This window comes from Talpa europaea (genome assembly GCF_964194135.1).
Source record: "Talpa europaea genome assembly, chromosome: 6".
NCBI classification, from domain to species: domain Eukaryota; kingdom Metazoa; phylum Chordata; class Mammalia; order Eulipotyphla; family Talpidae; genus Talpa; species Talpa europaea.
In genome coordinates this window covers 22,504,678-22,568,932 of record NC_140072.1, presented here as the reverse complement: position 1 = coordinate 22,568,932, position 64,255 = coordinate 22,504,678, and the positions used below count along the sequence as shown (strand labels likewise).

Below are 64,255 nucleotides of genomic sequence, written 5' to 3'. Positions count from 1 at the left end.
TAGTAGTGGAGGTGATAAGAGATAGGAATTTGGATGTACTGGAAGATGGCCAAATTGCTGATAGAATGTAAGAAACAACTGTCAAGGATGACCAAGGAAGGTTTTAGGCCTGAGCAACAAAAAGGACAAAGTTACCTTAATTGAGGTGGGGAGGATATGGCTGACATCTCAGTGATGCCACGGAGGCAGCTGGAGGTGTAAGTCAAAGTTTGGGAGAGGTGTAGGTTAAAGATATAAAAGTGGGAGTCATTTGTATAAAGATCATATTTGCAAACCAGAAGTCTGGATAAGATCACCGAAACGTCAGTGCAGTCTGAGGAAAGAAGAGATGTAAACAAAGGAGAGCCTGGGGGCATCTAACATTAAGAGAGGGAGGAGAACAGAGGAACCAGCCAATAGATGAAGGAACTTGTCTGAAGAAAGATGACAACCAGCCGTGTATTGTGCCCTTGAGCCCCAGTAAAGAAATTATTTCAGAAGGGGGAATTCAGAAATTATTTCAGCATGTCAAATGCTATTTGATAGGGAGAGTAAGACAACTAAGAATGGATCATTCATTTAGCTATGTGGAAGTCACTCATCTTGACATAAGCAGTTCAAGGGAGTGGTGTAGGCAAAAAACATGGGCCTATTGAGTTTAAAAAAGAACAGGAGAAGAGTTGGACCAGTTTCCTGTTTCAAGTTTTACTATTAAAGGGGTTTCTTTTGCGTAAAAAATGGGAGAAATAAGAACACATTTGAGAGCTGAAGGGTTCCGAACTGAAAAGGGAAATGTGACCATGAGAAGAAAGGATACCATCTAGAGCTAAGTAGAAATAACCCAGTTGGAACAGATGGTATCCCATCCTCTCCAGTAACATTCCACTATCTTCATATGAATAGGCTTATATATCTATGAGGAAAAAAAAAAAAACCCATTTTCTTGCTAAAAATTAAGAGTAATGCTATTATTTCTGAAGCAAGAAGGAATAAAATACTTTTATAAATAAGGTTTAGATGACATTAAAGATTATGCACTAAGCTGCTAGAAAACAGATTATTTGTTTTGGGTACAAAAATCTTGACCATTTTGAATGACAGCTTCCAAAAAGGGTAGTTTAAGCATTGCCTCAATCATATCTTCACATTCTTATGTTGAAAACTTAGTTCTAGTGTCACACATCAATTTCTGTTTTTTCCCCCTTAAATTATACAGATCTGTATCAATTTTCTCAACCTTTTAAAAGCCTGTTTCCATTTTTCAAAACTTTTTTTCCTCACCCTTCCTTTCCCTCAGCTTCCCCACACCCTGTAAGAGTCATTGGTCTATACACCATAAATGTTAGAATATTCACATGTTGAAAATGCTGCACTCACACCTTATAAGTCAATGCTCAGCACATGAGAATCACAAGTGATCCAGGTTAACTTTACCAATGTATTATTATAAAGGGCACTAATCATGTGTATATACATATATGTATTTCTAACCAGCCTCTTATTGCATAGAATAGTAAAAGGTCTCAAATGTAAATTTAGAAATCAAAAAGAGTGAGTTTTATAAACTATCAGTTTTCTGTATCTTAAGGTAAGTATAATCAATTCCTTAGTCTATCCTAAAATTCAATCTGTAAGTGGAATTGAGTGCTGAAGTTTAGATCACTCAATTTATTCTTCTAAGAGGCTAGTGGCTCTATAATTTCAGTGAGCCAAAGAGTCACCTGAGTACACTTAAAATGCAGATTCCTGGACTCCACTCCCAAATATTCCAATTCAGTGGGACTGAAATATCAATAGTACCCAGGAATCTACATGTTCATGTGCCCTCATGGAGAAAGTAGCCATATACTTGGAGGTAAGGAAATGAGACAGGAGGTGCTCAGAAAACACTATACAAAGGTTTTCCCTAAACAAGCAAGAGATATTTTAAGTCCAAAACTAGTTTAAACTATATGTCCTATGACGAAATAACTCACTACAGATAACCCTAAAGTGTTGACTCACAAATTCCAGTTCTCTAATGTTCCAGTTCTAGAGTTAGAAATGCAAAACAATCTTTGCTTGTGCTTGGATACAGACGCTGCAAGACTGCAGAAGGGACCTGTTGCCAAGCCCCAGTCTATGCAAAAATATCTACTTCATCTTTTAGTAAAGTTCTTCTCTCTGCTTATCAACCCAAACACTTCCAGAAGACATCTGCGGTCTCCTATGAACAAACTGGATTCCTCCAGAGGACTGGACATCACAGATGCAGTAATGCCAAACTCTTTCTCACCCTGAGTTCGTCCCTTAATGCAACATCACATTAAATAAGATCAAAGATCCTAGTGTCCCTGTTGGTTTACAGTACTACCTAGACAGATTTTTTTTTTTTAAATTTAAAAACACAGAAAAGAGTAACCCTTTTTGTTCATGGAGAGATGTTTTCTAGTCCTAGCTGCTGTCAAAGTGACAGTGGCACCTTTGTTTCTGAAGATAACTACTTTATTTCCTTTGTGACTGATAATTTTCTTTAAAAAAATGAAAAACAGGGAAGCAAAGTGACAATCCTGAAGCTCTTTATCCATTTAAGAGTAGAAATTAAATTCTGTAACCCTCTGCATATTAGAGCACCACTATTAACATTGGTATCAACTTTCATCTTGGAATAACAAGAAGATACAGCATAGTTCCTGGCCTTGAGGTGACTTACATGCTTGTTAAGATAAGAAAAATACAACAAAAATAGACAAGTTACACCACAAGATGTCACAGAAAGATGAGATGGGATAAGCTGGGGCTTAAAGATTAATAGAGGAAGGAGGCTTGAGAAAAGGCCCTAAGAGAGTCTGAGGATGGTGCTAGAAAATAATAGAAGCCCAGTACTAGCCAGCTGAAGTTGTTCGTTCACCATTACTGCAAAATAGGAGATGGCAGCCAGAGAGAAAACTTGGAACCATATGAGCGTGGGGGCGTGGGGAGCACGAAGTCCAGAAGTTCAAATTTGTACACAAATAACGACAATCAACGAGTTTCCTACAAAACAGTATTTGAGGATATTAATGTGTTAGAGACATATAAGATTGATGGAGACAGAGTAACTTGGGGGCAGTTAAAAAATACTAGAAAAATCCAGATATCAGGTGATGGGAACCTAGAGAATAGCACTAGTTATTATTAGTTTTATGGCTAATTTCATAAAATATAACTAAATTTAATTGTGCTACAGATGTAGCATCAAGATACTTAAAAGGATGTTATCAAAATGAGGATTTGGGAGGTTTGTGACATTTCTTAAACCTATCTAGTAATTGATCTTTTTTATGATAAACAATTTTAAGGGGAAAAGAATTTTTTTTTTTCAGTTTTATTTTAAGGCCGTGTTTTCCATTTAACATTCCATGTCCAGTCAGTTTGACATTGTACTTTTAAGCACTGCCTCCAAACTCCTTTGGCCTGAGAAAGAAATCTAATTTCAAAGGAGTTATTTTCAGAAAAATGAAAAGCTTTGCTTAAACTTAAATATTGGAAACTCCAAAATCTTGGCAGTGATTCTTTAAGTGTTCCAGACACCTGTTGTTCAAAATGCTAATGGGTAAGTTCCTAATTTTTTTATCAAATAGAAGAAAAACTGTAACACTTAAAAGTCAAATTTCTCCTATTTTATCAAACAGTGAATTATTAGAGGAACAGCCTCTGATGAAGCCAGTTGGAGTAGCAAGGTTTCGAATAAACAGTAACAAACTGCCCCAAATTTATTATAGATAATAGGTGTTTGCTTTGGCAGCACATATACTAAAGCATTACAGCTAACTGCCTGGGGATAGAGGCAAATTGTTTAAACCAATTTTTTCCTATTATGATATTCTATTACAGTGTCTGATATTTGGAGCATGTTAAGTATGCAGACTTTGAAAAGATCTATGAGGAAATAGAACACATTTTATTACCAAAATAACCAGGCGAGCCTCATTGCAATTATCCCTGTGAGTTGTAAGAGTTTTGTTTCTTTAACTTACTTCAGGAAGACAGAACCATGCACTGCCAACCTTCGGTTTTCATTCTGACTCGGTATTTACAGCAACCACTCACTATGTGTGAGCCATTAAAGCCTTGTTAGTGCTGCTGCCTTTCTTCCTGACTGAAGGAAGTAGCTTAGTGCTTCCCGCCCACCCCCTCACCCCTACCCCCAGACCCCCATCTGGTCATAAGTGTGTTGACACTCAGCAACACTAGCGATTCTTTGAATCCTCAGTATTCAGTTTGACTCTAAACTGTTTCTACCTGCAACACAACCCGCACGAGAGGAAATGTTTCTTTGGTCTCAAGTTTCTAGAGAAATCATTGTTCCCTATACTGATTTTGATAACCACTGAACAAGAGAAATAGTCCTCTTGATGTTCTCTTCCTGTTTGAAGATTCAAGTGTCTTTAAACTTTGAACCTTCCTAGCCCAGTTTAAGCACAAGTCCTCCACAACTCAGATTTATAACATATAAAATGTTATTCTGTTAACTGATTTTTTTGCCTTAAGAGATGATAGGTTTTGCCTCGGGGGCCTATGAAAGAGCAAAACAGAACTGGTCCCTAACACGGTGTATATTAGTCTAAGAACAATGGGGTAAATTCATAAGCTAAACACCTAGGAAGCATAAAATTCACATCCACGTTAAATATGAACATGCTGAGTATTATACTGGGGGGAATGAATTCAAGGTGGGAGATTTTGTTCTTACATTTATTTTCCTCCAAATGTAGTGTTTTTCTCCAATACTGTGAAAAATCTTCATTTCCTTTTTCCCAAATGTTGAGGTTCAAAAAGCCAGCTCTCAACCACAAACTAATCTCTATCTTTTCGATGTCTTGGATGTTGATTTAGTTCTTATGTAATTATATTAGTTTTCCTCGGGGATTTATACATCAATATATATATTCCTACACAGATATATACAAGCTTTTTATCCTCATCTTACCACTTGATAATACAACTTTAAGTATGTTTTACACAGCTGTTCCTTGGTCAAGGTCATTTGCAAGAGCAAGTCGGTTTCTGAAGAAATCTTGTTTGGTGGGTGAAGGATCCATTGAGGGATTCTCATTAGTTTTTTCCCTGTATTCTGATCCACTGGACCTAAAATCTCAGCACACAGATAAAGTACAGGTTGATTTGGTTTTAATTGTTTTCAAATATTTTATCTATCCAAATCTTTTTGCATTTGTAAAACAGTTGCCTCTACATATGGAATAATTTTTACTTCCCCTGAATTTCATGATGCAGGACATGTGTATCTAAGATTTGTGGTGAACATAAAGAAAATCTTTCCAGTACTTTCTGGGGACAACTGTGATAACTGTGTATGTCAGTGTAAGGTATTGTGTAGTAACATTGTAACAGGGAAATGAAATCTTAAGAAGGCCTCTTTTCGATTCAACCAAGTAACTACTCCACAAATTACCAAGGCCCTTAAATTTAAAATGGATGGAATTAATTGTTCTCAACCAAGATTATCAAGGGCCTTTACCGGGTGTGGGCATTACATTACAAACTCTTGCTTTTGCTTATTTTCATTTTTAAATGAAAGATTTATTGAAGCCAACCACACATATATACTACATTTGGTAGAATGAATAAATAAATACAGTAATCAGATTGAGGAGAGTCTATAATCTCAACCATCACAAAGGAGATCAAGCCAAATCAATAGACAACAACTCAAATCAGTCCAATTGAGTCCCCAGTCGAGGGTACATTCTTCCTTTATCGTGGTTATACCAGTTGGGTAATCCATTCCAGCTCTGCACCTTCTCCAGTTTGTTCATGTCAGAAGTCCCTGGAGGGAGGAGGCTTTCTGGAAATAACCTCTGACAAACTAGGCTGGGGCCCTTTAGATTGCTTAAACTCTTGAGCTACAATGGGTAAAACTAGCCCAGTGACTAAGAACCAATATCCGAAGACCTCATGCAGATGTATGAAACTGATGTTAGACATGAAGTTCTGTGTCTAAAGCTCCTACACAACTGAACAAATTCCCCATATGCTGAGGCAGTCAGGCATGCTTCCACTATCCATAAAAGAAGGATAGGTTCTTTCACTATTACTGGTATGCTATGAGTCTTTGCTGTTTTAAGTTAATCATGACTATCTTTACTGAACTAATTGGGCAGAAGTCACACATCCCTTTACATTATTCAAGCAAAGAAGCCGGATCCACACAAAGACTAAAATCTGGGTATCTGAAAGCCTGGTAACTGACTAGATATTTTTACTTTTCACTCTTATATTTAATATCATAGATGAAGCAATAGCTACCCACCATGCTTTCTACTTCTAGTCAGGAAGAAGCACTTTTCTATTACATCCCAGCACACAGAGGAAAAACTATTCTCTCAACCCCAGTATATCAGAGTACTCATCAAATAAGAGGATATCTGGGTAGGGTGAAAATCCTTTTACTTTCCAGAAACTTCCCTGGGACTCTCTTTTGAAAGAGCTTCAACATGCTCTATTCTGAAACTCTGAGAGTTCTCTCAACTCTCAGGAGTCCCATCTGCCTCAAGTTCAAAGCATCCCTAATTAGTACAATTGGGCCCCAAATGTAGGAAGTTAAATGTCTGACCATTGTATTCTTTCCCCACATCTCATTATCCAGAAGACTATGATGGCCTACAGTTCAGGGGGGCAGGACTTAGTAAGCAGGATTTGTACCTGGCTACTATTTCTTATCAACTGTTCCCCCTTAGGACAATTATCTCATGAAAAAGTCACTAGTCAAAACTTAAAATTTTTGCCTACATTTCCCCTCTTGGCTGCATCTGATCTCTCCAAAACCCAACATATTATATACTTAGATGATTCCAACATGCAACTGTTTAATGTTTACCTGGAAATGGGAAAGCTTTGATGTCACCACCAGCCCCAAGGACCACAGAAATCTTCACCAGTTGCGTTCCCATTTCTGAAACAAATGCCAAAATCGCCCTGTCTAGTTTTCAAAGTCCACAAACTCAACTTAGTTTTTTTTAAACTGCTCTCCTCACAAACCACCTCTCTGTGTCTCCAAGTGTGTGAAAAATTTCTCTGCATTTCTTGATATAAAATATTAACTAATGACTAATTTGCTAATCCCTTTCAAAATCCAGTCTTCTATTATAGCCATGACTAAAAGCATATTTTCATCCTTTAAAAGATAATTTTAATTGACCGCTTTGTAATGTCATATGGTATATGACCAGCTGAACACCTGGATTCTTCCAAAAGTGTGGCTGCTAGACTCTGAAGTAGTGTATATCTAAAGTGCTGGGAAATAACCTACAGAGTCTAGGAAGAATGGTCAGCAAATCTGCTTTTATTCCATTTCTTTATAAAACAAAAATGGCTCTTGAGGTCCTAAGGCCATTTTGGTTGACTGCAGGACAAATCTAAGTAGACACTAAAGGGACCTGCAGGTAAAAATTTCCTGGGTAAAGGTACAATGGCTGCCAGTAAATTCTGACACACAGCCACCCTTCTACTCAGTTGTCAGAAACAAAGAAAATAGCATGTTGGGATAGCTCATACAAGGATAGATTCCTACAAATATGCCTTGAAACTTGTTTAGAGCTGAGGGAGGGAAGAGGGGTAAAAACCAGTGCCACAGAACACTCTGACCTAAGAAGGAGAGGTTTCCTGATTAGAAAGACTGTCCACATTTAAAGCTTTAGGAGACATGCACGCAGAGAAGGGGGCAGGGGAGTACCCATCCTGTTGGCCACATCAGTCAGTGCTGGTAATCAACAGGGGGACAAATGAGCATTTTCATTGAAAAAATATTTGTTGAGTGTTTACTGCGTTCTCGGGACTGTACCTTACAGCCAGTTACCCTGACATTTGGGTTCTGTACTAATGAGAAGGAACTATTTCTTTTATTTCTTTCATACTAGACAGAACCTAGTACACTGAAGACAGTGTACCTGTTGAGAAACATTTGTATTCAGGTTTAAATAATCTAAAATGTTATTCTTTCAATAATGTCCTTACATTTTAAGGTTAAATAGGAAAATTAAATGGGAAATGAGAGAGAATCTCAAAGTGGATAAGAATGGGGGACGTACTGGAGTTAGGTTTTAAGGAGGTAAATAAGAAAGTAAGAGTAAAATTATCAATTGATTCCTTAGTAGTCCTGGTTTCTATCACACGGTCTGTTCCAAAGCCAAGGCTGGGCATATTCAAAAACAGCTGATAATACACCAAAAGGTACACTTTCAATTATAAGGGACCCTATAGAAGCCCTCTGTATATATTATCAAGAAAATAGGGATTTTAATGTGACTGGTAGAGGGAGGGTGATGACCAGGAAGGAGACAATCTGAGGCATATAATTTATAAAGTGAAAAAAAAAACAAAACAGGAAGAGACTGGGTGAGGAAATAGGATTAACCATTTAGAAATCATAAAATTTTATCTTTCACTTCCTCCAAATTTGAGGATAAAAAGAGAACACACCATTCCCTACCCCTAACTTGTCTTACTTAGCCCTCTTCCCTCATGCCACTCCCCCAACCAAGAATACTTGTTAACCTAGGGCAAGATTTATATGTAAAGATGACGTAGTATTTGTCTCAGACTTTAGGATAGTCTAGATTTAAGTCTTTGACAGCCTCTATACAGGTCCTTCTAGAATGGGATTCTTTGTGTTCCATCCTGCTCAAAGGCAGGGGGATAAGGACTCAGTCCAGCATTACATTAAATCTGTTCTTGATATCCAAGAATTCATATTTAAAACTTTTTAAGTCACTTAACATTTTCAAACTTGAAGATATATAGTCTTTTTCTGACCAATTCTGGGCAGCTTTCAGGGACATGTGACCTGGTATTTATCCAGGATAGATGTGCCTGAGATAGAAACAACCAGAGCATCATCCTTTTCCCCAAATATCTTGGGCACTTTTTTTTTAAATTTCAACTTGACTTTCCCTTTTGAATCCTTGTGGGTATGAGCATTCGGCCCTCCCAGCCTCAGAGGGAAGAGAACCCTTTCTCAGGTTTTCTGTTGCATCTGGCTCCATGCCTAGCTTCATCCCGAAGCAGCATTCTGGGTGTGTGGGGCCACCAGCCAAACAAGCCCCTATGGATACAAAAAGTGTGTCAGTGTAGACAGGAATGGGCCTCCAGAGGGCTATGGGGGAGGCACACAGTGAGCCCCAGATGTGATACAGGCAGTTTTTTCCTGGCTCTGGTCCATTTTGGACCTCTGAGGTCAGATCCTATCATGGTTTCAGTACCTGGTATTAGCTATTTCTTAGTCACAGGGCTTGCTGCCAGCCTGACCTCCCAACTCTTTTTCAGTTTCTCCCTGAACCTGTCCACAGGTCTGACCTCAAATGCAAATTCCTACTTAACAGCTGAGACTTTGTCATTCACAAGCCTATACAGTATAGTGTCTCATAACAGCAAATGCATATAAGAAAGAATGCTTACTTAATGACAAGAATGGTGTATTCCGATCTGGATTAAAAGCCAGACCTTCTGTGCTATGCTGGAGCCTCTCTGCCTTCCCCACTACCTTAACATAAATGAAACACACTTTCCATGGTCCCTGGATGAAAATACTCAAGAAAAGTTACTCAAGCTGCTTCTTTATTTCATGCCAAGTTCCCAAAGAGCTTCTGTGGTACCCTAGACTGGTGAAGAGCAAGTATCACTTGATGGTGCTCTCAGATCTACACCAAATCTAAAAAACCAGAATCTGCCAGAGGAAGCAGCCATCTATGTGGCACCACCTTAACTGCCAGTCACCTAAAACTTCAGATACTAAATACAATGCCAGAAAGGCTGGCAGCAAAGTGATTGATGCAGGCGAGACTAATCAATGAGAAAGGGTAAGAAGACCAAGGGGATCCATTTGACCTTCTAAGCAAGATTCCAAAAACTGCAAGAGAACCGAAGGCAGTTAGCCAACATGAATTTGAAGAGTCCACAGCAAATCCTCAGCATTGACCAAGGGCTGCAGAGGGTTATACTGGTTTTCTACATGGTAAGTCTTTAAAATTATAGGTCCTGAGGCCAACATTAATTTCTTGTTTCATTGTTTAAAAAGATGTGATTACTTAGTCTGATCTACAACAAAATCAAACCACACGTAAAGCAAATCTCAGCACTGAAAAAAGACACAGGTGAGTATCCTGAGTAATCTCCTACCCAGAGCAGGAAGCTCTCTCCTAGCCTCCTTGACCAGGGTCATCTAGTTTCTACTTAAGAGAACTCATTCCCTCACGAGGCAGCCAGCTCCAGCTCCAGGTAGCTGCATTTTCAGGAAGTACTTTCTTACTCGATGCTTCCAGTTTTGCCCCCTGGATATATATAGGAAGGACAAGGCCACTCCCTTTACCTCAGGTAACTAGCAGAGTATTTTCTTACATCTCTGGAAAACTAGAATTTGTAAAGGAACTAGTGGTAGTGCTGTGGCTCATTGCTTTCTAACAGACAGTAACCAATCATTATAAATGCAGTGGGCAAAAGGAGCTATTTGTTTTGGGTAAAAAAAAAAAAATGGGTTCATGCAGTGCTCTTAAGAAATCTGGAGTCCTTAGAAAGATTTAGGAGCCTAAAGCCCAAGGTCAGATTGGAAAGTTGTCTGTTTCCAGGTCTCTCCATCCCTGCCAAACTTGACAGAGGTAGGCGTTGGGTCAGAAAAGATTTTAGTGTATGATCCTAGAGTGAGGGATACAATCCTTAATTCCTGACCTTCTGAATAGAGGGAATATAGCGATCGTCTTGCATGCATGGGGCTATCTTAGCAAAACTGAAAAGGGACTTAGTGCAGTAGGGCTGTGTCTAATTGTAGTACTGTTGCTCTTCCTTCCTCTTCCTCCTTCTTCCAGTAACAACAGGTGGGAAGCAACAATAAGAGACCCATTAATATCAGTATCACTCTCTCCATGAGAAAAAAAACAAACCATCAAAAAAAAAAAAAATTCTCACTTCAGCTTGCCTCCAATTCTGCCATCAAGACTTTTCCAAATCTGGCAGTAACCTCTGCCCGCAAGGAGAAAGTGACTTCCCTGTGCTGCCTCACTTATCAGAAACTCTTCAAAGGTAGCAATAATGCCTTTCTTTAACTTTTCCACCCACCGAAAGGGAAGACTTGTTTCTTGATCCCAAGAACGTCCTCTACCAAGAGAAACTAAGCGGTAAGGGAAATCTCTCTCAAGGAAAGAGGAGAGTAGGCCTAAGGTAAGCCTGAGAACCCACAGAAAAAGAGACGGGGGCTCTCAGGCAGGCAACAGGCGAATCCCTCTATGCATCAGCACTTTTCCTTACATTTCCTACTGGGGTTTGGTCACTGTCTCCTAGCCTGCATGGAAAAGTGCTGGCCACATTGCTAAGGGTAGGAGAGGGGAGTGGTGATTTCATACGAGACAATAGGGCTTAATATCTTAGAAGGACAACATAGGGAAAATGCCTAGTTTCACCTTATATGAAGTATGGGAATGTCATTAAGGTGATTTTTAACTAGGGCCCAAGTCAAATCCATTCAATCATTCTGCCAGGGAAAACACTAGCAATAGTCCCAATAAACTAGTGTCCGGAATAAGTACAGGCCTCTAGAAGCCTAAGTGCTGAGATGCCCTTAGAAAGCTTTTTGGGGAGACTGGAGGGAGTACTCATTACACCCAACTTCAACAGTGTTTCCCACTCCTCCTGGTCTAAAAGGGATTTAACTATTACCAATTCATTTCCCAGGGCACCTCCTCTGCTCACTCCTCTCAGGACATATTACTTTGGGAACAAAGTAGGCTAAGGATAAAAGAGGCAGAGGATAGGACTGGGTTTGCCTTTACTCTAGATTACAGGGTAAAAACATCTTCACCTGGAAGGAATTGTGGCTACTGGGAGCAGGCACTGAATTTGAAGCAGTTGTATGAAACCAGGCTAGTTGATACTTATCACTGTTAAAACCTTAAGACTCAACCTAAAGGGAAATGAGTTACAATGCTGTCTTGTCTAAGGGCTACTCACTTCTTTTTAAAGAGCTTGCGGAAGGAGCTGCGAAAGCCCCCTTTCTGGTCTTGCCTGGGGTTTTGATCGCTGAAAGATGTTTGTTCACTTTCTCTTTCTTCCTTTGGACAGAATCTGGTGGTGTCTTCTAAATGCATCTCCTGAAAACACAAAAAAGGGTTTTTTTTTTTTTAACTCTTTTCCAAAGTTAGTATCTATCCTGGCTATGGGACAATTTTTTTTTTTAACTTGCACTTTCCTCTTCCACCCCAAAAGATTAATGGTGGGCACCCTATTCCAACTAAAGCAAACCTAGACTTATTAGGAGATCAGTAGTTGGAAAGGATAATTTTCTGCTGAGTGTGTTTTCCATGTGTCAAGGCAAGTAGTCTAGTAAGATTATGATAATTAAAGATCAGGAAATAAAGGAAGTTAGAAAACCTTCAAAGAGTATAGAGATTAATTTCTTACTCTGGCACCAACACTGTCTTGCTGGAAAACTAGTAGAAGTATTCCCTTCTATCTCTGGTTGTGCTTCTCTGTCTACAAAATAAGCCAGCTCCTTGAAAATAATTTACTTTTAAACTCAACATTCTTACTCTCTATTTTAGACATAAGTGAGGGAGGGAGTTTTTCAGAGGTCAGATATGTTTAATAGTAAATGTCAACTAGTATTTCCAACATGTAAATATGTCTTTAATACAGTTTTTATAATTCTTAATCTATGGTATTTGGCATATAAAGGAAAAAATATAGCTCTACCTCTTGTGAATTTTATAGCTTCTTTTTAAATGTGAGTTGTACTAAATAAAATAAACATTGCAAATTTGATGTGTGTGTATACATTTATCTTGAGGCGACTAAATCTTAAAAGAAATCAAAAACAACTGCTTGATTTTGAGTAACTTTAAGAGCACGCAAGAAGTCAAAGTAAAAACCACTCCAGTTATGCCCTGAAAGTTTCATAAATGAATGGGTGACTGCTTGCGGACAGAGAAGCGTAATGGGGACAATTTTTTTTTCAGGAAATAAGTGGGCTTGACTTTGAGGCATTAAGTTGGGGTTGTAGTAGCAGATCTAGAGTCTCTGAGATTCTTCTAAGATTCATAACTAAACCATGGAGATCAACATCTTAATGGGTTAGTATGGTGTTTCTCAGGGTGTGGTCCTGGGGCTACAGGATTAACTGGGGCTTCTATTTAAGATTCCTGAGCCCCAACTCAGACTTTCTGAATCTGAATCTCTGCAATTAGGCCTAGGTAATCCTTACGCACACTTAGGTTTTGAAAACCAGCATTAGTGTTTTAAGGTATATTTTTTTTCCCGCTTGCACTTAATGTATATTTGAATCACCTGGGAATCTTGCTAAAATACAGATTCTGATTCAATAGCTCTAGAAAGGGATCCAAATTCTGCATTTATCATGAGCTTTCTGATAATGCATTTACTACTCAATCCAAGGATCACGTTTTGAGAAGTGGACTTTTAGGGACTATTTAGGAATTAAATGTATTAATAAAGTTTTAGGACTTAATTTAGGGAAGGCATCTAGTAATAGTTTCAGGGAATGATGATCTTTATAATGCTTTGGAATGATGATCTTTATAATACTTTGCATTTGTATAACATTCCATACTTTCCAATGCATATTCACAAACTTTATCTCATTTGACCTTATCCTCACAACAACCCTGTGAGGTAGGTATATATTGTCTTATTTTTACAGATGATAAAACTGGAAATACAGAGAAGCTGAGTGCACAGCCCAAAAGCAGGTGGCTATTTGGCAACAGAGTCAGGACTAGAACCCAGATCTCCTGACACCCATCAGGTGCTCTGTGCACTAAGTATACTGTTTTCTTTTTTGACTCTTAGAGACAGAACAGGACTTAGGCATTGGTGGAGTCTGCTCATCAGGGGTAGAAGATACACAGAGTATATTTCAGGAGATGGAACGGTAAGAACTTGGCACATCTCAGTGTGCAAAAGCTGCTGCCTTTTTAAACACAGGGCTGTTGAAGTGTTGGTCTTTTGCAACTAAAACCTCCACCCTGCACCTACCTCACACACATATAAGCACAAACATGTATGTATAAACATACATATGCACATATACACACATGCACACACACAGCCTCTGCATGCCACCTTTCTCTAGGGCTCCCAACAATCCACAGCTTCTGAGGTTTCCGAAAGAAAAATTTGGTCCCAAACCAGAAATAAGCAAAGTGAACTTTGTTTGCATGTTTGAAAGTTTACTGATAACTGAAAGAGAAATGGGCTCTTTTTAACTGACCTCCATCAGACACCTCGTTAAGTTTCTTTCTGAAGTGACTTGACTCCTGTCTCATGCTGTCGAGGGAGGAGACTTGCTGGCCAGTATATCTAATTAACATTGCTTAATATACAGCTTACTGTGATTTGGTATGTCTGATAAACAGTCACATATACATTATTCATAGTTTACTTATCAGATAAATGATTTCTGATAAATGGTTTTCCTTGGCAACTATTGAACTCCCAATTTTCCACATCATGTTAAATAGGAAAGGATATTTTTGCAAAAATATGAATGCTCATATGAATGCTCTTTGTAGCTTAAATTATGTTAGTTAGCAGGTTTTCTATGTAAACTTCTGCCCATCCAAAGTTGCTCTGAATTGGCACTATTATTTCCTTTTCTATTTCCCTTGTTAATGAATTTTGGCACAAGCCTAAGAGCGTTCTGTCCAAAAAATTTTGTCTAGTAGAATTTCATAAATTTCAGGATTCAAAATCACAGCCAGAAGGAAATCTGAGAACCCGGGGAATCTCGGAATCTCTAGCTGAGCATGCTGTGGTGTTTTTATTCTCTGTGGGATCCAGACACAGACTTTGTGTTCCTGGAGTCCAGGTGGACTGCAAGCCCCACGGTTCTCCCTTACCCAACTCCTTCCTATTTCTCTTGCCCAATGTCTACTACTCCCGCTAGCATAGCATACCACAGGAGAAGCATGGTCCTGGTGTTTTAAAAAAAGAGCTATCAGCCTTTTTTGCACGTCTTCCTGCCTCACGCTTCACCTAGCCGACTTCTAGGCAGCTTTTAAAATCAAATTCAGACATACAAATTACCATTTGATTTCAAAAGCTCTGCCATCACCCCAAGGAGGGCTTAAACACCCCTCTCACGTGTGTCAAGGTTTATTATAATTCTGTGTTTCCCTGTGTCTTTCCCACACTCAGCCAGTAGTCCTGTAGAGCAGAGACTGAGTGTCATTTATTTCTGAATCCTCAGCACTTAGTACAGCGTGCAAGGTAGTATCTCAGTGGTCACTAAAAAGTGAATGGACTCGGTGGTTCTGAATCTGTTCCTACTCACTTGAAAATGCAATGTAGGGCCCTCTTCCTAGGAAACCCCCTTCTAACCTAGGCTAAGGACCCCCAGAATGTGATACAAGTGATACTTGGTGCAGGTAAAGTCAGTTCTGGACAATGTCATTTTCAAGATGTACCAACACTGAGGTACCCTGACAACCCTGACCACACTTTGACACTGTTCAATAGGGAAGGTGGCGGCACGGTCAAAGCGATGCTGTTCCTCTGCGTACTCAGACAAGTGCCCTTGTTTGGGTCACCAGCAGAGAAACTAGGCATGGCTCACGGGCTACGACTAGCCCTGTCAGGGACATGTATCTGAACACCTCCTTGTAGGTCCCCAGGCTGGCAAACACCAAGGTTAGCCATCCAAATGCCAAGCAGTGATAGAGAGGCCCAAGAAGGCGCCAGGTGTCAAGGCTCCCTCGACTATTCTGGGACGGCCTTGTCCCACTGGCGTCTGTAAGGTAGGGTGACACCATTTTTGGGTCAAAAGGAAAGCCAGGGCGGGAAACGAGCTTAGCTTTCCAGTGCTCACTGCAGGGAGTCCACAGCGACGGGACACCTGGTCTCCCCAGCTACCGTCGAGGCCGCACACAACGTGCTCAACGTCCCGAACACGCACACAAGGCGGTGCCGCCAACAGGGCCAGGGACCCGGCTAGGCCTTGCGCGCAGTGCTGGGCCTGTCGGGTGGAACTGGGGTGCCCAAGCTGAAGCAGGAGGGCGCCCCCCTGACGCTAACTGTGTGCGGGTTTGGGGTGGCGAGCAGGCCCGAGAGTCCGTTTTCTCCGCCCTCGGCCGTCGAGCCGCACACAAACGCCCGCGGGCCGTGCGCCGGGGCCCCAGGCCAGGCACTCGCCCGCGCCTTCGAGGGCGCGCCCCGCGCTCTCCCGCCTCCCGCACCCCTGGGCGAGCCCGGGCCGCGCCCTGCCCCTCTAGGCCCGGGGTGGCCGGCGCTGTGGGTTTGGGCGGGGGTTTACTTTACCCTCCTTACTTCCAAATAGGTCTGCTTTTCGCTTTGGGACCTCTGTTGGGGGAAGAAGGTCCGGGGCGCGCCGCGCGCAGCGGCGGCTGCGGCCGCGCCGTGCGGGGGGGCGGCGCGCTCGGCCTTGAGCGGCGCGCGGCCGCCGCTGCTGCTGCGCGTGCTGTAGAGGCGCGGGGCGGCGCCCTCGGCGGGCGGCGCGCGCGGGAACTCCTTGAGCGAGCGGCTCAGCGGCTTGGCCTTGCCGTGCGCCTGCGCCTGCGCCGCCGCCTCCAGCTTGTAGGCGCCGCTGCTGCCCGCCGGCGACGTGGCGCTCTTGGGCAGCGGCTGCAGCGCGTGCTCGGGCCGCTCGGCCTCCATGGCGAAGCTGACGGGCCGCAGGAAGCAGATGTCCAGGCTGGACTCGGAGGAGGCGGGCGAGCAGTTGTCGAAGAGCGCGGGCGCCTGGAAGGGCTCCTCGTCGTAGGGCGCCGGCAGCGCGAAGAGCTCCCCGCCGTACTCGAACTCCTCGTAGCCCGCGGGCACGAAGCCGCGCGCGTCGGGCAGCAGCTCGGCCGGGGCGCGCAGCGAGCGCTCCACGTTGCCCAGCGGCTCGGCCGGCGACGGCTCGAAGTCCATCTCCGGGATGGCCTGCAGGGGCCCGGCCAGCGCCTTCACGTCCTGCTCGGCGGCGCAGAACTGCGCGGGCGCCAGGAGGCTCTCGGGCCGCTCGTGTTTCCTGCCCTCCAGCTCCCAGTCGCCGGGCTTGCCGGGCTGCATGCTCTCCACCAGGCTCTGCTGCTGTTGGCTTTTCTTCACAGGGGGCAGCAGATGTCTTTAAGGGGAAACAGAATACAAAAGAGGGGTGCAGACGGGTGGTTAGTGCAGGCCTCGCCAGGCTGGGAGCCGCTGGGGCGCCTCTCTTTGCCCCCAGTCGGCTAGTGGTAGCTGCCAAGCTCCACAGACTGCGCCCATTGAGGCCCCGCGACCCCCGGGCCCCAGAGAGAAAATTGCTGTCTGGAAGGGGGACGCCCGATGGCTCATCTTAGAAAGGAGACACTGGCTAGAGGTGGCTGGTGGGTCGAGGACAGTCGTCACCCCCCCCCCCATGACAGGTCTGACCCTTCCTGACCACCCATCTGCCTCCCAAGGCACCTCTTTTCTCTCTCTGCTCCCTTTCTTGCCCTAGCAGAATTACACAAAAGAATAGAAACACCTTTTGTTCAACTCAGATCTTCACGCTTAAAAACAAATTCCTGGGGGCCTCCCTGGTGCACAAGGGGTTAAGCACTCCACTATGAAGCAATCCGCAGCCTCTGCAGGATGAGTTCAATCCCCGGCCAGCCAGGGAGCTACCCACGTGGTGCAGCAGACCTCTCCTGTCTCCCCCGCTGCTCCCCTCAGCAGTGTATTTCAGTCAGTCTGCCTGTTCTCTTTCCCACTCTGTCTCTGGTGAATCCTGTCACACCCCACATCTCTGGCCTGTACCCCAGCTCTTGTATGCATAAATAAATAAATCTTAAAAAAAAATTCCTGGATGAAATGAATGTGAGGTATAGTCTTGACAGCTTGAGTCTGGATGACAGCATGTGGGAGTCACTATTTTGTTTGTATCTGAAATTCTCATAATAAATACCATTTGGCTATAAAATGTGCAATATAAGTCTTTTCAAGCTTTTCACCCTGAATTTGCCCCCTATCACAGGATTTTTAAAAATATGGTAAGTAGTTTACATAGGGGCACTAGGATAGCAGACCCATCAGAGCAGATGTAATTTACCAGTTATGCTGGAGTTTACTTGCCAGACCTATGTGAGTGGGTGACTTACACACTGACCCCCAACTGGTTATCTGGCTAGTTTATGCATATTTAGTTCTACCACCAAAAAAAGCATAAATAATGTAGACATAAATGCTAGCACTGAAGATCTTTCTCCAGTGCCCCTAAGTTGAAAACTAGTTCTCACAGATACAGATACAAAAAGAAATAGTAAGACAAAATGCTGACCTGACTCTAGTTCTCTCCTAACTTCAAAGATTATTCTGGGTCGTTTTTCCCCCCAACACAGAGTGCAACAGCAGCTATCTCATTCAATCTGGTTATAGTACTGCAGGGATTTCATTCTTTGGGGTTCTGTTGCACTGCTTTCCCTACAGGACTCCTAGAATTTTCTCTAGGAAGGAACTCATTCTGGGCTTTATTTATAGAAAAGGTACTATCTCCGAGGTTTTAGAATGATTATGGAATTTCTCCCACCTTGCTCTCCACATTTGCTCTTCCATCTCTCACTGATAAATGTTCTCGTTATTTTAAGAAATTAGGGCAGAAAAGGAATTGACTTTTATCACAGGTAGAATGAGTTCCAGATTTGTAAATTCCTTACCCTAAAGATTGTTGAGAAGTTTGCTGAATGAAAAACCAGCTTATTGTGCTAGAGGGTTATGTGCAGAGACTTTAAAAGGCAATCAAATCCAGCCCAGGACAGCTTTTAGAGAAGCTGTTCTAAGTGACAAACAATTTATTTAAGTCCCTTTCTAAACAAGCTTTAAGGAGAATCTGGAAGGGCTACACAGCATTCTTTCCGCATCATTTCAGATCTATTTCTCATCCTCAGACTTCCTCTGACCCTAACTGGGATTCTTTTTCCCTATATTATATTTTTGGAGAAATTAAGTAGTTTCTCAGCTTTCTGAGGGGCTGTACAATGCCCTCCTGTCTTCTTATATCATTCTCTTCCAACCCATCAGTATCCAAACCCAGAGATTCATAATATATATGGAGGGTGGTAAAATTACTGGAAACAATCTCCAGCCTCTAGAACTCCCCCTTAATATATAAGTGCCTTCCTCTGAGATCTAAGCATCAGGTCAGCTGCTTACCTGCCACATAGAGACCTGATGGGGCCAGGAGTAGGAGTCCTGTAGTGTATACTACCCCACAGAGGCTGTTTGGGACCCAAGGGAATTGCCATTAACTTTCCCACTGCAAGAGGTGCTTACGTGACAGCAGAGCCAGAACTGGGAGCAGAAGGGTAGGGTTGCAGAATCTCTTCTGAGTGGATCCCACTGTCACGGACTGCCTCAGGTCCTGGAGTAGGAGAAGCCTCTTGCCCGGTATTTGCACACTGGGAAGCCAGCCCTTTGTACAGCTTCGCCATGGATGACCTAACAGAATGGAAGTCATATTCTTAGGGTGTATGGTGGGAAACTGACTCTCTGAACACATAGATTATGCCAAGAAAGATCAAGAAATATTTCCCAGATGAAGGTCAGCTGTGAACGTTCCCCGCCCCACCAGCCTTCCCCGGCCCCTCTACAAACCAGCTGTTTACATGATAGGGTGCAGCTGGATGCCAGGTAGGACTATAAATGCTAATTGGCTGACTTGAGTTTGGGGAAGGCTCTGTACTGGAAGATGTCCTCCTTTAGAGAAGTCTGACTTGCCAAGATAGCTTCCTTTTCTGGAAATACCCACAGTAATGACTCTGTCTTCCTCCTTGGGTTGGGATAAGGTTGAAGTGAATCCAAGTCATTAGGAAGCTCTGCTATAGGTTGCGCCTGTTACATCTGAAGTCTGGATTCTTCCAGTCAACACTTTCCATTTCCTCTTAGCATGAAATCTGTTTAACCAGCATCCCCTTCCTAAATTGTTTTATTTTTACCCATAGCACTATCACCATCTAACTTATTAACTGACTGTCCAACTCTCAAAAGTAAGCTCCAAGTGGCAGGGAATTTTTTCTGTTTTGTTCATTGCAGTAAATTCAGTGTGTCAAACAGTGCCTGACACAACCACAGGCATGCAATAAATAGTTGTTGAATTAATGAGGGAAACCACATTAAACTGCAATTTTGGCCTTTAAACTGCAATTTTGAACCTGGCAAGTTTAGGGAACCTGACCTACTTCATGTGGTTAGCAACCACATGAGATAAGAGATGAGAGGGCGCTGCATAGGCATTGGAGCGAAAGTGCTTATTTTTCTAAAAGAATCTGAGTAGTGGGTGCCTCTCCTCGCTCCCCTTCTCTCTCCTATCTCCCATCACTACATTTCAGTCACTTAACATCCGGTGTTGTCACTGCCACTCACAGTGACTGTCTGCATCCCTCTGCTCAGAAACCTTTGACCAGCCCTCTAAATGGCATTATCAGAACCTTACTTCTTGAGTTTTTTCCGTTTCTGAATAAGCAATTCCTCATTGCATTGAAACAGCAGGGTGTAGTGTGAGATAAACACTCGAAGGCGCTGAACACACACCAGGAGTAGGTAATAGTCAGGGTGCTCCTGCTCTGTGAACTTCAGAACATTCTAGATAGAGGGGAAAAAACAGCATGGCATAATTAGAATGAAAGTTGTTTTCCTCTCTTTTGCACCTGGATCTGTTGTGAGGTTTTTGGTAGTAATTTTATTATCGAAACAATATATATGGCCAATCTAATTATAAGCTGAAAGGTCAAATTTGCTGTTTTCTTTGCCTGTCACAGTCAGGAAAAATAATAGTCACTACTGTTCCTGTTTGAACAGGATGTGAGCATAAGAGAAAAAATAGAAGGATCTATTAACTGGATCTCTGAGGTAATGAGTCATTCTAACAAATACTGTCTACAAGAAAGGCCTTAGAACCCCACAGAGTCAGACCAATGCGGAGAACATCAGGCAGCAAGGCAGGCTGGAAGAGGGTTTTTTTTGTTTTTGTTTTTCCAAACCCAGCCCGGCAACCTCGCTGCTTGCCTTCCCTCTGTGGTATTGAGGGGGCTTGCGTGCTAGTTGGATTCAGGAAAGCTAACATTTATGAAGTGCTTCCTATTGCCAAGCACTAAGCCCTATTTTCTCACTTAATTTTTACCACAACCTGGTTAGATAAGTACAATTATCCCCCTGCTTTACACATTCGAGAATCAAGGCACAGTAAGGTTAAGTAATCTTCAGGAAGCCACACATCTCACGAGAGGTAAAGCCAGGATGTGAAGTCAAGTCAGACAGTAAAACTCGGCTTCTTGTTTACTTGTAAAACTTGGGTTTCAGTCCTAGTTTTTTCACCGGCTAGGTTTGTTAACCTGGGCAAGTTACTTAACTTCTTTGCATCTTCCTTTCCTTATCTAAGAAATGGTAACAACCATATCTATTCCATGGGGTTGTTGGAAGGATTAAATAAGATAATAATTGTGAGAAAATGATTTCGAAATCTAAAATCACATACATTTGAAAGTCGTTTTTATATTGACACTGGGCTGCTTCTACCTAAGATATAGCCTCAGCATTTCTAAGGTGTTCTCACTAAATTATTTAAGATGATCAGTCAGCAATTAAACCAGAACAGGTGAGGGGTGGGAGGAAGAGGTGCTTGTAGATGTGCTTGTGAACTCTCTCTACTCCCTTCAAGATGCTACAAACCCTGTGGGGAAATGGTGTGAGAAATCATCTTATCAGCTTCCTCATGCTTCTGCTGTGACATAAGACATAAGCCATTTTTGGTTGGACCCAAGACTAAAGAAAATAGGATAGCAGTTACTGGGAAGCTTACGTAGGTATTTCTTAGTGCAGGAGTGGGGGTGGATGGGTGCATGTAGGAGGCTGCAGCACCAGGGTGGAAGGGATTGAAGGGGAACTCAGAATTTAGCAGGAGCTGCTCTAGAAAGACCTTGGATCAGCAGAGGGGTGGATTGCTGGTAAATGGAGACAGAATGTCAAAGGCAGGCATCAGGCACCAAAAATTTTTAGATTTTTTAGCTCATACCACAAGGTGAAGATGGGGTAGTCCTGACAAGTTAAATCATTTCAAAACTTCGAAATATTAATGATTCCTTGATACTTTACAGTGTTTTTCAGTTGGAAGCCAAAAACAGTTGTTGACATGAAAGTCAGTTCAGTGGCGTGCCCAGCCATGCCTACCTGCAGATGTATCAGGTATTCAGGGATGCGCTGAACTATGTGAAAAAACAGCGTGTAGATGTCAGATTTAATCTCTTCATCACCCTGAATGAAAGAAAGGTGGAGTACTTTTAGTGTCCTACTGAAGCTCTGGCTGCCGAACCCCAAAGTCAGCCCCATCAGAGTAGGAAGGGTTTACTCCCAGAGTATCTCTGCCTTGTCACGAAGCATTGATCTGTCATTGGAGAGGCCATTTGTTACGGAAAATGCTCAGAGACAGTTTCTCTAAAGCATGGAGGGAATCATATACCTCTTTTTAATCCACCCAACTTGCCAAACTAACCCCTCCATCTTCCTCTCCCCATACACAGAGGTGGACATTCAATAAAATATATTTGAGGTGAATTAATTCATTTAAGTTTTCCAGCAAGTAATCATGACAGTGGTTTACTAATAGCCACCAGGGGGAACTGGAAACTCATGAGTGTGGGGGCAGGGAATGTGATCAGAGACCGGCAGCAGGAATCATGTTGGAGTTTCTCCACATCTTTTCCTCCCCTCCCCCCTTCTTCAAATATTTGCTGAATGCTATATCATGTGGTAGGCATTATACTGGGTTGGAAGCAGCAGAGAGTTGAAATAAAATGTTAATAAGATGGAGTCCCTTCCCTGTTGTGAAACTTGATCAACTTTTCATTTGGGGGCTTTTGGTGCAGTTTCTTCCTATTGTCCTAAAATAACTAGAATTTTTATAGATTTATATCTGCTTACTCACCACCTAACATGTCACTGGAGTAGCGTATTTAAAGCAAGCACTTCGTGATCTTATACATTGACAGACACAGGATGACTTCAGTTTTAATATTCAGACTAAATTTAATATTCCAATTCATATTATCTGAGCCAGAAAAACAAAACAAAACAAAACAAAAGCTTCATACAGTATGCAAGCTGAAGCAGTCTGAAGATCTCTGTTTAGAACACCGTTGTCTTTTGTCTGTACTGCCAGTGGAAAGGAACAGAGGGTCTGTAAGGCAGGGTAAGGACCAAAGCAATGGTGCTGATCCTGCAGTGGGCTCCTAGAACCCCAAGGTGCATGTCCTGTATTTCCTGGTGGATGAGCAACATCATATTGAGATACATGTGACCAAAGAGAAGCAAGTTAACTTACCTCCTTCAGAACAACAACATGAACCAAAGAAATGCATTCAGGCAGGTCTCTCAGGTAGGCAACATAATAATCCAAGAAATTATTCTTGAAAACAAACACAAAAAATCATGGTAAGAACCTGAAAACAGGTAACAACTTAATATTTTATAGTCATGTGCCTCAAAAAGGAGTACTTTGCAGTGATTATCTTAATCATTCATTTAAGGTGGCCATTAACATGTTTCAGTTTTTAAATTCATCTCATTTTTAAATCTCTTTGGTTTTAAGGTAAACATCGCCATGGGTTTAAGCACTCAAACTCCCAGCCATATTTAAACAGAGCAAATGAAGTAGTAAGCCAAGGAGCAAGAGAATCATATAAATTGAAAAAGTATTTTAAAATTGTTAAATGATTAAAAAGAAATATGTTGTTTCTTAATAATAATTTCAATCATCTACATCCAAATGAGGAACTTTATCCAACACACTTCATAGTACGTAGCCCAGTGGTTCTCAACTTTTCCCACTAATCGCACATTTCCACTAATTGCAATTCACCTCTGTAATATCCCTCCAGGAAAAGTTCTCAGCTCCAAGGCTATGTTCCCATAGATATTACAATTCTCAACTCAAGAAAGCAAATGAGGAAAAGTGATTTTAAAGGACTAGCATTACATCTTTTCAAATCTATACAAGTGAATAATTTATAAACTTTGTATTATTATGCATTGTTGAGAATCAATGATATACAGAGCTTGCTTGCAGGCAAAGTCTGGCTTGCAAATCAATTTTAACTAGACCACACAATATTTTAAAAGTAAAATTTCACATCATATTACTGATTTCCATTTTCTCTTAAAATATCAGATCTGATAACTTTAGCTCTTTTGACCTGCATGATAATTGGATAAAACTGAGTAGTTTTTCTGTAGAAAAGCATTTGTGCTCCACTTAAGCTCACTTCCCAACAGTCCACATTGTGTTACAGTCAGCTCACATCCACTCATTTAGGTCACTATCTGGCCCTGTAGTCATTTCAGTTTGCAACTTCTGGCCTAGAGTCATATCTTCTTTGTAGAACATTATAGAGATTTAAAAACTTAACACCCTATCTGTAAGATGTGAAAACTAAGCACTTTTTTCCCCCACAAAACAAAGTGAACATTCAAGACAAATACCTATCACATTTATTTTTAACTTCTAAGGAATGAAATGGTGTCTGGAAATACATCTATACACAGACCCTCATCTATTTATGTATTATGGACATATATGTGCAAGTATATATGTTTATTCACAAATACAGACATGTACACCTACATCTGAGTACATTGGATGGAGACAATTTTAGTACAGTGGAGATCTATGAAGTGGAAGTTAGAACACAGACTCTAATGACAGATGAACCATTAAATAGCAAATTGTTTTAATTGGCAAAGTCTTTTGACCTTTGTGAACTTTATTTGGTTATCTTTAGAATGAGAAAGTTAGACTAAGTCTCAGTGATTCCTCTCACTCTGAAATTCACTGATTCTAGATTCCCCATTAAGGAAAGTAGATGGGGGCACCGATTCATAGGATTCAAGTTTGTAATGCGTTAAAAAAAAAAAAAAAAAAACTTACCTCATCGTTTGTTAACTTAAGGAATAAATCTCCAAGCACTCCTTGGCGTGGCCACTTGAGGACCCTTTCCTGCAGAGCATGAAGCAAATCCAGGTGCTGCTGGACAAGGTACCGTAAAGAGCCAGGGAAGAGGCTTGAAACAGAACAGAGATAGAATCACACAAACCAAGTGTGGAGACGACACGGCCCTACAGAATAGATGCAGCAGGCCCCACCTCCCCAATCATTCAAGATAATTCTGAGTCACGGGTCTCTATTTAGGATATTTTTTTTTTAAGTTTGTCACATAGACCTCATCGAAGATGTCCTGAGGTGACAGAGGGTCCCTTGACTGATGGCTCCTACACACAAGTGTATTGAACGAACAAGAAGCACATCACTTGAACAGCCTTTTAAATGTCAAACAGGCACACTTGCCTTTACATGCCACTCTGTGGAAACCCCAAGGGAACTCTTTTTCTATGCTTTAAAGTTATTCCCACTTGATGTGTGAAAGTCTATTCTATTGGTGTCACATTAGTATAGATGACAGTGGTAAGGTGCATTTGGTCATTCTTAGCTACTAGGTAGCAGACTGCTACTGAGACACATAGGGAAATTTGTTTAAAGATGGCAACTAAAAGCTCAGGGGGTGGGAATATGAAGGCTTCCTTTTCCCCTTTCGCTCAGTTCCTGAGAGGAACACCAGGCAGGGACAGTGTTGCCTACACAGGCAGCCCCCTCCCCACTCTCGCAAGCTACTCCCCCAGCTCTCGATGTGCCTCATTTTATTCAGAGGAAATAAAGGGGAAAGCAAGATGTTCAAAGGGAGAAGGGGGACCGGATGGAGACTGGTGGGGTGATCAGAGATCTATAGGAACGAGGAAGGAAGAAAAAATTAAATGGAGTCTTGCTAGAGCTGCAGCAAGAATTTGAGCTCTGACTTGGTGACTTGGGAATGAAAATAGATTCACTTGTGCTTTCAAGACCACACGTTCATGAAGATGAACTGACCAAGGATGGAAGTGACCATTTGTCATTTGAACTCATTTGGCTGTTTCCCAGGGTTCTAATGAGATAAATCAGTGGGCAATCTGGAGCATTGCCAGCCCCAGATAAGAGAACAACAAGAAGGACACCAGTCTGAGAGGTTTGTTCAAGCCAGCTCCAAGCAAAGCAGAAGTTCCTCAGTGGCTATAGCTCAGAGAAAACACAAATGCCAGAATTGGGTTCCCTGTTTCCTTGGAAAGATACAGGGATTCCTTCCATTCCACCTTTTGCCCCCACCACCTTCTGTGCCATGAGTTTCTGCTGTGAGAAACCCCTGATCCAGAAGATCCAGGAGAGACTTTCTGATCTGGGCTCTCATGGCTGGTGGCTGGTGACTGGCACAGCAGGCTTGGAGCATCTACATAATCCTAGTGCAGGTCTGGGGGAACTCAGAGGCCTGGCTAGAAGATTCTGACTGGGAGAAGCCGATGTGGAAGAATTGCAACTGATCTTACTGGAGTTAAATACTGCACCAGCAAAAGATCTAGTTGTGAAAGATTTCTCTCCATCCAGAGGCTATGCACAACTTTGGGTAATAATTCTTGTGTGACACAGCAAGTAGAAAAAGGCTGCAGTGGGCTAAGAACATGTCTAGTGTCCCCACATGAGTGCAGATGAGATCTGAAGAACTGTGAAGTCTGTGTTTGAAACAGAAAGAGACAGAAAGTCTGCCTCTGGCTAGTTGAGAAGCCTGACATAGAGTTGTCAGGATGCCACAGCATCCTTAGAGAAGTGGCATGATGTGAAAAGAGCAGGAGGTACACGCCCAACAGGCTTGGGTTTGATTTCTGGCATTAACTGCCTATGTGATTTTAAGTCTTTCTGGACCTTAGTTTCTTCATCTGTGAAGTAGGATTCACAGGGCTCTTGTGAAGATTTCATGCAGGGAGTGACTCGCACAGGGCCTGGTACCTGTGTCCCAGAGTAAACAGATCCTCTCTTTCTTCTTACACTGTCCCCCAATTTTCAGTGACTAGGAAGTTGCTTAGAATCTATATGGGGAAACAAAATCCCCATGTAGACTTGCCTTTAGAGTTGGTTCATGTAAACTAGGAGGGTCTTTGGCAACAGCAAAATAGAAAGCTAGAAGCCACTGAGGTTTCTCAGAGAGCTACTGAAAGTCTGGGAGGCAGGACCAGCCACTGAAGTCTGGGAGGAGTAATCAAATGGTCAGATGGGGATGGAAAGTCCAGTGGGAATCTGGGTGACACTGAGAGAAGTGCAGATCTACACCCCCTGCCGGTCACCACTGTGGCACTGTCCCCTCACCTTTTCTGTTCTGTGTTGACTTCATATCTTTTATCCCAGTTTTGCAGTAAAGTAAAATTTGAAAATACTCAAGTCGCTTGTGGATTTGTCAGGGACTATTTCCTTACCTCAGCTGTTTAGGCAGGAGAGCACTGAATTTTAGTGACCGGGGAATATTGTTGGCCTTTACGAAGTCAGGTAAAATTGAGGGAGGGAGTAGATAGTGCAGAGCAGGAAAATATAATTAGAGCCTCTCCTGATAGAGTCACAGTTTATGTGATTAAGTTGTAATAATGAAAAAAAAAGTTGTATTAGTGCATATTACCTGATAAAATATTTAAAGTAATAAGCTACATTTGCCAGTGGGAGTCCATAATTCAGACTTTCATTTGGATTGGACTTTTCCTTGATTACTCGATGTTATCACATTTTTATTACATTCATCTTTCTCACCAAATCATAGTTTCCTCCTTCCTGCTTTCTCCCAATAGAGAGAATCTAAAGATTATGGATTGATCTAGATGGAGAAGTGTTGCGCTGTTAGGCCTAGCGCCTGTCACAATGCACTGCACGCCCTACAGGAGCACTGCCTTGCTTCAGAGGAACACACATACTATCCCCCCAACCCCCCACACCCATGTACTACCCAGTACTATGGGATTCTCTGAAAACATAATAAGGAAGTTCCAAGTCCAGAGTCATATCAGGCCTGTATCCTGTATCATTTATCCAATAACTACTTAGGGCTTCAGACCTCTGCTGCATCCATTCCCACTACCTCCGGGAGACCTGTGACCCTAGGGGGTCAGGCAGGTGGAAACAGAGAGCAGTGCCTCCCTCCCTGCAGCATTTATTCTCCCCTTAGGTTCTTAACAGATATGCATGGACTCTGAAGACCTGAGACCATACTTATCTTCTTATCTGCTAAAAATCCAAATGTGAGATTTGCCAGGGTTACTTGCTGTCACTGCCTACTATCTTTTGAAAGACTATTTCCGGAACTCTTTACAGGTGTCAGGAGTCCCAAAGTGGAAACAATAAACAACTTACCTTAAATCTTAATCAATCTGAAAAGCAAAGGCAATGAATACATGGATACCTTCTCTCTTTGGAATTCCTCTTTCCATCTGATCCCTGGAATGTTGCCTTGATCTTCAGGATCAGAGAGATATTAATGACATATTTTCTTTCTGATTCAAGCAGTTCTAGTGCCACAGTCTGTCTTTTAGCTTTGAAAACAAACCAAAGAGGGATTTTTGTTAACCATCCTTCCCCAAACCCTATTAAATGCTAGAAAACAACAGAAAGCAATAAAAAGTGACATCAGCAAGCTTTCAGAAGATGGAAAACACAATGGAGGCATGGTAATTGATTCTGCAGAGTAAAGGACCCTGGTGTTCTCATCTACAGATGGGAAATGTGCTGAGAAGCAGAAAAGCTCCATGATTGGAGGCAGCGGGCATCACAGAAAGTGCAAGTCAAGGGGAATACTAAAAACAGGAGGCAGTCTGCATAAAGTGCAACTGAACCTCTAGGTCCCCACCCCCACACCAGATGGCTTTCTCATTTTCAGCCCATGGGAAATGGGAAAAACTGAACTAGAGAAACCCTTTTCTCTGGGGTCTGGCAGAAATAGTAGAAGGTAGAGTTGAGATGCTAAATGAAAACAAGGGTTGCTACTGAATAGTGAGATCCCCTTCAGCATCTCCCCCTGCCGGGCCAGAATGTCAGCAGCCAGGCTCATACCCTCCAGGCAGGAAACTGGCAGGCCTTCCACTGGAGAAACTGAACTACCCAGGAAAGAAAACATGCCAGATGCTGATAGAGGAGGTTACCGAACAAAAGTTCATTTGTCACCTGGTTAGATAATAATGAAGCTCACTTATTGATAAGCAGACCAGTACAGACTTTTCAGGGTGTTGTTTTTTTTTTTAAGGATTCTCCCTTAAATATAAATATTTAACTAAGAATCCTCAGATATTGGAATCACACACTGTAAAAGAGAAGTAAACAGTATATACACACATATTCAGAGGGGGAGCACTGAATAAATGCAGAAACAAAAGAAAACTTCTTAAATTTTATAGTTAATAGTCTCAAAGAAACATGAGAAAAATATTGTAGCCATTTAATAAATTTGCAATACTATTTTTAAAAATGAGAAAAATTAAAAAATAAGAAGAAACTTTGGGGCATTTTTGAAAATATTAAAGAATAGAAGATAAAGTCAAGCAAATGGCCTGCCTTTTCTCTTTCCTTCCTTCCTGCCTCCCCCCCAAAAAAAACCACTAGGGACAGATTGAAGGAAAATAGAAGAGAAAAAGATAGCAGCAAAGAAAATCCATCCAGGAGGTCCTACATCAGATTAGCAGAGATTTCAGAGGAAAAAAAAAAGAGAAAAACATGAGAGGCTATTATCAAATTAGTAATAGCAATGCAAAATATCAGGACATGTAATTCCAGAGGAAAAGGCCACAGTGCTCAGCATAATTAATAGCTCCTTGAAAGACACAACACGGCACTGTGGCATTATTGCACACCAAAGATAAAGAGAAGTCCCCAAATGTGACCAGAGAGAAAAATCTGGTCGCACACAAAGGAATGGGAATCAGAATGGTATTGAACTTTCTAATAGCAACATTAGGAGTTAAAAGACAATGGAGGAATTTACTGAAAATAACAAGAGAAAATTAGTTTATATTCAGCTAAGTTAACAACAAAGTATGTGCAAGTTACTGGATGATGGATTCCATCCAGACAAGTAAATCAAGAAGGACACACAAGAACAAACAAATACAAACAGCGATGTAACACAGGAGAAGGAATTTCCAGGGAGAGTGGGAAGTCTCTGGATGGTGGCAGTACAATGGTGGAACAGGATAACAGCAGCCTCTGGGGCAAATGCTTTAAAAAGATGTAGATGACAGATTTTCTGTTACATTGCTGAGAAAAATTAAAGAAGATCTATATAAATGAAGACAGATACCACGTTCTTTTCTTGGAAGACTCAATTTATCGAAATGTCATTTCTCTGCTAATTGGAATGAAAGAATATAGAGATTAGAATTAGGTCCACTCATATCTAATCTCTAGACTTTCCCTGTGCAATTCACTGTGAGAAGGAAGGTTTTTTGATACATGGTGCTTAAAAACCTGAAGAGCCAGATTTGGGGGTAATGAACCAGACTCCTTCCACATCAGGATTTATTGAAGATAAGTAACAAAGTAATTGTGGAGACTGAAATTAAAGATTTTAGAAGAAAATATACTCGAATACCTTTACAAGCTTGGGATAGGTAAAGATTTCTTAGAAGGACACACAAGTTGCTAGCTACTTATAAAGTTTAAAATGGATGGATTAATATCAACAAAATTAAAGCATTTGTTTATCAGAAGACTATTTAGAACATGAAAAGGTAAGCCACAAACTAGAATAAGTTTCCTCCACACATTTATCTGACAAAGAACTCCTATACAAAATATATCAAGAAACCCTTCTAGTAGATGATAAAGCAATAACCCAATTTAAAAGTTGGATAAAGGAATTAAATAGCATTTCATAGCACAAGATAAAAGAGTAGCCAATAAGGGTATGAAAAGAGGCTAAATATCATTAGTCATCAGGGAAGTGCACATTAAACTCCAGCATGATACAAGTGCTCTCCCACAATAATAGCTAAAGTTAAAAAGGCTGGCCACACTCAGTACTGTGAAGATGTGAAGCAACTAGAACTCTCATGCATGCTTGTATTGTACAAAATGTTCCCAACGTTTTGGAGACCGGCATTATGTTTGCTTTCAAAGTGAGACATTATCCTATCCTTTTACCTAGAGATTTCACTCCTGTGTACACAGGCAAAAGAAATGAGGCCATACATCCAGAACAAGACTTTTATAAGAATATTCATAGTAGCTTTATTTATAATAGCCCTACACTGGAAATAATCCCAAATGTACATGAGTAGAAGAATGAATGAACAAATTGTGGGAAATTCATACAATATGATTAAGAAGAATGAACCAGTGAATAAATTATATATAACACATTATGTTGACAGAAGCCAGACACAAAAGTACACATTGTAATATTCTATTTATATAAAGTTGAAGAACAGACAAAACTAATTTATGGTGGTGGTGTTAGAAGTTAGAACAGTGATTCTCTGAGTGGATATCAACTGAAAAGGTACATGAGAAGACATTCTGGGACACTAAAAATATTGTGTATCTTAATCTGGGTAGTGATCACAGGGGTATAGATACGGAACAAGTCAATGAACTTAAATATAAGCCTTGTGGATTTTAAAGCATGTAAATTAGACCTTAATATAGTCCAGTTTAAAAAAAAATAGCAGCATAAATTTTTTAAAATATAAAAGCAAGCACCAGAAGTGTCAAAAGAAGTAAAAGCAGTTACTTCTACATAATAAATCATTTAGCACTGTTTAATTTTTCATGGATTTGATAATTTTTATTTAAATCACCTTCACAAAACAGTTGGAGGGAAATGTCTAACACATGATAAGTATTCAATAATGATTTATGATATGAAGGGGAAAAAAGGAGGAAAAAAATCAGCGGGGGAGGAAGGTAGACTACTTGCAGTGTTTTATATTTTGGTAGTAAATTAGTGATACAAGATTCATATACTGAGGTTCCCCATAACTGACTAAATGTTCACCTAATTCTGTGCTCTTGTCCACCAACCTTACAACCCAACACACTATATTATTAATGTCAGGGTTACCCAGAATCAAGGTCATTGTCCCAGACGGCCAGCTGGGACACACCCAGCTCGGTGTGTCTTTTCGCTTCTACCAGCAGAAAAATTTGCTCATCAGAAAAGGAAACCAGCCACTAGGTGGTCTCATTGTCCACTGAATCTAAATTGCAAGAATACTGGGTCCTAGGTTCCTCCTGTTTTTTTACATTTTTAGTTATATTCCCACTTGGAACTTACCAGCTAAGGAGGTCTCACATAAAACATTTTCCAAGGAGCTATGCCGGCCCTGCCCAGCTTCCTTGAGCTTATCTGGGTGGTCTTTCGTGACATATTCCTCGCCCCATTCTTTGCCATCCTTAGGCTGCCTCCACACACCAGAGGCGTGATGGCCCTTGGACGGGATCTCAGCTGCAAGGCAAGGCTTGAGGTTCTCTTCTGCTTCCGGAGTTGTTGGGTTCATTCCTGGAAAATAGCACCTGCCCTCAAGACCTGACTTAAAAAATTATAGACTTTAGTAACTCTTAAATATTATGCGCCTGTTTGGATGAAACCATCCCTTCAGGATTAAATATATCAATTAAGGATCAAAAGTTTCCATGGTAACTACAGCTCTGTTTCTGATGTATACATCCTCTATTTTTGACATATTGTCTCACCAAATAAGGAGTTAAGAAATAAATTAAGAAAATAATATAACTAATTTATAATAATAAGTATGGATTCCTTGTATCTGCTTCCGTATAAACGAGCACACCAGGTGCCTGTAGCTCTGTTAGCAAGAAAATACAGAAAGAGAGAGTACTGGATGCCTTTGTTTGCAGTTCGCACTCCTTGCCTCAATGATGGTGGCTTGCAGAAAGGAAGGAGGAAGGGCAAGAAGATGGAAAAATGTATAGAATTCTGAAGGTCTATTCAGTAAATAACTTTTAAGTAGTTTATAAAATATGTAGACTATTGCACATTTATGACATGCTACATACACCTGTGAATTCTCAGCAATTGTTAATTCATTGGAAATTGAAATGAGCCTGAAAGAACCAAGAATACTGGCTTTGTCCTAAACTTCCTCACCCCTTCACTGTCTATGGCTTTAATGGAGTCATTGACCTATCCACGCACACATCTTGGAAGTATAGCAACCATACTGCTTTATCTTCCCTGAGTTCTTTCGTGCTTGGTTTGGGGCTGAGGAAGCAGAAACAGAGAAGGTGGAATAGCTAAAAGAAAGAGAAATAAGAAGAGCCACTTACCAGGACCCATCATTCCTTTCACATTACTCTCTCCTACATGAACAGATCTGGGCTCTGGGGCTGCAGAGAAAGGAAAGCTTTCAATCAATGTTCACTCCAGGAATATGGACTGGGGCCTACAAAGAACCAGGCAATGGGGATCGACTCACAATTTTTACAGTTTATTAGGGTTGATTACATAAAAATTTGTCAATCTTTGTTGGAAAAAATCAGAAAACACAACTTCACCTATGCTGAGAAAACAGATACTTTTCAAATGTCTATGTAGAGAGATTGGTATTGAGAATTAATAGAGAATTAATAGATTATAATTAATTTATTAGAGTGAATAATTTTTTAAACAGTTTTCTCCTAGGGATTCTATAATATTATTGTGCCACAAATTTTTTCCAATTCATTTGAAATTTAGAATACCCAGATTAGCATTTTTACAATCTTTTAAAATGGGGCAGACTCACATGGTCTTTCAGATACCCTACCCTTCTAAATTCCACTTAAAAAAGGAAAAATTCTGAGCAATGTGCCATTTTCCTCTAGTAAGAATAGAGGACTTAAACTCACTCTTAGTTACTGCTTAAACCCTAGGAATCAAGGGGGAAATGCTGGCTAATCCAGGATGACTTGTAAACTGTATACCTTTTTCATAGGCTTGAGATGGCAACAGGTTTGTAAAATCTTCACTGGGAAGAACAGGCTCAGGGATGTTAATGGAACGAAAAGGGCTTCCTTGTGCTTGAGCTGGCCCAGCCTGGGAGCTGTGTTCTTCTTTTTGAGTTTTCCTAGGGGAGGGAAACAAAGACAAGGCTTAATACCTGATGGGTTAGGAAGAGATTCAGGTCAGAACTACCCAAGAAATTCTCTGAATTATTGGGTTGAACCACACAAAGTTTTTTTCTTAGTAAATTAAAAATGGTCAAATACTAGGAATTCATATGGTTGAACTTAATTCATCACCAAAGCTAGAAGAAAATTTTAATCTCAAACCACCATGTCATATCTACATTCTTATTTTTCTGTTACTGACTTTCCTGTCATCAGAACCTTTATAGAGTTTGCAGTGGTGAAAATTTGCTTGGTATGATTTACCCTTAAAGTAACACAGAGGTACCAAGAAGTAGCAGGTCCTCATATGAAAACAAGGAATCTTCCTCCACCGTCACACAAATCGTATTGGAATATCTCTATTTTAAATTTGATCATTTTAAAAACATGTAACAATCAAAATGGTTAGTGGTAAAACTTTACTTGATTCAACCTGAGGGAGATATTGTTTAACATAAATTTATTTTCAAAGGTAAAAGGAAAATAATAGTAACATTAGAAAAATTTTAGAAAAAAGGAAAATTTAACAAAAAGGAAAAATCACTGGTAGCCCCTCTGTCTTAACACAACAATCACTATTTTAAAACACATTTTTCTAGTTGTTATTTTTTATATAGTTACAATTGACATCAAATCATACATGCCATTTTATATAATTTTCATTTCACTTCTTATTATAGCTTATCATCCATTTTTAGTATGACCACTTTTCATGGCTTTATAATCTCCATCACATATTGAGGTGGAGCCCAGTGGCCAGCTAGCTATGGGCCATAGTGGGGAAGGTGTTCTGGTGCCTCTGCACAAGCCACGCATTTGGATTTGCCTTTGACCAATTTTTTGTAAGACACTTACTTGGCTTTAACTTTTCGAGATTCTCTTCGCTTCTCCTGTTGAAGTTGTTCAATTTTCTGTTGCATTTCTTCTTGTTTGGAAGTGATGGCCTGAATCATTGACATGGCATTGCTCAGTTCTTCCTAAAAAATAAGAATCAATACATATTTAATCTGGCATATGCAGTAAAGGTATATAACATCTAATATACTCTAAACTTTTATTAATATTTTATATAATTCTTACATCATTTTTCATTTTTGCACAATGTATGCATTTTCATTTTGGTTATATTCCCCATACAATTCCTACCCCCCTTATTTTGACCCTAGTCCTTCCTCTCCCCTTCCCTCCCTCCCTCCTGTAGTGTGTCTCTGGTCTATAGTTGCTTGCTGATTTTGATTTTTTACTTTGTATTAATCAATCTTTTTCCTGGTCCCTTATTTAGGTTTTCTAGATTCCTGCTATGAGTGAGACTATCCAGTATTTTTCTTTTTCTTTCTGACTTATTTTGCTGAGCATGATCCCTTCTAGCTCCATCCATGTTGCTGCAAACTGCATGTATTTATCTTTTTGATTGCTGAGTAATATTCCATTGTGTATATGTACCACATCTTCTTGATCTGGTCATCTATTTTTGGGCATTTGGGTTGTTTCCATAGTTTAGCTATTGTAAATAGTGCTGCTATAAACATAGGGATGCAGGTGCCCTTTGGAATTAATGTTTCTGTGTCCTTTGGGTAAATACCTAGGAGTGAAATTGCTGGATCATATGGAAGTTCTATGTTTAGTAGGTCAAGAAATCTCCACACAGCTCTCCATAGTGGTTGGACCAGTTTGCACTCCCACCAGCAATGCAGGAGAGTTCCTTTTTCTCCACAACCTCGCCAACATTTGTTGTTGCTAGTTTTTTAATATGTGCCATTCTCACTGGTAATACACTCTAAACTTTTAACACATAGTTGGCAAGTGAATGAATGAATGAATGAGAGATGAAATTTTTGCTTCCATTGAGACCCAAGGAAAAAAAAAAAGAAATAGATATTTTTCCATAATAACCAGTGAATGGCCTAGGAAGGAAATTCATATATTTGACTGTTAATGTAAAAACTTAAGAGTCCACCTCTCTCTTACTAAGACCAAGAATCTCTCTTCAGAGGAAAATAGAAGATGACCCCACCTTGAAATAGTTTAATGAATTCTTCATCTCAGTAACTTTTTCTTCCATGGAACATTTACAGCTCTTAACCTTCTCTTCCAAAGCATATTCTCCATGTTGAATCCTTGACAGTTCTTGCATTGCTTCTGTAAAGCCAGTTTTGAGTTCAGAGGCTAGGGCCTGCAACTAAATAATACACAAAGAGTAAATTTAGTTGCTATAGTTTATAATGAAAGGTGCCCATCGACCCTTGAATTTTTCTTTGGTTTGAGAAACCAGGCTCTTGAAATCCTACAGATCTGTTACTGGTAGGCTGCAGATTGGACAACTTAAGACAAACTTGGCCTCATTCATGTGAAGAAAAGAGGGTCTTTTTTATACAGTACACGCTGAAGCTTGATAGTGATAAGAAAACAAGCAACTAATTAAGTTCACAAGTGCTCCTGTAAGCTCCAATTTATTCTAACACCTTTGATTAAAATGAGATTTACTTGAAAAGCAACATATGCAAGACAATCTTGATCCAGTAGCTTTGTGAATTCTGTGAAAGAAGAAAGGATGAGTCATATTCTCCCCAGCTATTGTAAGATAAAGAAATTCAGGGTTTTTTCCTTATAAAATTAAAGGATAAAGAGTGACAGTTAAGCATGTCTAAGAATTTCTTTGAGAGGGAGTTTTAAATTATATAAAGGCATTTCCAATGGCAACATACGTCCATCCACAAGAAAGATACAGAAGGAGCTCAGCACGGTTGACAGAGATCTGGGGCATCGTCAGCTGTCAATTGGTCATGTAGAAGCACACACTGGACTTCTGTCAACTCTCACACTATGAACCTTGGGGCAACTAAGTAGTCAGGTAAGGTACAAATCCTAGCTCTCTCCCACAAGTACTCACAACTTAGCCAAGTGGGTTAACCTCTTTTGTAGTGAATGTCTTTTTCATAAAACAGCTACTCTCACATCTATTTCACAGGATTGTCTTGAGAACTAAATGAATAAACGCAGGTAAAGCACCCGCCACAGCACGTGTGATATATAGACAGTGTTCAAGAAATTTTTGTTTCTCCCCCTTTAAGTGGCAAATCAAAAGTTAAGCAAAACCAGGGCCTCCTGGTGGCACAGCGGATTGAGCACTACACTGTGAAGCTGTCTGCAGCCTATGCAGCATGGGTTCAATCCCACGCAGGTCAGGGAGAAACCCACATGGCGCAGCAGACCTCTACTGCCTTTCCTGCTGCTCCCCTCAGCAATGTCTTTGGTCCTTCTGCCTGTTCTGCCTGTTCTGCTCCCTGTTCTGTCTCTGGTGAATTCTCTCACCCTCCCAGACCTCTGACTGTACCCCAGTTCTTGTATAAACAAATAAATCTTTAAAAAAAAGTTAAGCAAAACCAGAAATGTGGAGAAAATGGAGCACTTCTAAAATTCAGTTATATATCACTTGAATTAGTGAAAAAGCATTTTCAACAGACACAAGATAATTACAATAAGATAAAACATTACTTTCTTGACAGTTATGATCTTACACTCTGCTAAATAGAGGAACACTTCATTCCAGATCTTTCTGTAAAACAGAAATTTTAAGAATGTTCATTCTAGAATTAAAAGTATCCACCAAGTATTCTTATTTTTAAAAGATGGAAATAAAGTCAAGTTACCTTAAAAATTCCTTTCAATGTGTAAATCTAAATATTTTTGGAACTTGGCTATCCAAATGGTTCCAATTTATAATGGCGCTTGATACTGTGAAATGACTTAAGTTCCTAAAACACGTTTTTTTAAATGTAGGTTTTGTGGTTGGCTGTGCTTTGCAATGGTTTCTTTCAAGGGCTGAGAGTAGTTGCAAACAAGAGAAACCACAGAAACCATTCTGAGGCAAAAGGCAGGACCTGACAAGTGTTTGGAGCTAGAAGGCTGGCAAACAACATGAGAGATCTGTCTTTCATTCCAATCATTTTAAATTCTAATTAATCTTTGAGATGAATTTCAGTCCATATCCTAATTCAGTCATCACGGAGGATTAAATCACCAAATCAACTGCTTTTAATCTGCTAGTTCCTAGTATGTAAATTAGTCTTTGTGTGAGCAACATTAACAAAATGAGTGTCTATATAATATCAAAGCAAAACGTATGCAAGTTCTACAATCGAAGGAAGGACAGGCATGCAGGTGCCCTGACATTCACACACACTTCCTGCTTGAAAATAAAAAGGGAACCACTCTCTGACAGAAATAGGTTTCATATCACTGCTCCCTCAGGCAGATTTGTGGAGTTTTCCCCACAAGTCAAAAGGAAGCAGCAGGGTCCTAAGGGAAAGGACTTTTCCTCGGCTCTCAAAAACTTAAGAGCTGTCAGAAATTTCCGCCAGCTGCCAGATTGTATGGAGACTTTGGGAATTCTGAAACCATTTTGAGCTAAGAGTCCATTTCCTCCCCCCATATCACTTTGAGCTTCTTGGGCCCCCGCCACTGAAGTAAGACTACTGCTTTATAAACAACTTCACAACCCAGGAACAGCCAGGAAGGGTGGGGAGCTGGGGTGGGCAGCCACAGGAAGCATCTCACACCCGGGAGACACCAAGGCACTTTTAAGATGCTCCAGGCTCTTAACACCTTCAGCTGCTACAGCCTGGTTTTCTGACTAGTCATTCCTCTGTGACTAAAAGCACTCAAGACATGGACTTAGCATCTATTTTCTGCTCTCTCTTCAGCTTTCTTATTGACAGCCCACAGCCCACCCCAACAATTAGAAATGGATGTCTACCTTGTTCTCCAGCGAGTTGAACACGTTGCTCATCTCGTTGATTTTTTCATGAAGCTGATCTAGAGAGGTTATGATCCCTCCATCCTGCCGCTGGAGGCGGGCTCCCACCGGAGGCAGGTTCAGGGAAGGCTTGTACTTGGACGCCTAGGGCACCACAGAGGGCATCTTAGGCTCAAAGAAATGGGGGAGAGGACCCCGAATTTTTCCTGGTTCCTGCTCTTAATTTCTGATTCTCAATTTTCTATACTTTCTTGACTCCTTAACTCTTAAGATGAGTTTTAATCAATGTCTTCTAACTTTTTCCACCAAAGATTCCTCAAACTAAATTTTCTTAAGTCATGCAGGTGGTTCCAACTTGGTTTTTTGGCTTTTGTTTTTGTTTTTTTGTTTTTTTTTTTTTTTAACAGACGTCGCCCTTCTGTCTTCTTATCAAGGTCAGATGGCTACTAGGAGGTATTTTAGGGGAGTGGGCTCTTGCATTGAGAAACTGCAAAGTCATCAACTTGAACAGCCAATGACAAATTCCCCAAATACTTTTCTCTAAATTCTCTGCCAATATTGACCCTTCAAGTTACTCTCACATGGCACTACAGAAGCAAATTCACCTTATGAAGAAACAGGCCTAACAGAGTTTATTTCTCTGATGTTAGAACATTCCTCAATGGTAAAATAGACTGAGGATCAAAGAGGACTTAAAAATCTTAGAAAGCTTTCCACGGCAGTTTGGATGATGAAACCTATTGCTGTAGGACTGGTTCCCATAGTTTCTGAATTAGAGGTCCTTTGGGCACATATCTCATTCTCTTAAGTTAGTTTAATTACACAGAAAAATAAAGAAGAAAAAAGAATCACCTCAGTGTTCATTAATTTAATATAGTCATTAATGTTTTGGCATATTTCCTTCTATTTTGTTCTATGCATACAAATACAGACATTTATATGATTGAAATCACACTACAGATACATGTTGATTCTGTTACCCCTTCCTTTTTTGCCTAATATTCCTATAAAGCTTTTCTAATAGCCTTCAATAATCTTTTAAGTGTCTATTTTTAATGACTACATAATATTCCATTCTATGGATGTGCTAGTTTACCTACCCATTCACTTTGTTGGAAATTCTTGTTATTTTAATTTTTTAATAATATAAATAATAAATTATATGATATATACTATCAGGCAATGCTTTTATTTAAAGCTTTGTATATATTTCGGATTAGTTTCTTAGAATAAATTCTTAAATATCAAATTATTGTGACTCAAAGAGTAACTAGGTAATATTTAATCCAAATGGAAATCTACTCATTGGAGGAAGGTAATATAGTCAATTAATTAATAAGTATACAAAATACATTTGACAAGAGGGTTTGAAAAGTTATAATATAGTTGTATGTTCTTGGAAACATATGGTCTGATGTATAAAGTCCTATGTTAATGTGTTTAGAAGAATGGGAATTAGATACAATATATGGAATATAAATAATATAAATGGAGCTAGCTGCAATATTTACATTCCTAAGTGAGCCAAAATCACAGTTCAGTATAATCATTAGTATTAAATTGTCACAGGATTAAATTGTGCAGTTACTATATCTTAATTGTGGGACCCCCTCCTCCTGTTAATAGAATTATAATTTAAAATCCACCTGCAAAATGAAATAATCAGAGGGTGAGGCAACACAATATGACTTTGGTAAAGAAATTGGGTGGTGGTCTTTCATAGGGGCTCTCAATATACTGTGGACAAAGGATGAGAGAAAAAGGGAATAGTCTTAGGTTTAAATAAAAGGCAATACAGTTTTCCCAGCACCATTTATTGAACAAACTTTCTTTGCTCCAATGCATAGTCTTTGCTCCTTTGTCAAAGATTAGTTGACCATAAATCTGTGGGTTTATTTCTGGATTTTCTATTCGATTCCATTGGTCTGTATGTCTGTTCTTGTTCCAATACCATGCTTTGGAAACAACCCAAATGCCCAAAAATAGATGACTGGGTCAAGAAGATGTGGTACATATATACCATGGAATATTACTCAGCATTCAAAAAAGATAAACACATGCAATTTGCTGCAACATGGATGGCGCTGGAAGGGATCATGCTCAGCGAAATAAGCCAAAAAGAAAAAGAAAAATACCGGATGGTCTCACTCATAGCAGGAATCTAGAAAACTTAAATAAGGGACCAGGAAAATGAATAACTATAAGAAAGTGAAAATCAAAATCAACAAAAAACTATGAACCAGAGACACTTTTACGGGAGCGGGGGCGGGAGGGGAGGTATTGGGGTCAGAATGGGGGGCTGCAATTGTATGGGGAATATAACAATAAAATTTATAAAAAAAAAAAAAAAAAAAGGCAATACACCGAGCTAAGGAGTAGTCGATGTATCCACACTTAACTGTTCTGACAGGAATTTTACCTTGAGTGAACTGGATGGTGATAGCACTTGTTCACCTTAACTTCTGTGGCCTGATCTGGGTCACTGTATCTTACTCTCACCAAATAGGTCAAGCTGATGAACCAATGAGAGGTGTGAACATTTTAACACTTTTACTGCATTTTTACTAATAATTTTCTTAAAAGGTTCTACCAAATATATATTTATCAGAGTTAAATATTATTAATTATATTATTATTTGCTAATTTGATAGTAAAAAAATACCCTTTATTTTAATCATTTTTTCTTTGTATTTCTACTTATAATTTTATTTTGGAGACTTGTTTGTTCATGTTATTTGCCTATATTATGAAGGCCTCAGATATTTTCTTTTTTATTGATTTCTTTGAGTTATTTATATAGCAGTAAATCTTTCTAATATTTTATGTAATAACTTCTGATTTTGTCACTTGCCTCTAAGTTTATTGGAAATATTTTTATATTAAGATTTTTTAAATTATGATGTGGATAATCTCTCTAGTCTTTTCTTTGTGATTTCTTCATGTATTTTTTTTTATTTAGAAAAGTATATACATACAGAGGCAAAATAATTATACACTTATTTTAAACTTCTGTACTCTGACCTTTCATATTTAACCCCTTAAGCCACTATGGACTTTATTTTCATTAGGTCAGTGTGGATCTCCACTTTTTCTCCCAACAAACCAGATGGTTTTCCAAACACTGTTTGTCACCAGACTGAATTACTGCATTAGACCTCTCGACTCAAAGCAATGTACAAACCTTGCAGAGATAGCATTGATTCATTCATTCAGCTAATATTTATTGAATATGTATTAGATTTCAGGCACTGCACTTTAAGCTGAGAATACAACAGAGAGCACAATGGACTAAATCCCTGCTCTTAGAGCTTACATTCTAGAGAAGGAGACAGACAATAAAAAAATTAAATAAACAAATTAATATTTTCACCATAATGTCAGGTAGGGATGGGAGTCTATCCAAGAAAAATATAAAAGGATAGATAATGTCAGAAATGTCATGTTTTGCTTCAATTTTCATAATTTACTCTCCCTTTTTAGTAAAGATTAGCCTCTCCCTCTTTCCTTCTTTCTCTTCATTTTCTTCTTTATTCTCCTTCTTTATCTTCTCTTGGTTAAATGTTGCTTGGAGTAAACAGTTTAGGACTTAGGATGTCTTGTTATAAAACAATGATGGGGATATAATCATGGCATCACAGAGGTCATATAGACCAACTTTGCTTTCACTGCTTCATTTGATCCACTGTGAAAAGATGTGCTTGGATTTGTGATACAGTAAGAGAATGAGGCCACCCCCAATGCAGCTATATTTAGCCAACATTCAGGGAGTGACCTACATAGCATCTATAATAGACTTTAAATCATACCTGAGTTTAAAGAGATACACTCATTCAAATGCCATACACAGGTCAGATGTGAACAGAGGAGACATGGCAGGGAAAGTATTTGGACGTCTTGGACAAGTGAGACATCGAATCAGCATTGAGTGAACTTACTCTGCTTCCAGGCCTTTACTCAAGCTGGCATCTGTGCCCACATGGCAGATGTGGGTCTTTTCCTATACCCACTTACCCCACTTACCAGATTCTTGATTGCATGTAAATGAATGGTTCAAACCTTGATCAATTTTAATTGATCCTTGTGCATATGCCACAGAATTTATCAATGACCCTGTTGTCCTTCCAGCAGACTACCTTGTATGAACTATTTACTGTATGCATTTTCCAGGTTGTGGACCCTTAAAAATCAATGAGAATATCTGTTTCGTCTCACATTAGGTCATGCAGTAGACTTTCTACACAGTCACTGTTCCAAAAACACACATAGAAATTGAAATGAGGCTATTTCCTCTATCCACCCCCAAGCCCCATTGCTGGCCTGGGTCTGGAAGTGACATGATTAAAACTTCTGCCATAACCCTTGCTGGTGTGCCCTCATTGGGCCCACAGCAGTGAATTCTTGCATGATATTTCTGAAAACTGGTTATGCTCACTTCACTGTCACTTAAACTCAATGAATCTAAATAACATTTCCCTCAAACTATACTCTTTTGGATTCCTCTGTCACTATTCAGAAAACCACCCTTTTTCCTAGTTACCAGCTCATAAAACCTGAGGAGTGGCTTTGAAATCATCCTTTCTCCACACCCTCACCTGTCAATTCTTTCTTCTTTCTTGTGTATTTCAGGTGATACTGCCTTGACTCTAGAAAGGAGCATAGATCCCCCTAACCCAAGCTGCTTTTACACTATAAATTATGTCAGAATATACTTCCATGATGTTTTAAGGACAGAATTTACTTTAAATTTAAATTGCAAGACAGAACTCAAATAAGCACCATCAGCCAGCCAAAGCATCACTTAAATGGGGCTTACTTACATTTTTTCTGTTACAACATTTGCAATGTGAACCCCCGTTCAATTCTCAGTGCTTCCTGCTAAAATAGGAAATGGAGGGGGGCTCCCTGGTGGGGCAAGGGGTTAAGTCTCAACACTATGAAGCTATCAGCAACCACAAGTTCAATCCCCAGCCAGGGAGCTAACCCACATGGCTCAGCAGACCTTTCCTGTCTTGCCCTCTGCTCCCCTCAGCAGCATATTTCAGTATATCTGCCTGTTCTGTTCCCCACTTTGTCTCTGGTGAATTTTTACCACCCTCCCCTTGCAACTCTGGTCTGCACACCAGCTCTTGTATACATAAGCAAACAAAATAAATCTTTTTTAAAAATAGGGAACAAAGTAAACAGATCCTTCTCTCTGATGGAGAAAGGCTACTTAACAGCGTAATGACCATAATGATAGTGGCAACAACAAGAAAACATGGTTGATGTTGGAGTGGTGGTGCTGTATTTTATAAACTGGATGAATTTTTCAATAACAGGTTTTCTCAACAGTACTTTGTTAACGGTGATCTCCGACCTACCTGCCCCACAGTCTTGGTAAGGGAACAAATACAGTGATACATGTGCAAACATTTGTGAGTGCTAGAATATTTGCATATAAAGGAGAGTCAGCATCATGGCAGCATTCAAAACAATCTATTTGTCTTTACCTGGTAAATCTGTGTGGAAGGATTATTCATCGGTATATGTTCATTCTCTCCTGTAGGGAAAAAAGAGCTTTGTTCAATCAAAATAACTCATTTGTCCCTATCCTCTTCAAACACATGATGGAACAGAGAACTTACGGGATCCAAAGTATGTTCCTGCGTGGTAAGAAACCAATGATTGAAGAACAAAACATAAACTGGTGGAAGAAGTTTTATATTCACATTTAAAAGACCTAACCACATCTACCTGATACAACTCTTGTAGTAGAAACCCATGTTCAACCATGGTTGGGGAAGTTTCATGGTTGGGGAAGTTTCTTGACTAAGCTGAATGATTAATATTTATTGATCACCCAGAGGGGGATGACCATAAGGGAGGTCTTCCTCATATTTGGGGGAGTGACTGAAGTTTACAGTGGTTTTTCCATCGTTATCAGGAGGCCTGAGTAAAATGTCCCTAACTTCCCCTGAACTCTGACCTCCTATCCTTGCCCAGATCAGTTAAGGGGACCTAGCTGTCCTCCTGGGCAAGACAGATGAGAACTGTCAGTGGGGTTTTTGGCAAGGGTACAGGCACAAAGAAAACACAGTGTTGTCAATCCTAGAGACTATCAGACACTGGGCAACATAAAGGAAGTAGTGGGTTACAAAAACTACTTATAAACTATGGGGTGAAGGTTTGGCTGAAAATGTACTTCTTTGAACCACATGGTTGATTGTGAAGATGATAAGACTCATGTAGCAGGTGAAGCTAATTACTCATCCATTAGTTACATCTCTATTATATCACATTGTATGAATCAAATAGCTTATCGCTAAAAGTCCTGGTTGCAGACATTTCTTTAGAGGAATCAGCCCCAGTATATATAGTTTCTAAACAATGCCTGACTTCAGCCTGGAACTTAAACATACAGAAGGCTGGTCCTCTGCAATCCAGATGGTTTGAGAGTGCCAAAACTCCCCACACAAGCTTGAGTTAAGATCGTTAGCCCATTTTATACTGTGTCCCAACAGCTTCATAGAATGGTAAGAGGCAGAAGTTGGTAAGAGAGACACTTTGTGTTTGTAACCTGTGACTGTTTCCTCATCTGTAAATTGGAAATGACAAGAGACCTTACTTTTCTATGGTTGATTCTATATGATAAAGATTAAGAGATCGTTCTTATGTTTCCAGTCTGTTCTAGAAGGTGTGGCTGTCTATTAGTTGAGTGTGCATCTTGGCTTCATCAAGCAGGTTGTTGTGAAGCAGCTGTAAAGATTTTGCTAAGAAAAATAAGATAACTGCTGGGCCTCCCCTGGAGGCGCAGCGGTTGAGCTCTCGGCTGTGAGGCTGCCCACAGCCTCTGCAGCGCCAGTTCGTTCCCCAGCTGCCAGTGAGGGTCCCACCAAAAAAAAAAAAAAAAAAAAGAGAACTGCTTAGATCAAATGTATGAGTGTGTGCGTGTGTATATATGAATAATATATATGAATCAATGAATATATACATATATAAATACGTTCCTGTTTTCCTAACACCAAATCTGTGTTCTTCATGGTCATTACATGATGATAAGAGAATGAGAACAGTCAAATTAACATATTACCTTGTTTGAGACAATGGAAAGATAAAACTATAATCTACGTTTATTGAATCTTCAGTCCTTTTAAAGAAAAACATAGAAAAAAAGTCTAACCTTGCTTTGTTTTGGTCTTTTCCATGGTGCCTTTTGCGTTTCCCCTCCAGCTTATTCTTCAACATTGCATCTTCATTGTCCCTGGGTTAGGCCACCCCCTCTACCCTGGACCTGTCAATTGAAATAAGAGTGAGGAATAACATGTAAAACTGGCCAAGTAGCTAGACTTACATTATTTGTAAATGTGAAGTGATCACAGCTGTGAGAGGCAACTGGAGGTTTTGACAATTTCAGAAGAGTGAAAATACTGAGTAAATATTTGGCTTAAAACTGTGCTTTGTGAATAAATATGAAATTAATTCATTAAAGCCATTGTAGTTTTAAATATGGTATAGTCTTTTTGGATCAAATCAATTAATTTAGGTAGATTGATTTTATTAGGGTTTTTTAGGATTTTATACATAGGTATTTTAGGGAAATTATCTGAAAAAGAAAACATTTGGGCAAGGATGAAGACCAATATACCTGTTTTGATTTTCTTAAACAGTAACTTCTTTAATGACCTTGTCCCCAACTATAGCATCTAGTAGATTTCTCTACACCCAGGAGATGCTTATCAAATGTGGCCTGAAGGTCGTAATCATTAGATATGAAGCTATGAGCTCAGACCACAATCTAACAAACAAACAAAATGGTCAGTGTTGTGGACACTGGCCCTCTTTTTTAGCCATCTAGAATGTTCACCTTTTCCAATGATTGCAGAATCCCCCACCTTAAAAGTCTCCACCAGAGTCCTTCAACCATAAAGGCTAAAAGTGCCTGATCTCCTGGTCTTCCTTGTTGCTAAGGCATGATGGACACATGATGGACTATGCCACCCAGATGCACTCACCCCAATTGACATGGGAAGTCAATTTCCTAAGGCCAATTACTTGATATGCTTTCTACTTTCTAAGAAATAAAAGGAATTCTTAATACAGCAGTGGCAGCAATGGTAGTGGGGTCATAGCTTAGGAAGCTCAAGCTACTGCTGTTGGTGCTTTCCTTACTGGAATAGCCATACTACATGACTGGGGCATTGTTGCGGGTCACATAATCCCAAGCTTGGTTCTCCTGTCTTGCAGCAATGCCATGAGTTGCCCACTTCCCTCAACAAATCCCTTTTCTGCTTATATCAGCCAGAGTTGTTTTCTGTTGTTTGCAACTAAAAAATTTTGCTTGAAACAAGCAAAGCATATTAACATTAGCCAAGATTGAGAAAACACAAGTTAAAACTTTGTTCATCATTCTAGAGAAGAAATACATATCTAATTTGGGCCAAAAGTTGGGGGATCTAACTTGAAAAAGAGTCAGGAACTTTAAGGTGGTGTAGTTATACAGGTGTGTACATTTGTCAAAACTCATCAAAATGAGTTAAAATTGGTTGAATTTTGTCCGATATAAATGATACCTCAAGAAAGTAGAAAAAAATGTTCCTTCCACATGTTGAGGTCTGTAAAACAAAAGAAAAAGTTGGCAGGGCAGGAAGATATACTAGGATAACAAAGCATTGATCTATAGCAACAGTTATAAATGAGCCCATGTGGTTGGAAAAACTGGACAGTTATAAGCAAAAGACTGAAACTAGAATACTATCTCACACTGCATACAAAAATTAATTCAAAATGGATTAATGACTTGAATGTAAGACCTGAAACCATAAAAAATGTAAAGGAAAATAAGCAAAACACATTGAGACTGCATCTTCTCTCTCACAATTATACATCATGACAATCTATCCAAGTTCATTGGTATTGATCTAACAATTTTTAATGGTTACATAATATTATGGCACAAATGACCTATTAATCATTCCTGCATTGGACACTCCCTTTATTAATATTTATTTACCCCTGCCTGCAAACATCTTGCTACGTAGAGTCTTATATATTGGTGCTTTTACTTCTGTGAATTTTAATGGCCATGACTAGACTTTCCCAAAAGTTTGTAATTATTCTAATTTTCTCCAGGAGTATTGTAACTTTTCTCCTGCATTCCCACCAATAGTGGGTGTTAACACTTTTTACTTCTTGCAAGTCAGATGGGTGAGATATTTCAGTTACTGATTTGCTGACTGCTAGTGTTATTAAGCATCTCTCCATATACTTACTGGATATTTCGATTCTCTCATGTATGAATTATCTACTCCTTTGATTTGTGTATTTTTCTACTAGGCCATCTGCCTTTTTCTCATCCATTAGTAAGAGCTTTTAGATACTAGAGCTTGAATCTTTATCAGATGCATTATGAATATTTGCGCCATCTACCTTTTTGTCTGATATTGTGGTCACTTTTGATATTGAAACAGTTTTAAATTTTTGAAGTCAAATAGAATTTTTTCCTTAATTGTTTCTATATACATATATTTAGCTATATGTATATATGTATATACACACACGCATTCGATTTCATTATCTTTCAGGTAGATAGCCATTTGTGCTTGCACTAGTTATTACATAAAGCATCCTTTGCTTTCATGGAACTGGAATGTCATTTTTGTCAAATATTAAATTCTCATTAAGCACTGAATTCTACTATAGGTTCTCTATTCCGTCCTGATCTATTTATTTCTAATCTAAAACCACAATTACATATGTTCATCAGTGTTTTTTAAACATATAATAAGACATATCAACTATTACTCTTTTTATAATTTGATTAACTTAATTTTCTCTTTAGTCTTATTTTACTAAAATTATTATTAGGGATATTGTATTTTATCAGTCCTTCTAGCAACTGTTGAGGGAACTGCTTTTTTCTCCTTTAATTTATTATTAATGAATCATGTTGATTCCCTAAAAGCAAACAATCTTCATGTTCCTGGAATATTTGCTTCATCATAAGAAACAATTCTTTTTATACACTGTGGGATTATAGTTGCTAATATGTAGACACTTTAGCTTCTGTAGTCTATGAGTGATTTTGATCTACAGAGGGTTTATTTTTTGTTTTTCTATACTGGGGGACATTAAGGTTATGCTACCTTCTTAAAAATGAAGAGAGATATTTTTCTCTTTTTCTATATTATGGAACAATTTTAATGAAATCAGAGTCATTTATTCTTTAAAAGATAATAGATTTAATTTTAAAAATATTTGGTCCTGTTGCCTTTTTTAAAAAGGTAGACAGATATTTAAACCCTTTCCATTTTCTTCACTTCTTCACTTTCTTTACTATCTGCAACTTTTCTAGTTAATTTTATAAGTTTTATTTTCCTAGAAAACCATGTGATTCCTTAAGTTTAAGAATCTTTCTGTGTTCTATATAAGGAATGTTAGAGAGGGAATTAACACTTACTGTGCAACTTCTATGTGCCAAGTACTATGCTTCATATTTTATTAATATTGTCACATTTCATTGAATTTTCATGTGACCCAGTATCATATGTATCATTATTCTCTTTTTATTGAGAATATTGAAGCATAGAAAATGAGGTAAAAAATATAGCCAGAATGCTCAGAAGAAATGGCAAAATTAGTCAGGAATGGAACTCAGGTCTCTGTGATTTCAAAAGCAGTGATTTCATCTCTCCTGGCTTTCTTCAGGGAATTTCACAAGCATTATACTTTATTACTGAAAATTAATTGTTTGAGGAGCTATGTCATTGTTTTCTTCTCTCCCCCAGTTATTAAATGTGAGATTATTTTCTGGTTTTCACTGTAATAAATGATTATCAAGAGCTTTTTTCATATTTAAATGTTTTTTCCCCTCAGGGAAATTCTGGAAGAGAATTGCTAGTTTGAACAATATGTTAGTATTAATGACTAATACTTATTGAAAGACATGTTTTAAAGAGAAGAATGGCAACAAGATTTACATGGCATCTTGAGATCTAGTAATTCTTTACTCTGTGCTTCATAGGCCAGTGAATAAATTCTACCTTTGAATAAATAATCATCAGATATTTCTACAACACACCTAACACATTCCAAGCTAATGTGGCTTCTACTCTTCCATCTTTTCCTTCCATTTCAACAATCCCAGTGTTAGCCTCTAAAAACACCCATCTGGGTCTGGACAGATTTTTGGAAAAATATTGCCACATTTTTAGGAAAAGGTTGTTAGTCTCCAAGCCAGACTTGATCACAACACAGAGCAATGTTTGTCAGTCCATGCTCTTTAAAGCTCTCAAACTTTTGAACCTGGTTTGGAAACTTAGAGAAAGTCACCAAGCTGATGATCATCACATCCCCTGCCCATCCCCTTCAACCAGAGTCTCTCTGCTCTTATCTGATTCTCCTACTGCAGTCTGGGAGAGAATTTCCTTTTAAAGCCAGTTTCTGCTACTTCATAAAATCATTGCAATAAAGATATAGGAATGTAGAAACATTAACCTAAAAAGTTATAGCCAGATTTTTAAGAAATTCATTCAAATAATAAAGATAATAGAAGCCCAAAGAATACCAGAAAATCTCCTGACCCTCCTTGCAGACTGACCTAAAATGTATGCTTCACACACATACACGCAGAAGACCACAGAAACTAAGCCTTGCTTATTACTTTCCAATTACTGCTGCTACAGAAAAGGAAAGCTTGGCACTTGGGGGAATTGAAATTAATTGAAAGCAGACTTGAGTTAATTTCCATTTCAGTGTCCTTTATTGAATGGGTCTTTAGTGCATATTTTTAATTTAGTAAAATGAGAACTTTTTATGTTGGGTGGGTGGGGGGTTGAAGTGAGGATGTATTCTTCCCCTAAAACTAAAGTAATTAACTCATCAGGACAAATCCTGCAAACATTTTCAGAGAAGAGTGTCTGCATAGTCTTTGTGATGTAGAAAAATAGTTAAAAAATGATGAAAGGGGTTGTTTGTTTTGTCAATGAGTCAAAGGAAACATATAGTTCACCAAGTAAGATATTTTATGACTTTGTTTGCACATGCATCCTGATATTCAAAGCACCCTCACACATCCGCCCACTTCATCCTTGCAGCCATGCGAGGCTGTGGGCAAGGCACGTGTTATTATCCTTTTTATGCAGAAGGAAACTCTAGCTCCAAATAATTACTTACCCAAACTTACACAGGAAGTAGCTTCAAGTAAGACCATTCCTCTTTCTATTATTTTTTTTTTAAATAAACTGCTTTATGCCACAGAAATCCAAAGCTCCACTTTTCCTGTCATTAAAAATATATTGATTCCTGTGTGGGTTTTGATAGCTTTGGGGGAAGAAAAAAAACAGATTGAATGGATTGATCGAGTGAGGAAGTTCTGGCAAATCCGATGAGACCGGGTGATTGAGAGAAAAAGAAAGAATATAATATAGGGTAAAAAAAGGGTTATATCCACTATGAACACTGTTTTTAAAATTCTATACGCAATTTATTGCCAGTAATTTTTTTTTTTTTTGTGGGACCCTCACCTGCAGCTGGGGAACGAACCAGTGCTGCAGAGGCTGGGGGCAGCTTTGCAGCCCAGTGCTCAACTGCTGCGCCACCAGGGGAGGCCCGCCAGTAATTTTTAAATCTAAATGAAGCAGACAATTTTCTAGAGAAACATAAATTTGTTTTAAAAACTGCGAGGACTTCCGAAGTCATTCTTCAAGGAAATAGAGCAAACATTACTGAAATTTATATGGAAAACAAAAACTGTGTATAGCCAAACAATCTTGAGAAATAAGAAAAAGAATAGAGGCATTATGACTCCTGACTGGAAACTAGACTAGAAAGCACTACTAATCAAATACAGCAAGGCATCAGAACAAAAACAGGCGCCAGCATAAATGGAATAGAAGTGAGAGTGCAGAAATGAACCCACACCTGCAGGGACAGTTAATTTATGACAGAGGAAGCAAGATGGAGACAATCTTTCCAACAAATGGTGCTAGGAAAAATGGACAGCCACATGCACAAAAATTAACTAAAAAATAGATTAAAGACTTGGATGTGAGACCTGAAATACTAAAATACATAAAAGAAAACAGGCAAAACACTCCACAACATTGACCTTAGTGATGCCTTTTGAGACTTGACTCCAATGCCAAAGGAAACAAAACTAAAAATTAACAAATGGGACTACACCAAATTAAAAATTTTCTGCACAGCAAAAGAAATTATCATTAAAACAAAAACACATCTTGGGCCTCCCTACTGGCACAGGCAGTTGAGCGCCGCACTGGGAAGCTGTCTTCAGCTTCTGTAGCGCGGGTTGGATCCATGCCGGCAGGAGAGAATCCCACATGGCGCAGCAGACCTCTCCTGTCTCGCCCGCTGCTCCCCTCAGCAGTGTATTTCATCAGTCTGCCTGTTCTGTTCCCCACTTTGTCTCTGGTGAATCTTCTCACCCTCCCGCGCATCTGGCCTGTACCCCGGTTCTTGTATAAATAAATAAATCTTTAAAAAAAATGCATCTGACTGAATATACTGAGAAAATATTTATACATCATACATTTGACAAGGAATTAATAGCCAACATTTATAAATAATTCACACAACTCAACAACAACAAAATAAATAGCCCAATAAAAAATAGACAGAAGAATTAAATAAACTTGTTTCCAAAAAAGTCATACAGACGACCAACAGGCACAGGAAAAGATGTTCATCAACATTTGCTATCAAGGAAGTGCAAATCAAAACAAGAATGAGATATCACCTCAGACCTGTGACCATGGCTTGTAGCAAAAAGATTAGAAACAATAACTGCTGGTAAGAGTGTGGAGAAAAAGGAATCCTTATATACTGTTGGCAGGAATGTAAACTGATCCAACCGCTATGGAAAACAGTTTCAAAATATTAAAGATAGATCTACCATATGTCTCAGCAATCCCACTCTTTGTTATCTATCCAAACAATATAAAACGCTAATTCAAAAAGATAGATGCACTCCTGTGTTTATTGCAGCACTATTTACAATAGCCAAGCTATAGAAACAACCTGCATGTCCAACAAAGAATGACTGAATTAAGAAGATGTGTGTGTGTGTACATACATATATGTATGTACACACACAAAATGGACTACTACTCAACTATGAAAGAGAAGAAATCTTGCCATTGTGACAATATGGATGGAACTGGAGGGTTTTATGCTAAATGAAATAAGTCAGAAGAAAGAAAAGGCAAATACCAGATGATTTCACTTGTATGTGGAATATAAAGAAACAAAGCAAAGGAACAGATAAAACCAAACCAAAATCTGACTGCAGAATCGAGGTTACTGGGGCAGAGTCGGGGGATAGAAGCAAAGGCGAGAGGGGCCACTGGACCGTGGTGAAGGGTTAGTGGCACTTTGGTGGTAGGCGAGGTGTGATAGCATGCACTTGAAGAGGTGTGGCCTTATGCCCCTAAAATACATACTGTGTTGTAAACAAACATTATCTCAATAAGGGAAATTATTTTACAGGTAAAAAATAAAATTAAAATTGTAATGTCCACTAAAAATACTACCTGCAGAAGATACTGAAAGGTGGGCGACAAATATCTATCCCCAGACAAGAAATAACCCAGGGTAATAACAAAGGAAGTTTCGATCCATAACAATGATTCTGTTATTTAATTTGATCAGAGAAGAGGATATAGGGCCTCCCCGGTGGCGCAGCGGCTGAGCGCTGGGTTGCGAAGCTGCCCGCGGCCTCTGCAGCGCCGGTTCAATCCCCGGCTGCTCCCCGGCCACCAGAGGAGGGTCCCACATGGCGCAGACCTCTCCTGCCGCCCGCTGCTCCCCTCAGCAGTGTACTTCGCTTCTGCCTGCTCTGCTCCTCGCTCTGGTGAATTCTCTCACCCTCCCGCGCTTCTGACTGTACCCAGTGCATGTATAAACAAGCAAACAAACAAATAAATAAATAAATAAAACATGCCTCTATAAAAAATTAAAAAAAAAAAGAGGATATATGTGAATTATTGAATCTATTCTATGATGCTCTGATACTAAATCTACCTAGGATAGCCAAAAAAAGAGGCAAAGATTCTAAATAAAACATCAGAAAATGAAAATACAACACTATGACCAGTAGAGTTTGTTTTAGAATATAAAAATGGCTTGACACTTATTAATCTATTGGCATAATTCATTAATTAACATAATGAAAGAAAACAAAGAGCACTGTGTGAGCTTTAGAAGCTAAATGATAAGGAGTTAAGACAAATTTCACAATACTTAGATCTATATGCAAGAGTTTAAAATGCGGATAGCTCAATGATAATATACTTTTTCATACCCATTTTCCAAAAAGATGTATAATCAAATCATCCTTCAATACAGAGCAATTGAATGTGGCAAAGGCAATAAATTGAACAATTGAAATAGAACTCTGCAATCAGACATTCCAGACGATAAATAGTTTTATTTTGAAAGTGCTTCTGGTTCTCAAGACAGTTTGTCCTGACCTTTTCTCAACAGTAGGTAGTGCTAAGCCAAGTCACAAGGTCATCACCACATCCTTGCTTAGCTGCCCGAATGCTCTTTTCCTCAAGCATGTGAACAACTCCAGAGCAGAGGAGGCATTTTATTCATCTTTGTAGCCCCAGCATTTTGCTCCATTCAGGACAGGTGCTCAACAAATGTTTGTAAAATGAGTTAAGCTTTCATCTGATGAACAGAAGAAACATACTCTTTACCAGGTGTGCATAAGCAAAAAAGAATTCATGGTAAATATAGGAGGAGTTTTAACTACAAGTGTTCTTTGTTAAGAAGAAAAGTCTTCCTATTTTATTCTATCAAGCAAAGCTTCACTGGCAAAAATATGCCCCCTGTACCCACCACTGGGTGTGTGGAAATGAGAGCCAGCAGGGTTTCCTAAGGAACTGTCCTGCCCCCCAAATGTGGATTTGCCAGCCACCTCAGAGTTCCCAGCAGAGCATCAGCACACAGAGCAGGCATCACCATGTAGCTCCCGGGTTCTTTATGCCAGAATGAGGAATAACAGCGTTCCTCGTACTTCCACTCCACTGGCATGTTAATTTTGGTGCATACCTAATGGTATCAGTCAGGATAGAGTAATTTGGTTGAGTTGCTACGTGTCACCATCTATCAGATAAAAAGAACACCAGCATGTTTTCACACACACACAGGAATCAAATGACTAGAGAGAATAATGGTAAATGTAAGATTGTCTTATCTGACATTTCAGACCATCTTACTTCCAGGGGCTCATTTTCCTGACTGGCACACACATTGAGTCCAGCACCTGAGCGTGTGAGTCTCAATGCTTCATGCGCTGTGCTTCTGGCACAGAGACAGAGCGGGGAGCAGAACAGGCAGACCCATGAAATACACTGCTGAGGGGAGCAGCGGGCACAGCAGGAGAGGTCTGTCATGCCATGTGGGACCCTCACCGGTTGCCAGGGATCAAACTGGCGCTGCAGAGGCTGCGGGCAGCTTTGCAGCCCATGCTCAACCACTGCGCCACCAGGGAAGGTCCTAAAGATCATCTTATAACCCATCTTATTACAAGTCCAGCAGCTTAGTAACTTAAATGTAAACAATCAACATTAGTAGTCATCAATAAGAAATGTATGCTTTTCTCTTTTCTTATCCTGGCTTGACTTGCTTTAACTTCAACCTTTCAAACAGCTTCTCTCTCTGGAGTCATTGAATTAAGAGCCTCTCAAGACACACTCTGTGCAAGGGGTGGAGATCACAAAGCTTTGAAAGAAAATAAAGTGACTGCCACTAAATTTTCACTAGGTCAGTCCTAATGAAAGGGTGGGAAGACAGTGAGGGGCAAGAGAGGGTTCTGGAAGAACTATAAAGGAAAGATCCCTGAGCTCCAGAGAGAGCCCCTTCCTATCTTTGGATGACCCTATCATGGAGAGGCTTATATCAATGTGGTAAAACCTTATCTGGTCCTCAGGAAGTGTTGCTGAAGCAGAGGCGGTTGAGGATCCGAATCACGTGGCTGAGTGTACCTGGTGAAATAGATCATTAGCCACCGAAGACTTTTTTAGGTGAGAGGGGAAACCAGGTTACTGCTACCTCTCCTGGGGGAGTTTTTTTTTTCATAATTTTTGTCATAATACAGATAAAATGACATCCAATTTGGATATGCCTTTGGCACTTTTAGAACTGCTAGAAAAGGGAATAGAAAAAAAATCCAATCTTCAGAATAACTGTGGTTTCTTACTATCTCCCAGTTAACAAAAATTCCAGGAGTTAGAAATCAAAGGCAAACCTTGCAAATCTATAATTTCAGCTGCAACGGTAGTCCACAGCCTGCACTCCCTTGACAAGGGTTAGTAAGGTTCTCTTGCCACTAAAATGACAGCATTCTCCCTATAGAACTAGTCCACCTGCCAGGTTGATGCATTCTCACCTGGAGGTGCCCTGCCTAAAGACCTCCATCCTCTGCCCTGGCAAATTTCCTCAATAGTCATTTATCTAAAGGTAAAGATCATCTTTTTTTTTTTTTTTAAAGATTTATTTATTTATTTATACAAGCACTGGGTACAGTCAGAAGAGCAGGAGGGTGAGAGAATTCACCAGAGACAGAGCGGGGAGCAGAACAGGCAGACCCACGAAATACACTGCTGAGGGGAGCAGCGGGCACAGCAGGAGAGGTCTGTCATGCCATGTGGGACCCTCACCGGTTGCCAGGGATCAAACTGGCGCTGCAGAGGCTGCGGGCAGCTTTGCAGCCCATGCTCAACCACTGCGCCACCAGGGAAGGTCCTAAAGATCATCTTATAACCCATCTTATTACAAGTCCAGCAGCTTAGTAACTTAAATGTAAACAATCAACATTAGTAGTCATCAATAAGAAATGTATAAATTCATCCACAGTTTGGCTAGCAAAATTATGCAGAACCTATCCAATAAGCAATTTCTTATAACCTCTGGTAACTTTGCTATAAGAGAAAAGACCTAGAAACATTCCACAGAGACCTGAACACACTGGGCCAGGTTTTACTAGGAAGCTTTAATCTCATTCTTTGTTGCAGTATTTTAAATAATTTGGAGCAAGAATAAGTAAATCAAACACAGAAGTTGCTCCATCCTCTTGCCTCCAATTGAATTACAATAGTTCTCCCCTCCCAGAGTTGGATATCAATTCTGTCCTTCAAAACCTTTCAAAGTATATGTGGAAAAACACTGAACATTACTTGAAACCTATTCTGGCTGCCAAACATGCCCTAAGGAAATTATTTGCTGTGTAGATTATGCCCATTCATCTTGTTCTGCTGTCACTGGAAAATGGCTTTCTCACCTGAAGGCAAGTCCATCAGACAGGGCCCACCCGGACAGCCTGGCACAGTTTGCTGCCTTCAACGCTTAGTGTTCTTTATAAACCGTCCATCCACTTTCCTTTATGACAATGCAATCTAAGAACTTTTTTTTTTTAATCAGACTTCCCACTATAGAATTATGTAACATATGACCCCCCAAGGGTCATAAAGGCAGTAGAGCCACTGACCAGCAGGGCTGGGGCTGGGAAGATACTGGAGCTGGATCCAGCCTGACTTCTCTGCTAGGCTGTGGGAAAGCCAGGCACCCCATCTAGGCTTCCATTTTCTCATCTCTAATGCCAGGAGACTCCCCAAGTCCTTGCAGCTCGTCAGTGCTGAAGCCGAAGTCTAGCAGGGGATCTCTAACTTTACTCAGCAATAGAGTAATAATAGCAACCAGTGGCCTCCCTTCCCCAGCCCAGTAATTTCTAGAACTTTCCATAACTGTTCTTCTGTACAATCTAAAAACAAAACTGCAAAGCAAATTAAAAAACATATTTTACCCCAAACTAAAATAATGTAGAGCAATTCACAATTTCCTCTTTCCTAATTCTTTACTAGATAGTTTTAGTTTGGTTTTTTTTTCCTAATTCAAGGCTATTTTGAAGGAAGGAAACAAAATTGACTATGCCCAACCTTTTCTTCTTGCTAAATAAATATCCCTGGTTACACTTATATTTCTTTTTTTTTTTTTTTCTTTTTGGGACCCTCGCTGGTGACCGGGGAACAAACCGGCTCTGCAGAGGCTGCGGGCAGCCTCGCAGCCCAGCGCTCAACCGCTGCACCACCAGGGGAGGCCCTACACTTATATTTCTTTTTTTTTTTTTTAATAGAGGCATGTTTATTTATTTATTTAATTAATTTTATTTGTTTGTTTATTTTGTTTATACATGGGTACAGTCAGAAGCGCGGGAGGGTGAGAGAATTCACCAGAGCCAGAGCAGGGAGCAGAGCAGGCAGAAGGACCGAAGTACACTGCTGAGGGGAGCAGCGGGCGGCAGGAGAGGTCTGCGCACCATGTGGGACCCTCCTCCGGTGGCTGGGGAGCAGCCGGGGATCAAACCGGCGCCGCAGAGGCTGCGGGCAGCTTCGCAACCCAGCGCTCAACCACTGCGCCACCAGGGGAGGCCCTCTACACTTATATTTCTAATGAATTTTTTCAATTGGCTGTTTCAAAGTCACCTCACATTCAATCGATTTTAATCACACTGGTCATTTTTCACCTAACTTGTCCCCCTTTTGGATTTCACCACCTCTGTCACTAGCACCGTCAATGGCCCAGGCTTAAGGCCATGGAATGAACTTCCTTTCATCCTGCAATGCTCCAGTAATGAAATTGTCACCTCTTTGATTTCAGCTAGCTCTGCCTGTTTTGTAGCTAAACAACTGTAGGGGCATCTGATTTAGTTTATCAGCCCTCTACTCTGCTCCTAGATTCTTTTCCTTTAAATATTACTTTGATTATCTCTTGCTGCTGCTGAGAAACTGGAATAGCTCTCTTCTTCATAAAAGAGAATGCAAACTTCTAGCTCCTCAACAATGGTGTTGACCTTATGTCCACCCTTGCTCCGACTTGTAGAAGATGGTCCAGACTGCTGAGTCCTATTCCACACTTGCATTCTGGCCTGTCTCTTCTTTTCCCTGTTGCCTAGTCCACCCTCCTTGCCTTTCTTCAGCTGTCAAACCCTTACTCATTCCCCGGCTCAAGCCCATTCCCTGTTTGGAACTTCCCCTCTTCAATCCATTTGGAAATTATCTGTCCTTCAGAATATTTGAAGAATGCAATTGGAACCCAAACCATGATTTTCTATTGTTTTTTGTTTTTTATTTATTTATTTATTTATTTATACAAGCACTGGGTATAGTCAGAAGCGCAGGAGGGTGAGAGAATTCATCAGAGCCAGAGCAGGGAGCAGAACAGGCAGACCCACGAAATACACTGCTGAGGGGACCAGCGGGTGCAGCAGGAGAGGTCTGTGCACCCTGTGGGACCCTCACCCGGCGGCCGGGGATCGAACCGGCACTGCAGAGGCTGTGGGCAGCCTCGCAACCCAGTGCTCAACCGCTGCACCACCGGGGAGACCCTTCTATTGTTTTTTAAATGATATGTAAGCCATCCTTTTTTCTAAGATTATGAACTTCTTGAGAAAATACGTCACTTTTTCCATCACTTAGTCTCCCAGGCACCCATTCTACATAGAGTATAATAAAAGTTCAATGAAAGTTTGTTGACTGAGATGGTGAACCCATCCAAACACTGTCAATGCAACCATTTCTCCCCTAATTAACTAGGTGTTGATTGGTTATTATTAATAAAATAATATAGTTATAAAATAGAATATAATTATTATAAAATAATATGGATACCAGCTAATAAATAATAATCAATTGGTTAAATATTCTCGTACCTAAAAATCTGATAATCAATAGTCATGAATATAGAGACTAATGGAGAAAAGAATTTGGCCATAGAAATCCAGGCTGGGGGGCCTCCCTGGTGGTGCAAGGGGTTAAGATGCAACCTATGAAGCAATCCACAGCCACTGCAGCACAAGTAGGATCCCCGGCCAGGGAGCTGCCCACATGGTGCAGCAGACCTCTCCAGGCTCACCTGTTGCTCCCCTCAGCAGTGTGTTTCAGTCAGTCTGCCCGTTCTGCTCCCCATTCTGTCTCTGGTGAATCCTCTGGCCCCCCACACCTCTGGCCTGTACCCTAGTTCTTGTATGCATAAATAAATACATCTTTAAAAAAAAAAAAGAAATCCAGGCTGGGAGAGCAGAACAAAGTGATTTAATGCTCTGTCTCATCCCAAGAGGGCATTTTCAGAGTTGCACACTCATAAAAGGATGATATACAAGGACTTAAACCTTGTTATATATATATTAGATTTCAGTGTTTTGTATTTAGAGAGACAGTCCATCCTGTTCTTCCTTCACCAATTTTGAAATGTACCTTAAAATCTTCCCTGCCAAGGGACAGACCATTTCTTTTCTTTTAACACCCAGAGGTATAGGGTCTTTCACTTGACTTTGGGGACCCATATTCCTGGCCTGTTCCTGGTCTCCAAAAGAAATTATGTAATGGGGGGCCACCTTGGTGGTGCAGGGGTCAAAGTCTCAGCTATCAAGCTGTCAGCAGTCACTGCAGCATGAATTTGATTTCCCACCATGGAGCTTTATTCTTATTCTCACATGATGTAGCAGACCTCTCCTGTCTCATCCACTGCTCCCCTCAGCAGTGTATTTCAGTAGATCTACTTGTTCTGCTCCCCACTCTGTCTCTGATGAATCCTCTCACCCCCCACCTCTGACTTACACCCCAGTTCTTGGATGCATAAATAAATAAAAATAAATCTTTGAAAAGAAAAAAAATTATGTAATGGGCAGTGAATGAACCAGTAGGTGAATGATGTTCTAGAAGGAAAAAAAAACAACTCACCCCTTTGAAAGCAGTATTTCCCACCTAGTCCTTGAATCTTTAACACCTTCCCACACAATCTTTCACATAAGTCCCGCTTTTCTGGCTTGTGAAGATAAAGAAATAAAATCTGGATACAAGTTTCATGTGCAAAGAAAATCCCTGCTTCTTAAAATCTTGGAAATTAAGTTATCATGAATTTTTGGATTTACTCTGAGTAGCTTTAATCCCTATTGGCAAAAATTAAATAAATAAGAAGATGAAGTATAGGATGTCAAGAATCACAGATGCAAGAAAAGGTAATTTGTGAAAGTGTTGGGACACAATAGGTTGTGGGAAGCTGGTTTGAACTCAAGATTTGACTCACCTCCATCAGGGCCTGTTTCCTTCCTATCTCTTGACAACTTCAAGGTCTTCTCAAATTTATAGTATTCTATAATCATCCAGGAAGGGTAAAAAAGATCTGTGGGTTCTGGTCTCTTCTCAAATGGTGTCTTATTAGAAAGGCCTTCCCTGACCACTCATGTGGGAGAAGGTATAGTATAGGCCCCCAGATAAATAAGCATTAAATAAATAGATGAACCCATAACAAAATTTGGAAAGACCAAATCATGCTCACAGGAACTACTTATAATATAAACTAAGGACACAGTATAGAGTAGTAAAGAAAATCAGAACTAAAAGATCACACAGAGATCAGCCAGCATGGTCACTTCACAAATTTAGAAAATGAGGTTGAGAGGTTAAGTGACTTCACTAAGTCATAAGCTCCTGTTTTGACAGAAATAATAAAATGATTCACTACAGAGTCCCAATTTTTGGTACACATATGGTAATTATGGAACTTGCTAACATTAATCTCAGTGCGGTGGGTCTCAAAATAAATGGAATAAAATGGTCAGATCCCTTGCCTGACTATGCCAACTTCACTGCCTGTCACCACACTATGACTTTATTCTTTTGGATCTAGAGGTTTTTTCCTAATACATCTTACTCTTTATCAGCTAACACTCAGCTAGTTGAGAAGATTACCAAGAGTCAAATCACCTGGCAGTAGGGGTTGGGGATGAAGAATCTGAGCTTTATCTTTTGTTGTTTTTATTTTTTAATGAAATACACTTTTCTTTTAAAAAAAATTATTTTTTATTCTTACAATGTTTGCTTTCTTTTCTCAGGTGTGGTCCCCATAGAATTCCCACGACCAGTTCACCTGTGCACCATCACCACAGTCCCTTCCTTGTGCTCACCCCGCCTTTCCCTCCGCCTCCCCTGTAGAATGTCTCTGATTTATAGTTATTTATTTTTGTTTTGTTGTGCTGTGTTTTTGTTGTTGTCATTATCATTTTTTATTCTTGAAGTACCTTTTTCTTACAGTGTTGCTAATTTTTGGACAGAATATGATTTCTCTCCTCAGGTTGTGGTCACCGCTGTTCACCCACCACCAAAACCCCCAAATCCATCAGTGAAGTCCTCTGTGCTCTCCCCCAATAACTCCCCTCCTGGATGGCCCCAGATCTATGGTAAGTTTTCAAGGTTTGCTTTGTATGATCCTTCACATACAAGTGAAGGGTCACTTTAGTTTGGTTTCACATATAAGTGAAACCATCCAATGTTTTTATCTTTCTCCTTCTGACTAACTCCATTGAGCATGATCCCTTAGAGCTAAGTATAAAGGTCTGTACTCAAATCCCACCTCCATGATTTAAATAGTTGGCTGTTCTTGGACAAATTACTTAGTTTCTCCTAGTCGGATGAGCTGAGGTGTATTTACCATTTGCTGGTAGTGATTATTACTACTACTCTTTGCAAATTTTGCTTAGGATAAAGTTGGAAACCAAATGCATCAAGATAAAAGAAAAAGTAAACTTTGGATGTTGATTCAAAAGTCTTCAAAGGTTAACTTAACCTTGGGTTAAGTTTACCCTGTGATCTGAGGCACTTAGCTCAGAAGGGAGCACCTCTCAGGGGTTGCTTGCGTTTCATGGGCCAGAAGCCAGAGCTTGCGTTCAAAGCAGCAGTTTGGGTCCTGCTTGGAAGGGTGTGAGCGGCCAGCAATCAATTGTTTGGTAATGTCAGTCCGGTTAGAACTGGATTAAGGTACTGTGTACACACGTATCTTTTTTTTTTTTTTTTTCACTCAAGTGGTTTTTTGTTTGTTTGTTTGTTTTTAAGATTTATTTATTTATTTATACAAGCACTGGGTACAGTCAGAAGCGCGGGAGGGTGAGAGAATTCAGCAGAGCCAAAGCAGGGAGCAGAGCAGGCAGAAGGACCGAAGTACACTGCTGAGGGGAGCAGCGGGCGGCAGGAGAGGTCTGCGCGCCATGTGGGACCCTCCTCCGGTGGCCTGGGAGCAGCCGGGGATCGAACCAGCGCTGCAGAGGCTGCGGGCAGCTTCGCAACCCAGCGCTCAACCGCTGTGCCACCGGGGAGACCCTGTACGCACTTATCTATTGGAAATAGCAAAACAACTTTGGAAATGAGAGAAGCAGATTTGCCAGGACTTTGCTCAAAGAAGCTACCTCATTTGAAAGACAGGAATGCTGAGAGGGAGGGAGAAGAAGAAAAGGGGGGAGAGGGGGGAGAGACAGGAGAGGAGGGAGGGAGATTGGGGTTGATGGCAGGTCTGAGGAGCAAAAGGCCTTCTAACAAGGCTGAGTCTGGTTTCTTGCAGGATTTTGGTTTAGCTGAGTGGTGTAGCCAGCGTGAAGCCGGAGTCGCTACTATTGACCCGGGACGGTAGGCCCCGTAAAGTCCTTGGGGGTCCTTCTTTTCCACTTGACCTCCACAAAGAATCTGTCTCTTTTCTATTCAAGTGTTTTCTATTGAAAGAAAATTCATTTGAACAAGTGCCAGATTTTTAACCTGTCTTGGATCTCTTGATCGAGTTCTACCTGTGGGGCCTTAATTTTATCTTCTCAGGAGGCCCTGCTCACTAAGCCCAGCTCATGGACTCTGCACATCACCTCACCACAGCCTCTGAGGTCTCTCTGCTAATCTGAACCCTAGAGTGGCTGCATGAGGGGGAGCTCCCTATATGTCCTCTAGGCACTTAGACATTAGTTGATGTGATATTGCTACTTATAACAGCTAGTGGCTGAGATGACTGAACTTAATTGATTTGCTTCTCTATTTAGCAGTATTTCAAATAAGACAGTATATATACATATACATGATATAGATGCGCAAATGATCACAGATCATGCATTTCATTTCATCAAGCACTTGCCTCTATTCATCCTGTTCTCTATGCTCCATTATCTTTCCTTTCATAATGAAATATTTCTCATGGGAAATAGCAGTATCCATATGAAGGATGCTTTAAGGCTCAATTCAAATACCTCCTCTCCTATGAGGCCTGCCCTGATTCTCCAACTCATCATCAGTCAATCCCTCTTCTACCACATTCTCATATCACCTTTTGAGCACCTCTCTCTACTGGAAATTGTAGGCAATGGTCTTTATGTTTGTTTCCTTCACAATACTAGAAGCTCCAGGAGGGCATGATCAATATATTTTTCTTATCTATTGCACCTGGTGGGTGGGTATCTTGTTCTATCAAACTATCGGGCTGGATTTTAAACACCAGGATAAATATATATCATCTTTGTATAATAATAATTTTACTCAATGGCAATTTTTTTTTTTTTGGTGGGACCCTCGCTGGTGGCCCGGAATCGAACTGGTACTGCAGAGGCTGCAGGCAGCCTCGCAACCCAGCGCTCAACCACTGCACCACCAGGGGAGGACCAATAGCAAATAATTTTTGAATCAGATTTTATTGATCTGTCATTCATTTTAAAAAAGTGCATTATT

The 64,255-nt window shown here is 40.1% G+C and overlaps 1 protein-coding gene across 2 annotated transcripts; it reads right to left on the bottom strand.

The window, feature by feature from the left end:
- Positions 1-4,958: 4,958 nt before the first annotated feature.
- Positions 4,959-45,907, bottom strand: ARHGEF33 (Rho guanine nucleotide exchange factor 33; the record flags this gene model as incomplete). Of its 2 annotated transcripts, none has more annotated exons than XM_084234413.1 (16): positions 4,959-5,088; positions 11,956-12,095; positions 16,276-17,086; positions 19,252-19,416; positions 20,411-20,559; positions 22,144-22,227; positions 23,294-23,377; positions 24,896-25,028; positions 28,272-28,401; positions 32,133-32,357; positions 33,146-33,205; positions 33,782-33,924; positions 34,823-34,944; positions 35,982-36,146; positions 44,213-44,262; positions 45,883-45,907. In XM_084234413.1, 16 exons carry the CDS (start codon positions 45,905-45,907, stop codon positions 4,959-4,961), a joined length of 2,616 nt encoding a protein of 871 aa, XP_084090539.1. The 2 variants fall into 2 exon arrangements, with proteins under 2 accessions (XP_084090539.1, XP_084090540.1); XM_084234414.1 differs by lacking the exon at positions 4,959-5,088 and adding an exon at positions 6,862-6,913.
- Between the last annotated feature and the right edge of the window lie 18,348 nt (positions 45,908-64,255).